The following is a 72,089-nucleotide window of genomic DNA, read 5'->3' as shown; positions in this document are numbered from 1 at the left end:
GTACTTTAACTTGTTTCTTCCAAGTTGTCCATGTTAAACAACGTTAAAAAGGTTAGGGGAACCATTATATAAATTGTAATTCCCTCATAAATAACCATGGGTGATTTCAGAAATGAGGGATATCGTATAACAATTCTTTAATCGGGTACTCATTTTTTACATTGTTATTTTTGTTTTATTATTATAATGACGAGCAAACCTCTCACTGCGGTTAGTCATTTAAGGACTTCTAGATTGGTTCTTGACTAACATGATAAGGATAGGGGACGCATCACGCCGAGATCCACCATTAGAAAGAACATCGGAGATTTTTTGGATATCTCAGTCAAGTTCCCTTTCCCTTGGAAAAGGGAATACGTTCTGCGTGTAAGCCTCTACTAGTCTAAGGGCAAGGATGATACTCTGTCATGTTTAGGAATGTTAAAACCTTTAGCACTAAGAGAACCCTATATACTCCGATGGTCGTCCTCCGCAGTATGCTCTACTTATACCACTATTAACACGTCTACCCCCAATTACACTAGCATTTACAGTTGATGATGTACCACTCTTGTACCCATTGGGTTGCCCAGATGTAAATGACAGATCACTTTTTGCATCACCCATTGTAAGTTCCTCTGACAGGTAACAACAGGTAGTAGTGAACGACTTCTCCTGGGTATGACGTGGAATGGTTTAATCTGAAAGCTTATAAAAAATTAAAAGTAAGAAATTAGCATTCCACACTTTTTTATTTTGACTTTAATGCAGTGTTTCCTAAACGTTTTGTACTCAAGACTCCCTTTAGGTTTATACTACTTTCCGCGGCGTCCCACCCCCTCAGCAAATCTTAATAGAGTCAATGAAGAATAACAACAAAGTATTCTGACTTTATAATTTACGTAATAATTAATTAACATCGGTAAAATATTTGCCTATATTCCTATTTTTAATTAGCGATCATAAAAATATCAAGTAAAACCGTGTTTTTTATAAATTGTGTAAAATTAAGTACTGTTTCTGATTTCTAAAGTAGAGCACTAATACAATGGTACATGTAAGTAAAAGGAAAGAGTAGAAGGGAGTAGAAGGAAGTAATTAAAGTACAAAGCATTTAACGTTTTAGATATTGAGCATTTAAAATTTTAGGTATTGATCTAATAATTTAATGATTGCTTCATACAAATTTAGCTAGTAATATTATATTTTCTCAATTTCGTCACAGTTCACAATATTCGTCAGAACGCTATTTATACGATGAGGTAGCAATCTCTTTTATTTATGCACGATTGTTTTCATATAAAAGTAATCAGTAGAGATTTAGGTACATTAATGATAGTTAAATAATTAGATATAATATTATAAATCTAGTATAGCCTGAAGGCAGCAATAAGTAAACATTTTAAATTCTTTCACACGATGCGATATTTTCCTGATCGATGTCGCTCAACCGCGGCGCGCGGCGCCCTTGTTAGGATTTCAAGACGCCCTAGGGCGTCGCGGCGCTTGCTTTGGAAAGCACTGCTCTATTGTAACTAAAAAAACAATAATTTTGCTAACTGTAGATTCTTTTCTTAGAAAATCCTAGTTATTCTCCCGATTGTCTTCTTACAAAATGCAAATTAGATCTTTCCTGTCGACCTTAACAAAGTTATAATTAAAAAAGAACAACAACTTCAAGGGCCTTTCTTGGAGCTTACTAGAAATAAAAACATCCATCGATCTTGAAAATTTGGATGTCATTTCAGGTTTCATTACTCTCTGGTACATATTAATATACATTGAACTGCACATATTGTATTATTTAATATGTGATTAGTGTTTTATACAGAAAATAGTATTCTTTCTCAACTTGAATTTTTGACAAGCTAATGGCAAAGATATTTAACCCAAACTAGTACTTTAGATTTGCCATCTTACCAAGCATAAATTTTATGTTGTTTTATTCTAAATATAATATTTTGTACTTAACGCAAGAACATCAGCTTGTAAGGACATCGCACTTTAAAAGGCTGTAAAAAGGCTCCCGCGTCATGTTGTAAGAGAGAACTTCTCGTACATAAGTCGTTCTCTACTCCTCTCTTTCCTTATGTATGATACGCTCCAAAAATAGCAAAAAAACAAACACTAAAAGGAGTGAAGCAAGTTGAATTCTGTAAATTTACAAGAAAGAAACTCACGCCGTTTATATACTTCCTACACAAAGAGATGCACTTATTGTTACACACAATAAGACCTCTTGTTGTAACAATAGAGAACAGTCCTCAGTTGCTCCTGTTTATTGTTCTTGAATAAGTAACATTGGACTCGGGGATTTTTAAACTTCCTTTGCAGTTGTCAGAGACTTTTCAATAATTATTTTCAAACATTCTAGATGTACATTTGGCAGAAGGTCCATTAAGAACCACGTATTATATATAGTGTGCATGTTTCTAACATTATATCAGACGATGTATTCAAAGAAAGTATTTACAACAAACTAGTTTGTATAGCACAAGTAACACAGTAGTTTGGTTATTCTGTAAACATTCCTCACGGATTAGTTCATTTTACAAAATATAAATTAAACAGCACAAGTAATACAGTAGTTTGGTTATTCTGTAAACATTCCTCACGGATTAGTTCATTTTACAATGAAATTAATGGAATTAGAAAATGTAATACAGCTTATTTTATTTAAATAGTTAAAGACTTAATGATGATTTATTTTTTATGAAAATAATAATTTTAGTTAAAAGAATTTAAAATACTATTACAATGTAAATATTATTACCTTTTAAATATATCAATAAAATAATAGTCAAACTTATACCATAAAGCGGCATCGAGAATTGAAAATGACTAAAAGCCTGCTTTTAATGATTATTTTCCTAGCTCGTATGACTTTCAGTACTAAGACAGTAGCTGAGCCTCACGCTTGTTCGCAGAAATGACTAAAAGCCTGCTTTTAATGATTATTTTCCTAGCTTGTATGACTTTCAGTATTAAGATAGTAGCTGAGCCTCACGCTTGTTCGCAGAAATGACGATCCCAAAAGGAAAAGGCATTGACAGGGATAACTATGTATTCCACTGGCCCAACAAGTAAGGGCATAAGCCGCCTCCCCTTGTACATCTGAACATCGTGGACTGTAGCATAGTGTTTTCATCATCTATAACTTGTGTTGTGACACTGCAGTTCTCCTTAAAAGTCAAATCTTGACAATGGCTTGAGTTTGGGTTGTTCTGAAATTTAGTTTTTACATTACCAAATTAAGCCGCGGTAATTGCTTTATGACAAATAAGCTTTTACAATGTCGGATTTTATTATGATGAGGAGTTGGGAGAAACACTGCTTCTAGCCATCAGTGGAATCTATGTGGTTGAGGTCCTATCGGAAACTATATAGTTTCTGTAGCTTTTGTTTATTTTGGGATTCATTATCATTTGCGAAAGATTTGGTCATAGAATAAGAACATTTCCTCCAACAAACAAATCGACATTCAGTTCCACTAGCTTTGGTCGAGATCGGAAAGAGGGGATAGTGAAAAGGTTGAAAATACCAAATGATACATTTGTTTATAACTCCTGTTTTCTTAGTTTGGCAATTTAATATCTTCACTGATAGTTCAATTCAATTCAATAATTCTTTATTGTCATTATTTAACAATTATACAAAATTGTAAGACATGCGTCACTAATCCTATTTTTCAGCCAATAAGCATTATGTCATGTATAAAACATTAAAAATTAAAATTAAATAAACATTTCAAATAAGTAACAGTAATAGTAATAATAATAAAAATACATCCAACATATTATAAAATATGTCACATTAACTGAGTCGCACACCCTTCAGCTCCCCACATCTTTCAGCTCTGACAACGTTGGTTGCTGAGTTGCAGGAACTCGCCCACGGAATAAAATGTGTTTTCTATTAAATATTGTTTCAACGACTTTTTGAATTTTGGTTTATTTGTGATAGATTTAATATTTTCTGGTAATCAATTAATAAATATGACACCCATCTGAGATGGGAGAAGGCCATGAAGCTGTAGTCTGTGTACATTGTGTGAGATATCTGAAAATTATGACAGGCTATTTTAGTCAATAATGTGTGACACTGATGTCAATATTTTTATTTATATGTCTTACGGTTATTTTTAGGTTTGTCGAACGAAACGGGTTTTTATTTTAATCCTTTTGCTAACCTCGCATTTCACCTCACTCCAAAGCTGGCTTGAAAATTTCATTTCTTTCATAGTGCAACTACCTCTATGGGTTTTATACAATACAAATTGACTCTCCTCCTGGATTGTAACAGGTCTCCAGGGTTGCGTTTCATTATCTCCCTATGGCTTGAAAATTTCATTTCATTCTTAGTGCAACTATCTCTATGGGTTTCGCGAAAACTAAGCTGTTTTTATACAATACAGATTGGCTCTCCTCCTGGATTGTAACAGGTCTCCAGGGTTGCGTTTCACTATCTCCCCATGGCTTGAAAATTTCATTTCTTTCTTAGTGCAACTATCTCTATGGGTTTCGCGAAAACTAAGCTGTGTTTTATACAATACAAATTGGCTCTCCTCCTGAATTGTAACAGGTCTCCAGGGTTGCGTTTCACTATCTCCCCATGGCTTGAAAATTCCATTTCTTTTTTAGTGCAACTATCTCTATGGGTTTCGCGAAAACTAAGCTGTGTTTTATACAATACAAATTGGCTCTCCTCCTGGATTGTAACAGGTCTCCAGGGTTGCGTTTCACTATCTCCCCATGGCTTGAAAATTCCATTTCTTTCTTAGTGCAACTATCTCTATGGGTTTCGCGAAAACTAAGCTGTGTTTTATACAATACAAATTGGCTATCCTCCTGGATTGTAACAGGTCTCCAGGGTTGCGTTTCATTATCTCCCCATGGCTTGAAAATTTCATTTCTTTCTTAGTGCAACTATCTCTATGGGTTTCGCGAAAACTAAGCTGTGTTTTATACAATACAAATTGGCTCTCCTCCTGGATTGTAACAGGTCTCCAGGGTTGCGTTTCACTATCTCCCTATGGCTTGAAATACTGACGGTAACTATAATACTTGTTGAGAACACATTCTTGTTGAGAACACATTCTGGTCCGTATATTAGTTCCAAAATTCAGCTTCTGTTACTACGAATTGGGCAAACAAATATTTGTGTTAGCCATAAAAAAAGATTTGGAATATCAACAACTACTTAAACTTTAAGATAAATGCTATTCAGCTATATCTAAGAACAAATGTATAGTATAACTATAGAGAAATTTATAATTTGAAAAAAACAGCTTTTTTCTGTACTTTCTAAGTTTATTAGGTTCAACAACACAATGTATTGTTTATAGAAAGGAAGTATTTGGTTAACCACGCTCATTAATCCAATGTAAATACATAAGAGCAAATTGTACTTTGACAAATTGCTGAAAGTCCATTGTGTTCATACAATGAGAAATAACGACTTTTATGCGCATTTCCTGCACTTAAGGGAAAAGCGCTGCTTAAGCAAGTAAAGCGCCCGCAGCGGACGTCTTAAGTTAAAGTGCACTTTAAGCATTTTCTTCCGTAAACTACGTGTTTGCCTTTTCTCTGAACATTTTCTACTCATTCGCTACCTCAACTGAGTAGAGCAAACCTCGTTTTAATTAATACCTTAATATTCGTGTAACGTAATTGTAAGGATTAGTTATGAATTTGACGCATACTTAAAACCAGTTTTCCTTTCATTATTTAAGCACGTAGCAATTAGTTTAGGATTTTCATAAGCTAAGAATAATTCTTACAATTTAAATTTATACGTATTTATTGTCGAAAGGAACGTATTAGGGCCTTAATCGAATCAACTCTATGCAAATTATTAAATCTAACATTATGAACTGAACTAATGAATATGCGTCACATTATATCTGTGAATCCATAAAATACTGTCGTATAATTTGGAATGAATATAGTTACATACATCGGAAACAGTATCAATATTTAAAACAAAACTATTGCAAGTTCCATGCAATAAGAGTTTGTACAAGTTTAATATTTAATCCACGCTTTAATTGTATTGCCATAATTTATGATTTACATAATTTTAATACGTATGTAAATATCAATTTGCGTAACTTTTGCCTTATGTGTTTAAATTATGAAGGCAAGTGCCGACCGGACTAAGTCTTGACCAAATATATAGTAAATTGAACACACCAATGTGATGAAAACTATAAGGATGTTATGTAAAACTTTCCTTTTGGTAAATAATAATATACTATCAGAAACCAGCTGACTAATCACTCAGCCAGCCGTCGGTTGAAATTAGGACTGTTCGGTTGTAAATACTAAATTGAACTAAAATAAAACATAAAGTATCGCACAGAATAGAGAGTTCAAACAAATCAATTTGTTTTCACAATATGATCTGGCCTACTACAATAAGGCCTACACTCTTTTCTAATTTGTCGCTATCAATTTGCTGCTCTGACGATTGTCATTTATAATTAGCCGCCCAATGATTAGTTTTTAATAGTTTTTTCGAGCATGATTGGTTTTTTTGTTTAATGTTATTGTGGCTTGAGTTCTTTAGTTCAGTTCATATTGATAATATTAATTTTAACTTCTTGTATTAAGAATAGTGGCCGGATTATAGAACATTTTTTAACTTCTACGTGTCGTAAAGTACATTTTATGTTCTCTTAGGACAAAGAACTTAGAAATGACACTAGTCCTAGGAGGACCTTTGTGCTGCTTCCTAAGTGTTAGGATATTCTGGAAAAGAAAGGTTGAGGGTACGGACCACCTTCTGTCTAGATCCACGAGAATGAATTTAGAGCACTAATCTCAAATCATGTCTCCTCGGTGGAAGAGGAAGCCAGGTCTGATCCAGCCTCTCCAGTCAAAGGGACAGGGAGTGGCGCACCCTTGTGTCTAGGCTAGCAAGAACCTTTGACTCTTAGCGAACCCCACTAACACAGACAGTCATCTCCCGTAGTAGACTAGACCTATCGAACTACCCTTGTACCCCGAAATCTTGACATTTGCGGTTAGTGATGTGCCGCCCCTGTGTCGAAACATCCATATGGTTGCCCAGATTTAAGTGACACATCGTTTTTTGAGTGGCCCAGTATGAGTTTAACTGGAAGGTATAAACCAGTCCAAATTTAGCCTTCTGCGGGTCGTAAAGTCGAATAGTATAATGTTTTTTGTTCATTTAACCTTAGTGACAGCTATCAGATTGCAGATCTCGAAAAACAGTGCTTAAATGGTGGCAAATATCCGAAAAAATATATAAAAAGGGACGGTTTTAGTTAAGAACCGTTTCGCCTGCTAATTGTAATGCTTAAAACTGTGATTGCTTGTCATTACCTTATAACAGTGATCTGGAAAATCATCTGGCTCACAACTCAAGTTTGCTAGCGTGAAAGTTACTGCCAGTAGTTGGGATTGAACCTGGACTCTTCAGGTTGAAAGTCAGAGCCTCTACTACTGAGTTATCTCAGTTGGTTATAAATACAAAAACACACCTGCCTTTGACATGTTACATGTTAGATATTGAGTTTTTTACGTAAAAAAACATCAAATCAAACGCGTAAATTATAATTTTGTCTCCCGTATGATAATAATAAAAACCGTTGTTCACCACACGGAGCAAAGGTCTCTTTAGGCGCTTAACCGAATTGCTGATCTCGGCTTAGCCTCGTTAGTAAACCATGGAGGCCTCTTTCGCTTCGTTTGTAAAAAAGTGGAGGCCTCTTTCGCCTCGTTTGTAAAAAAAGTGTAGGCCTCTCTAGCCTCGTTTGTAAAACATGGAGGCCTCTTTTGTCTCGTTTGTAAAACGTAGAGGCCTCTTTAGCCTCGTTTTTAAAACATAGAGGCCTCTTTCGCCTCGTTTGTAAAACATAAAGGCCTCTTTCGCCTCGTTTGTAAAACACAGAGGCCTCTTTCGCCTCGTTTTTAAAACATAGAGGCCTCTTTCGCCTCGTTTTTTAAAACACAGAGGCCTCTTTCGCCTCGTTTTTAAAACACAGAGGCCTCTTTCGCCACGTTTGTAAAACACAGAGGCCTCTTTCGCCTCGTTTTTAAAACACAGAGGCCTCTTTCGCCTCGTTTGTAAAGCATAGAGGCCTCTTTCGCCTCGTTTTTAAAACATAGGGGCCTCTTCGCCTCGTTTGTAAAGCATAGAGGCCTCTTTCGCCTCGTTTGTAAAACATAGAGGCCTCTTTCTCCTCGTTTGAAAAACATAGGGGCCTCTTCGCCTCGTTTGTAAAACATAGAGGCCTCTTTCGCCTCGTTTGAAAAACATAGGGGCCTCTTCGCCTCGTTTGTAAAACATACAGGCCTCTTTCGCCTCGTTTGTAAAACATAGAGGCCTCTTCGCCTCGTTTGTAAAACATAGAGGCCTCTTTCGCCTCGTTTGTAAAAAAAGTGTAGGCCTCTCTAGCCTCGTTTGTAAAACATGGAGGCCTCTTTAGTCTCGTTTGTAAAACGTAGAGGCCTCTTTAGCCTCGTTTTTAAAACATAGAGGCCTCTTTCGCCTCGTTTGTAAAACGTAGAGGCCTCTTTAGCCTCGTTTTTAAAACATAGAGGCCTCTTTCGCCTCGTTTGTAAAACATAAAGGCCTCTTTCGCCTCGTTTTTAAAACACAGAGGCCTCTTTCGCCTCGTTTGAAAAACATAGGGGCCTCTTCGCTTCATTTGTAAAACATAGAGGCCTCTTTCGCCTCGTTTGTAAAACATAGGGGCCTCTTCGCCTCGTTTGTAAAGCATAGAGGCCTCTTTCGCCTCGTTTTTAAAACATAGGGGCCTCTTCGCCTCGTTTGTAAAGCATAGAGGCCTCTTTCGCCTCGTTTGTAAAACATAGAGGCCTCTTTCGCCTCGTTTGTAAAACATAGGGGCCTCTTCGCCTCGTTTGTAAAACATAGAGGCCTCTTTCGCCTCGTTTGAAAAACATAGGGGCCTCTTCGCCTCGTTTGTAAAACATACAGGCCTCTTTCGCCTCGTTTGTAAAACATAGAGGCCTCTTCGCCTCGTTTGTAAAACATAGAGGCCTCTTTCGCCTCTTTTGTAAAACATGGTTCCACAACGGAAACTACTACTGTTAGTCAATAATGAAAACTGATATTGTAAAAGATTTTGCTGCTACTTTAAAGTAAGGGAATGCATGTTAATCTGCTTTTTTCTTGTGGGTAACAAGTCCAAGATTCCCAGTATGATAAAGCTCCATAAATTCTTAGTGTAAGTTATTGTTTATTAATTTAAGGCAAAAACTTTAATGTAGTTTTAAAATAGTTTATATCACTATTTTTCAAATAACCGTTGTTATTACTAAAATACACAATAAGAAATTAATTAAAATCCGGAAAGTATGACGAAAACTAATAAATTAATTCAGTACTGTTCCACAGAGTCTGAACATGGGTTGAAAATGATAAATAATCACCACTTCACTACCGTGACAGCAGACCGTTTCATGTGAGGTCACACTGCTTATGATGTCACTAAGTGGAATAAAATTCGTTATGTAATTTGATAAATTGGTATATACTGTTTGTTCGTATTCTGTTTTTGAATGCATACTAAGCGCAGTTTGTGTAATATGTGGAGGTATTGACCGATTCTACGTGTGGCATCTTGAATTCACAACCCTCGCTGAAAAAAAAAACATACAGAATAGGTTAGAGCTCCATGACGGCATGAAGAAGTGAAATAGTTTTCACGAGATACTTTAAATATTTCTACCTCTCTGTGGAGAGTTATATGGACAAGAGATGGAATAATTGAAAATTTACACATTTGTGTCAAAAAAAAGCCTGAATATGGAGTTGTAAGGCTTAATTGATAGATTATACTACATACTAAATTTAGAGAGATACGTTTAACGCACTTTGAAGTTGATGTTATTTATCAAAATAAATGGTTTAATGTCTAAAATACATGTAGTTTTAAATTGTATTAACAATTATACATTTTATATATTTATGTAGATATGTATGTATATTTTAATCTTTAATATAAATCTTTAGCATAACTAAATTTAATTCATAAAATATTATAAGAATTTAGGATATTTTTATGCATTTCCAAGCTCTACACTCTTCAATACGGGGCTCAAATCTAATAAATCCCAATCGTTATTTGTAAATAACCACGACTGCAAAAATTATCAGCATACACACGCTATTATTATATTGTAGTTACTTATCTCTGCTAAGTTTTCCATTAAATATTACTAGAATAAGTAATCATATTACAAGTTACGTACATGTATTGCATATTTTTTATTGAATTCCTTAAGAGTACTATCAATTTTTTCAATAACAATTTTAAAACTTTAACATGACTTGCTACATTTAATCTTTTTTTTATTTAACGGAAACTATATTAACTGTCCTTATTTTATTTCAATATATAAACCTGGAGATACCATGGTATCGGGCATCCACCTAGACTAATGAATGGGCTAAAGAGAACCCAACCACCAGAGCAATGTATCCACTGTAGGTTGACCGCTAAACCCTGGTTTATACGAATTCCTCAAAGCCATTTATGAGAAAACTCGATAGTAAGTTAGCATGCTTGTATTAATCTCTTGAGTCATTTGGCTGTCTGTCTTTAAACAATATTTTAAGTCTCCTCTGTTTTAGATTCATTTCCAACAGTACGCTGTACTTACTTCTATCAGTGTGCTTTACGCGAGTACTTATAACATATTTTTTCAATCTCAATTTCTTGTGGATTCCAAAGCAAAAATAATTTTTATTCACAATATTAATTATATTATATACATTTTGGATGTAACGCTTCTTCAAAACACGAAAATCCCTGAATTAAATGACATACTTAGATCAAACTCAGCATAAAATACGGAAGAGTTCGAGTCCAGAATGGTATTTTGAAAACAACGGTGGTAAAATCTACAGAAGCTATGAGGTTTAATCAAATAGGCTAACATAGGCTATACGTATATAAGTAAAGGAACGCTAGGTAATCTGAAATAATTTTTATTCTTAAACGATTGAGAATAAAACTTATTTCAGATTGCCAACGATGTCAATACTCAATCTTCAAAGGAGTTTGATGGTGATAATGCAAGGTTTTAAAATGGCAATTACCTAAAAACTGTAAAAAATCGAAAAATAAATTTTAGTGTTTCATATGTTTAAACTTCATTCGGGTTAAGTTTCAAAAATGAACGATTAAATCCCAAATTAACATTTTAACTATTAAGTTTAACTACATATGAGTTTCAATGTGAACATGGTATTATTACTTGTAGTTTATTTAATAAATGACAACCATTATTTTTTCAATTTCTTAAGTTTTGCACCTGCATGAGCACTTTCGGTTCGAGTGAATTATATTTCCGACTCCAATGCTGAGTGTGCCGAGTTGCGAAGATCAATAATTTACGTCAAAAAGTGCACATTTATCTCATTTACTCCGGCCTTGTTCCATACCTGATTTTACCTTGCTTCCCGATAAAAAACTACATATACATACACATGCCTTAGAAGTCTACTTCTGTTAAATATCAAATAAGATCAGTTTTAAAAGTCATTAATTTTTAGTAAAAGTTACATAGTAACTTTGTCTTTGTATATGTAACACTCAATATTTGCTAACATTGTGCATTTAAAAGTGCGTTAACAATTACACTAGTTAAGTGTTTGTTCTTTTTAAACAGAAACATATTTTCAATATTTGTAACATTTAGAACTGGAATTGTTATATTAGTTCAACAGCACAGTCCAGCGAACTTTCATCTAGCATAGTTCTTGTCGACTGCTTCTAAGGTATTCTTCGCAGTCAAAGTCTGACCTAGGTATATAAGTACTTACCTGATCACTGAAATGTAAAAACTGAGAGAAAAGTAATGATTACTACTTAGAGAATAATAATAATCTTTATTGCGTCAAAAATTACAAGATTGCATGCATGAGTCAGGTACATTCATCATAATATACATTTGCATTAATTCTATTGCAGTTATACTATTCAATTGTATAAAAGAACTGGGGTTTTTATTTGATTGTTATTTTCAATAGTTTTCAATAATTTTCATCCCATGTACGATTTTATCCAAGGAACTTAACGGATTCTGCCTCTTCCAAGAGAACATTGTCCATCATTACCGTGGGACGATACTCCTGTTCTTGTCAATGCTGAAGGCAAAAATTTATTAAGTTTGATTTTGAACTATTTGTTTTCAAATTGAGTCTTGAGAAATACTCGATGAATGCATTCACTATAAATGCAAACAAATTGAAAATAGTGTTTAAATTAATTAAACATAAAGTTGTGCTGTCATAAGACCATGTTTAAACAGAAAATTTGATTATATTTTACAGCTTTAGAGACCAAGATAGAATTTTCCGCTACTTCGAAGTCCAGTGGGGCGTAGCCAACAATAAACAAACAAAGACATTTTCGCATTTATAATATTATTAGCATTAGGGTGTTGTTGTACTTATTAGCGTTATTCTTAAACCAATCTTTCATTCGTTGAAATGCGTGCTAATACTTTTAACTATAAAAATTGTATCGTAACTATAATTTAGTATTAAAGACTTGAAAATTCCACAAATAAAGTTCAATTTCAGTTGAATAAACTTTAATATGGCTTATCCTTACTTTATCATGATTAAATATTCAAAGAAGTAATGTTTAGTTTATTCTGTTTTTAAACCCGGGATTTTCACTTAGGACAGCGATGTTTAGTGGATTAATTATGACGAAATAAGAGAGATGGTTGAGAATTTCAAATTATTACGAAAGAGTAGGGTAGAATAATACTAAATGAGGCCTTGTACCGAAAGTATAAGTATGGTCAAGCACAATTTCCACAATCCTGGACCGATTTCAATGCCTCTTTTTTTATTTTCCACAGATTGCTCTTTCATGGTTATAATGTGGAATACTTTCTCTAGAACAAGTTCTCCAAAGTTTTTTTTCCTTTGTGCATAGCTTTTATTATGTTATAAAATTGTGTTTACTAATGTTTTCCAATACATCCAGTAAATTCCTATGTGAACCAATGGGATATTTTAGATTATTAAACAATTTGAATTAATAATAAAGGCTTCAGAATGTCCCTTGTCTTCAAACAGCGGGGAAATCGTAATGGAAGAGCAGTCCTCCGTACCACTTATTACTTGCAGGTGGTAGTGAGGTGTGGACGCCACATCCCACCAGAATATCCTTTGTCTTCAAACAGCGGGGAAATCGTAAGGGAAGAGCAGTCCTCCGTACCACTTAGTACTTGCAGGTGGTAGTGAGGTGTGGACGCCACATCCCACCAGAATATCCTTTGTCTTCAAACAGCGGGGAAATCGTAAGGGAAGAGCAGTCCTCCGTACAACTTAGTACTTGCAGGTGGTAGTGAGGTGAGGACTCCATATCCCACCAGAATGTAGTTGATAACGGATATAGCCTTGATACTATAGCCTGGTACACGATACATGGTCTAGCATACCCCTGCCATCTCACTCGTCTAATCACGAACCAAACACTACAGGAACACTGTACTTAAACGAAAACGCTGCTATTAGCTTAAATATAAAGCTCGACTAAGAATACCACAACACAATGAGTCATGTTATTCTTGGACGGCTGTCGAAGTGTGGATGTCCCCCCCTCCCCCCTCGGGACCATTCTTGAATGGCTAAGTATGTACTGTTGGTAAGCTGCAGAAGCAATATCGGTAGTTGTAGAGATAGAATCGTGCCATTCAGATCACAATTCGATTGCAATTCCAGTATTCATCAGTTACTTTTGTATATCCTCGAGAGTTACTTTTGTCAATCACGAACATTTCCCATCACCTCCGTGCTACACTGTGTGATTTAGTTTTGTTTGAATAGCTATACGAGTAATACGTATTCAGTGTGACAGCAAACATGGGCGACCTCAAGCTTACAGTAAACTACAAAAAGGAATATCGACGAATTCGAAGATTAACGAGTAACATAGAAAAAAAGCTTTCGGTAAGTGAGAAATAAATAAATAATATGTTATGGTACGTAGTGAAGTTATTGTTAAACTTGGCATTAAATGTAATGTTGTAGATGGTTATTGTACGTAGATGGTTATGTTGCTTTTTTATAAGGTTGTAATATTCATTAAAATTTAATGTTTCTGACAAGTCCCAAATATTCTTTTACTGCTTTGTGCCAGCTTAACCACTTCAACATCTATACAAAAATATGCGCTATCTTTATTTATTAAAAAAACCCCTTTCTGTTGTTACCCTTCAGTACTTTTAACTTTAGATGGAATCATAAATCGTTAACCTTAATACTTCGTCAACCAATCCTTTATGTGTAACTCTTTAAAACCATTATTTAAAACCCATTTTTAAAATATTTAATTGTTAGTTTTTTCATTTATTTTTATGTCGGACAAAATTCTGCAGTTTTTCTTATTACATAGCTCAAATAAATCAATCATCAAATCAAGCAAATCGGTTGAGGTTACTTTATCGTTAATTTCAAATTCTGATTTATATTGTTTTTTTGTTTTACTTTAGCATCATTGCAGTAATTATAGTAATGTTATTATAATATTACAGTGTTCTCATGAAAGACAAAGCTGCAAGGATTTACTCAAACATCAAATTAACATAAGCATAGGCTTATCTTTTATTTATTTAAAATGTTATGTGTATTGTTATGAACCATTGTTTATTTAAAATTTCTTATCCCCAATGAAGAGAAAAGTTGTCTTATTCTTCAGATATAGATTACTCAAGAACTATTAATTATCACTTTCAGGGTGCATTTTTTTTTAGATTCGATTGGTATAAAATATCTTCTCCTTGCAATATTTCAAATATATTAGTGGCTTGCAGTGTTTTTCCCTTATATTACTGTATTTATTAAAGAATTTTCCTCGTCTTTTTATTTTAATATGTTAATTTAAAAGCGTTTAGAATTTAATTTTATTTATTTACAGTTTAATTGGTATATTCTACAAATATTTCTTGTATACAGTTACCTTTGTTACAACTTTTTGTGAAAACCCAACTTTTTTCGTCAATTTATTCTGGGAAATATTGCTTTATAATGTTTACTTTATGTTTGGGATGGATGAAATGTTGTATATTGTTTAAATAATTTCTTAATTTTTGTACGACTACTTTAAGTGTCTCAAACTATCAAACACATTTGATATTAATTGAAGTTCTTACCCTCTAGATGTGCTTATTAAGGATTTGGCATGCTCGAAGCCTACATCCGACTATAGGGCTGAGCCCCATAGGCTTCCAAAGTTTCTATTGAGCGTATTTGTGTTGTTATTTTTGATTATTTGTTGCCCAGGCAGATGTTCTCAATCATCACTAATTTAGTATCAGCTGATTGTTTACAACTATAGACTAACCAACTGGGAGTGCCGATGGCCGAGTGGTCTAAGATGTTGGACTTCGGGTCTGAGCTAGAGAAAGCGCAGGTTCAAATTCTGTATGTAACCGAAGCACTTTTTATCAGTATACTCGACCTTTTACTGTACCGCCACTGTCCCTTATTCTGTTTGGTAAGATCCTCGCACAGGTCAGTGGCCAATGAGGACGGACAGAATAAGTCTTAAAAGGGGTTCGGTCTCCCATTTTATAAATAAAACATAATACCAGCTTATTTCTTTCAGACAGTTTACACTATTTACGCTTAGCAAAAGATTCCGAAAATTTTAAAATCTGTTTTTACCGGGTATTTTAACTATAAATAGATAACCTACGACAATGAGGTATCACTTGTGCGGTGAGTGGTGTTCACGTGGCCACGTTATATTTAAGAGAGAGTTAGTCATAGGTCTGTCAGCTGTCAGAAGATAACTAAGTCTGGTAGCTGGCAGACCGCCATCATACCTTCTCGCTACTAGCTTCACTGTCCTTACTCTCTACGTTATATCTCATATCTATATTAACACATCACTCTCCAAGTAGGTGTGAGTTAATGAACGATATTCACGTTTTTAACTAACACCCCGAATCAATTCATTTCAATATAGTAATCGCTTGAAAATTTTTCTTAATATTTCAGCCATGATTACCATATATATGTTCCAATTATTATGAAACTGCATACACTACACTTTCTGGAAACAATTTATCAAATATTAGTAAAGTTTGTTAACCGTTTCTATTCACTATTTGAAGAATATTGTGCGAATTTCTTTGTAAATACTTTGAAAGGGTAGTAGGATTTTGCACATCCATCATCGTTATATGTTGATGGGTGCATTAAAATATAACACAACGTTTCGAAGGTTGAACATCTACTCTCTTCTTCAGGTGTTAAAAGCTTTAATACATAAAAATACTTATAAAACTAAAAAGTGCAGCGATAAAACGCAGTTTAATAATTTACTGTGAAATATAAGATTACAAATCTTCGAAATCCTACTATTTTGTAGTCTCAACTTCTATGTTCGATCGTTCATTGTACGTAAATGGCTGATTTATTTTATAACCAAATCTGCTCTGGGCGTAAATTTTCCAACAGTACCTAACTGATTTCTTCATTCTGCATTTTCAATTTATACAATTTCATTTAGTTTAATTTGTTCACACTGGTAACCATCGATCAATCACATCAGAAAACTTATCTGTGCTCCAAAATGTCTCCAAATTGTGTTCAAAAGAACTTCAAATGCCCTCGGTGATCGTACACTTATTTTTGGATTTCGAAATTTGTTCAAAAACCGAGCCCCAGCCTGTCAAGTTAACCAGTCATAAACTGCCACCGCCTGTCTCCCAGAATGGATGTTCCCACAGCCTCAATTTGCAAGAGTTGTGTCACTACTTCTTATGACATCGTATTTGGACATGAGGAAGGCAAATGTTTAAAATGTAGAGACAGAGTGGTGTAAACAGTATCAAATTTTGTAATGAAGGCTTGTACGATAGGTGTGAATAAGTACTCGGCAACCAGAATATGATTTAGAACATGGCGTAAAATATTCCTGAGGAAGTTTTGTTGAATAAATATACCTTCTCCTGTGCAATATGTCTGTTAAACTACAATCTGAATGATTTTGTTGCAAAATTAATTTAATAAACGATGTTTTTGCCCCTAATGTTATGGAATTTAGCTTGTTTTAATGTTGAAACAAATTGCTGTATTAAAGAAAATCATCTTGTAGTTCTTCTTACGAGTTGGACATAGAAACTGATATCATATCCGTAGTAGATGAGATATCCGTAGTGCACCAATAAATATCATCGACACAGAGGACTAACTACGGACCTCTGAAGGATCTCACAACTCAGTCAGTAAAGCACCTAAAATCCTTACGAATTGTACGTCTAAACTGGTCCAAGTTAATTTTAGAATCAACACGTTGGCCTGTAAATTTGGGTCTACCGAGGCAATATCACAGAACTAGGTTCGAGGACTCTCGGTTCTAAAAATCTGGATTCACTTTACAATCACTCGTTGTTTTTATTCAAAAGTTACCAAATGTCGTGGTAAAAGGTGTATGGAATAAATTACTCATTTATTGCAACAGCTTTGTCTTTACTGTGACCTTCAATTCAATAACTCATTACTTTTCATCCTATGGTAAGGTATCATTATTATTGCTAGGCATTTTCTGGATAGTCGTTTGTCTTGATCTCATAATTTGTTTATTCGTCTTTTATTTTAGTTCACCTTCATTTTTTGACGTTAAAAAATTTTTATGAAGTTTAATATTTATTTATTTCGTCTAAATAAAGCCTGTCCCATTAATAACTAACAGGTTTGATGTATCAAGATTAGACAACTTCTAGTACATGCTCTGATCCACTTAATTAATGGTCCTCAACACGAAGAATAACTTATCAAGCTGTTACCAGGCGGTGTTAACAGTTCTCTGCGGACCAATAGTCTAGCGCAAAGGTAGCTAAACAATGCAGAGTACAGACGTCAGATAAGAAATGGCCGGCATTGCAGAGGGGTTGCGGCACCTGGTCGGCGACATGACAGCGTCACTACACGCCAGGTCCGCACGTAGCGGCAGCGGAATGTTCGATAATGTGAATAATAAATGGCACAGCCGTCACGATAATAGTCATTTGTAACTTGGAATCCAATCGCAGAACATGCAGTCAAAGCATTGATTCAGCGTCGGTGACCACTGAACATTCGGTCAAGCTTTGCAGTGTTTGTTCTAAACAAAGATTTTTTTAACCCCGATTCTTAAGCAAGGCGCCCACTTCGACCAGCTCAGCCCGACCTCCGACGGTTCCCCTGCGGTCCGTTTGGGCCAGTCGCAGTGTGCGAGTTTTCATTTGATTACGTGTATATTGACATCCTAAAAAATCCGAGCTGGATAGGCGCCTTGCTTTAGGGTAATGTGATTGATGTCATCTACATTTTTATGTTCACACTGCGTTGAAATTTCCTAAACACAGTTAGAATCTTGAGATAATTGAACCTCGCTTAGACAGAGCCAACATCAGTAAGCAGATGTTCAACCGAAACTGGCAGAGCCAGTATTGTACATCTGCCCCTACAGTTGAGTGGAGGGGGCGGCAGCACAACGTGATTGGCAGAAGCTCAACCAATCATAAGACAGAAATAGATTATCATAATCTTGCAGCGCTGATGATAATAATAAAGTAAAATCTCAGACGGTAGGAAAAACTTCCTTTAGTGGCTGAATATAGCAAGTGATCAGTACTGTGACGTTGAGAAGAGCTGGGCAAGGGAAGGTGAGAATTGAAGAGAACGAGAGCTAACCACACGGACGTAGTTTTCGTCGTATTCGATAAATACTGTCATTTTACCAAAATAAAAATGTTAAATAATTGAACACCGTTTACTGTAAGGACAGTCGTAATATACACATTTGAGTCATGATTGTTACGTTTTAATAAAACACTGTTGATTCTTAAAGTGTTCTAAAATTGAATATGTTCCATCTAAAATGAATCAAGTGTGAAGCTGTTTAGCTAACCAGGTGCAATATTATCCTCGCAGTGTATTTACACTCTGTGTTTATGTAGCCTGCGCAATTACACATCAAACCAGAGAAGCCAATCACTACATCAAACCATTGTAGCTAATCAGTACATCAAAACAGTGCAAGCAATCAGTATAATCACCTAAAATGAGTTCTTATCCAATATTTATTTCTAATTTGGCTTTCCTCAACATTCTCCTTAAATTGCCCAAAACATAACAATTTGGATTAAGATTTATTTATTTAAATTCAGATTTTATAATCCATACTGGATGGTAACATTGCAAATGGCTTACTAATGTGTTCCTGTATTCTAATTGTTATCTAGTATATTTATTTTGTAACTTTCCAATATTTACTAAGTAATTTAGACAACTAATCAGCGTATCAAACATTCTAGTTATTAATTTTGCTTGATATTATAAATGTACACACATTTTTATTTATTTACACGAACTACTAATCTGTGTTTATTTAGACAACTTACAGTCTCTGACATCAATGATCAAAACGTGACATAAAGGTAATTAATATCTATAGTGTTATTTTATTTTATTGTGTTTTTTTTTTCTTATTATTTAATCATACAACACAAATTTTAAATACAGTTGGGGTCAGATGAGGACATTTTATTTGTGCCTTTACCAGACTGAGCTGATATTTTCTTGGTCCTTGGTCTTTAAAAATAGATTTGATACATTTGTCCATTTTACTGTTTATTAATTTAATTTAAATTAAACTGTATTATAATCTTCATTATGTATATAATCTCCATATATATATATATATATATATATATATATATATATATATAAAATAATACATATAACGCAAACGTAGCAAATGTAATATTTTGGTTAGATATTTGAATTGCTAAAGTGAAACCCAATATTTTTTTCATAAGTTATTCTTTTTTCAGTCACAGTTTGGACTTACAGAAGATCAAGTGGCAGGTATGTGTATTGGTTTATGTGTATGTGTACGTAAAAAGTTTTTCATAATAGTAATACAGTTTTTATTTGTACGTTCACGCCAACCATTTATCAGAACTTCCATCATGATCACCATATCTACCATCACTATCATCATCATCATAACATTTTTATTATTCAAACATTTTCAGAATTTCAAGAACATCATAAACTTTTTCACACCTGTTATTTATTTTAATGTTTTTCAAATTATTTATACTTCACGTGTATTTAAAAAAATATTACAACGTTACAATTTTGAAAATGATTCAAAGTAATTGGGTTATGACTTTAACAAGATTAGTGATAAAGTTCATTACTTGTACTATTACTAAATATATTTGGCGATTTTACACGAACAAATCATTTTTAATAGAAATTAGACTAAGACCATGTATTCATGAACAATAACCCACAAAATATTTAGCGATTGTGTTGCAGACGTGACATGTTGGCCAGAGAGATCGCGTGATGGCTATCGGAGATGCGTGCCAGACATCGCTGTTATTAGTTATTTATTGTTTAAACTTGTGGTTAACTAACACTCAGTTTCGTCATTTATAATCGATCTCCAGCACAAAATCATATTTCGCCCACATCGGAATAATTACTGTCTGTTATTTAAAATTTATCTAATTCCCCTACTCAGGGGTGTCAATCCCTCCCAACGCCTATGATGCCAACCTCCCCCCCCCCCGCGAGGGAACTAATTATCCCCCTCACGTATTTCTATTGACACCTCCTCCTGTTAACCAAGTGAGAATGGGATTATTGAATATAAAATAATGTTAACATTTTAATGTAGTAGGAAGTTTATTTTAATAGAAAATTCACCTTGTACTATGTGATAAAATAAAAAAAGGTGAACGTTTATCAGAGAAAATTTAACGAAATGAGTTTTAACATTTTGACAGCAACCTTAGGCTATGTTTAGTGATTATGAAAAACTTATCAATGATATCATCATACGATTATTGCTTCAAAATATCAGCCTCGCTGCTTGAAATTAATAAGTTGTTCAACCAAGTGTTACTCATGCTTGTTCTGAGACGGATTGTTTACTATTTTGATCCGACTGAGCTCTTTCAGCTGAGCAGCTGGTTACAGAGAGAGAAAGCAGAATTTTGTAGAATCCGTTCATGTTAGCATCCAGATCTGCTGAAAACACCTGTATAACTTAATAAATCCTAGTTTATTCTACAGCTCCACAGTTGTAGTAATGTTTTCTACCTCTTCAAAGCGTTCTACCTTTTCTACCTGTTCTCTAACACGTCTTAACGTCTAAACACGTATTAATGTGGTGGTGCCAAGTTAGACATGAGTCTATTTTGATTCTTAGATATTTTGTTGCTAGTACTAAGTTGAAATCTGATGGGAAAAAGAGGAATCACTATGGGAAGAATTTAGGTAGTTAATGGTGAAATGGAGAAATTATTTTTTTTTTATTTAGCTTTAGTCCATTTGCTGAGAACCACTCCTTCATTTGTTCCAAACCATTTTTATGTTATTAACAACATCAGGCAGATCGTTACAATAGATTAAAAAGAGGAGGGGACGAAGTATCGAGCCCTGTAGTATACCAGCAATCACTTTCCGGAACCCACTTCTCGTCTCAGAATTCCATACCACACACTGCTCGCGATCAAAAAGATAGGATTTAAACCACCTCAAGGCTACTCCTCCAGTGTCGTAGCACTTAAGCTTCCCGACCAGAAAATCAAGGTTGACACAATCGAATGCCTTTGACAAGTCGCAGAAAACACTTAAGGTGTATCGCGACCCGTCCACTGCACCCGACACATGCCCCAAGAACTCAAAGATAGCATCACAGGTATTTCTTCCTTTCCGAAAATCAAACTGACAAAAACTGAAAATACTATTTTCTACCAAGAAATCATACAGTCTAGAGCACACTGCTCTCTCCAATACTTTAGAAAAGGCTGGTAAAAGAGATACTGGTCTAAAGTTATCTAAACTATTTTTGTTAGGCTTTTTAGGAATAGGTTTTACTAGGAAGCACTTCAATAGGTTTGGAAAATATATTTTTTTTTTAAGAGATATTTTTTAAGAGCTCTAAGAGGTTTCTCTAAAGCGTTGACACATTTTTTTAATAAAATGGAGAAATTTCATTCCTAAACCAACTGATTTTGTTGGATTTAGAGAAATTATGGATTAAAATTAAACATTTTTGGGTGATAACTCTAAAATTCTGGGATATATTTCATTGCTTTAAGATAGTTAGGCAATTGATCTAATTTATTGTTTGATAGTGTTAGTAAAATAATCATTGAGAGTGACAGCAATGGTCTTTTTGTTTATGATAACATGATTATCCTTAGCAATCTCTTTTATTTTCAGCTCGTTCTTGAGATTCCCAGTCTCTCTTTTAACCACCTGCCATGTAGCTTTAACTTTATTATTTAATTACTGTTATATCTTAACTTCGCTAGTAATACACATTTGTTAAAACCTGCTTATATCTACGGACATATGCTTTAAAGTCCAGATCTAGTCTGATAACTTTAATTACTGTCCAGCAATACACATTTGTTAAATAGATGTTTCTATAGATGTTTTGCTAAATTTGTTCAGAAATATTTTCCTTTCACTTGAAATTTTTAACCACCTGCCATGTAGCTTTAACTTTATTATTTAATTACTGTTATATCTTAACTTCGCTAGTAATACACATTTGTTAAAACCTGTTTATATCTACGGACATATGCTTTAAAGTCCAGATCTATAGATGTTTTGCTAAATTTGTTCAGAAATATTTTCCTTTCACTTGAAATTTTTAACCACCTGCCATGTAGCTTTAACTTTATTATTTAATTACTGTTATATCTTAACTTCGCTAGTAATACACATTTGTTAAAACCTGCTTATATCTACGGACATATGCTTTAAAGTCCAGATCTAAATAGATGTTTTGCTAAATTTGTTCAGAAATATTTTCCTTTCACTTGAAATTTTTAACCACCTGCCATGTAGCTTTAACTTTATTATTTAATTACTGTTATATCTTAACTTCGCTAGTAATACACATTTGTTAAAACCTGTTTATATCTACGGACATATGCTTTAAAGTCCAGATCTATAGATGTTTTGCTAAATTTGTTCAGAAATATTTTCCTTTCACTTGAAATTTTTAACCACCTGCCATGTAGCTTTAACTTTATTATTTAATTACTGTTATATCTTAACTTCGCTAGTAATACACATTTGTTAAAACCTGCTTATATCTACGGACATATGCTTTAAAGTCCAGATCTATAGATGTTTTGCTAAATTTGTTCAGAAATATTTTCCTTTCACTTGAAATTTTTAACCACCTGCCATGTAGCTTTAACTTTATTATTTAATTACTGTTATATCTTAACTTCGCTAGTAATACACATTTGTTAAAACCTGCTTATATCTACGGACATATGCTTTAAAGTCCAGATCTATAGATGTTTTGCTAAATTTGTTCAGAAATATTTTCCTTTCACTTGAAATTTTTAAGCCTGCTGTCATCCATTTATTTCAAAATATATTTTTGTTTGATATTTTTATTACTTTGTGAGCGAATGCTTTACAAAAAGGATACCTTAACGTTTTCAAGAAAACTTTTGTATATACTATTTACATTACTGTTAGTTTTACAATTATGGAAAACTTCTGACCAGTGTATATTTATTAAATAACATTGAAAGATTGAAATCAACTCATCTGAAAACACCCTTTTCTGATATGATCCACTCATCTTGCAGGTAATTTTGTTGGCTCTAACGAATGTTACAATTTGAGACAGATGGTCTGAGAGGCCTGTTTCAGAAACACTGACATACTCTCAAGAAAAGTTAGTGAAAACATTGTCAATACAAGATTTAGAACTGTTTATTATACGGATTGCTTTCTTTACATTCCATATCAAATCATACGACCTCAGTCTGGTAATCAAATCTAGCTTAATACTATTGCTTTAAAATATATCAATATTAAAGTCACCATTAATAAGAAGTAAAGGATTTTTGAAGTTTAAGAAAATCCTATTCAGGATAGGCCTACTGTCCAAGTTGTAAAGGAAAGTTTCAATATTAACTGTACTATTATTTGGAGGTCAGCAGACATTAACCACAACAATAGGTCGTGCACTCTTAATCAGACTAACACAGAATTCAAAAACACTTTCCACCAAAAAAGCCATCAAATTCACTCAAAGACACCATATTGAGATAAGATTTGGCAAGTATGCACAACCTACCTCTAGTGTTTCTTTTGCGTGTGTATATATAAATCGTTTTGAAACCGCTGAATTTACTTAATGTTGTATACTTTTCTTGTGAGAGCCAGTGCTCAGGCAGACATGTGATATCCGGATTTAGATTGGATGATTCCAGGAATAAATTGAATTGGTCAACTTTTAGGTATTGTACTAAGCCTTGAATATTACAGTGAAATAATACCAAGCTGTTTCTAGAGACAGACTGACGTGTGGGATGCACAGTCCCCATACAATCATCCCTCCCCCCATTTACTCTATCACTGAGCAGTTTCTCTGCTCTCCCAAAAAATGCAGCACAGTCAATCCAACGTGATAGTTGCAGGCCGATTCTCTTGGGCTCGTAGGCAGTGGTAGAAAGTCATGCTGCGAGATTGACGACTCCACACTGGAACTGTCTCTTGACGACGATAGACACATCGTTAGGCTGCTGCTGGCAAGTCGGAGCCGGCAAACACATCAAGTTCAACAGTCTCATAATTATCAATGTCAGATGGTGTTGGTTGAGAAATCTGCACAGGGCTGTGTCGGAGTCCTAGCTGAGACTTCAAATTAAGAGATGCAGCAGGACAGTTCCTGCGTTTGATTAGACGAGTCATCTCCTCGCTGACTGGGCACTTGCCTGCCTGGTTGAAATGAAGTCCATGTCTATAATAATAGTTTCTGTGAAGATTTTCGGTCACGTCACCTTTACAGATTTTCAAATGTCCCGTGTATTCTCTATGGAAGATATTGATTTTACCGTTTAAATGTGTAATAACCCTTTTCAGAAACCGTTGATCGTACCATTTACGAATGTTTGTGATCATGATATTTGCGTCGATGTTCCATGAGAGCAGGTCCGTTATCGCTTGGCGGAGTAAGCTGGACAGGTTCACTACTTTTCGTGGCAGTTGTGATTATGACCACACAGTCACTTGAACAGAGATTTTCGGCAAGAGAATGGCCTTCTCTTCTGATATGCTTCAGTTTAGCTCCCGGCATTGATAAGACCGTGACACTAAAATCGTCCAGCTCACGGTCCACAACATGGCTCAGTCCTCTCCCATGGCTGTCTGAGAGGTCTAGTAGGTTTCTTTTTGATTCTCTCCTAAAACAGTTTACTGGAGTCTTCTCATATGATTCCTTCTGTGATTTATTCTCAGCTTCATGAACGAGAGCTTGCACTGTTATTGTAGTGGCGGGAATACATATGGAGTCATCATTTAGTAATGCAGAATACCTATTGCTGGTTTCCAATTTTGATTCAGACTCTAAAAGACATCCCTTTTTATCGGGAAGTTTCGGAAGTTGAAATGATTCTTCTACAGCTAAAATTGTCTAAGACAAATTTTCTCCTTTTCTTTTAAATTTTAGAGTCAACTCGTCTCTTTCTACTGCTAAACCCCTTATTATTTTCTCTTTATCTTTCACTCTTTCTAGCAACCTCTTGTTGCATGCTTTCATAGACATCAATTCTTTTTCAAAAGAAGACTTCTCATGTTCTATTTCTTGTTCATGGTATAGGGACATTTCCTTAATATCCTGTCTAGAGCACTTTTCTTTTTGTAGTGCATTTGTATCCATATATTTTCCTGTCTTATCTCCTTTAGTTGTTGTGTTACGTCTTCCTTCACTTTAAGCGTCGCTTCCAGTCTGTTTAGCAGCTATACGATTCCTGGTATATATATAATAGAGTCTGAGGAATATTTATTATAAATAACGTTTAAACATCCATAAAGCGTTACTGCCGATTCATACACTTCATCGTACGTCAAGTCCTCTAATAATACCTTCAGATTATTTTCAGCCATTTCCTTGAGGTTATTGCGTATTCGCCGAGTTATCATATTTTTTTTTTTATAGTCAGACTCTCGTTCTGTATTAAACAATTATTTATGGTAATCCTTCGCAATATTCGTTATGCAATATTGTTGCTTAACTGTGAGCTAGTTGCGTACTCTAAATTGAAGGCGCCTCAATATTTGGCCAGTTGATTATTTTGTACGGGGATCTTAGTGCGTGAGCTTGTTCCGGATACTGCAAACCTAGATAGTCAGTGCGCATGCGCGAACCCAAACTTTAGCCGAGCTTGGCCCTATACCTGCTGCCATGAATCTATTTATAGAAAGGTCAGGCTTTAAAACTTATCGTTGTAATTAACACAACTCACTCCCCTACAGTTGAAGTTCCGTTTTCGTAAAAGTGACGCCTGTGATTTCCCGAGGTAACTTTAAAACTGGATTATTATAACACTTCTGGTCAATTTTAATAATTTAATCGGAGCACGATAATTTTTACTTATAATCGCGTAGATCCAGGTCTACCAACATACTTTTGCCAGTCATGTCTCCTCTCGTAAAAACTGTTAAAGATGTTCCACCGGGTTTGCTCCCAAATCTCCAGCGGGAGAGAGTAGCACCTACCTTATCTAATTTGAAGTTAATCCTTTTTTGCTTGTATCATATGTAAAGTACACAATGATAGAGTATTAATATGTAATACGTTGTACAATAGTAATGACAACAAGTCTGCTCATAACATTTATGAAGTCGAAAATGTGCTGGTGGCTCAAAAGAACCCCCGTCAATCTTCTCACAACAGACTCGAGCATGTGGGTTATTTTTTACCAAAAGTTGAAATAATTCCATTCATTTACCCGAAATAAAGTTTTTCTTTTGAAAAGCCAGCATCTCCTCGCTTAGGTGGTTGCGGCAGTCAATGACCTTCAAGACTTCTTGATGATGTTTGACAAGTTCCTTATTTTGTTCCATAATCCTGGAATCAATTCTATTTCCTGTTAACCACTGTAGCCTATTCCCAAAACTAGTTATTCCAAATGACATTTTGATTGCTCGTGGAGTTGATTTTTGAAAATCCCCCTTTTAGACACTCCTACCCCTACTATCGATACTCAAAAATTGTTTATATTATTAAGGAGCTAACAGGTCCTTCTTAAAATCATGTGTTATCTGTAGGTAAAGTCTCATTTTACGAGATGAAGTTAAGACTAACAATGCCCTCTCTAACACTCAACCTGGGGACCAACGACATAAGGACGACTCCGGAACCACCACAAAGGGCCGGGAAGGCGGAATGCTTGCAAGGACAGGATCGCTCAGAGGTCACCTGTCCAAGCAGCAGTTACTCTCGACGTTACTCGACTCGGTTATGTTGCGATACCCATAGTACCCGCTATACTGTGCTTTGGCCATGGTTTCTTGGATTTGTGATAATTCTTAGTAGAAAGTTTCTATAAATTTGAAACTTCGTGAAGAACTTCTTGGTCTAAAGAAGAACCATAATAATTTTGGTGTAAAAGGGCATCAATGTTGCAATTATCCAAGGCAAAATTAAAATCAGTACGATAAAGACTTTCGTCTCGTCCTTCCGAGTCCTTCGATATTCTGTGGTCTCGATGTATATTATTCAGACTAACAAAAGAACGATGTTAAAGTCGTCATTAAAATGTTCCGATTTTTCTGAATTACAAGTTTAAACGATCTTACTCTACATAATCTTTACCCTCGGCCTGATTGAACTGAGATTACTAGTTAAAGTAAATTGGCATCTAGAGTTATACTCGCCACGTAGTTTCAGTCAACAACTGTACATACGAGTATATCGAAAACTTTCATACAAGAAATTGTGTGTTGTGGAACAATTTGTAGACAACGACCAGAGGTTATCATTGTTTTCTTGTTCTATTGTTCTCCATCCATTGTTTCCTTCTCTACTGTTGCCTGTTGCAGAGTTCAAGGAGGCGTTCATGCTGTTCGACAAGGACGAAGACGGGACTATCACGATGGCTGAGCTTGGGGTCGTCATGAGATCTCTTGGGCAGACGCCATCAGGTAACATTAAGTTATTTGAGTATGCTGTACACTCTGTGATCAAAAATACTGGTTTTTTTGGTCAGACTCAATAAATGTTGACGTTCTTTTGAATATATTCGAAACTATTTCCTAACACATCATCCATAGTTATCCCGTTGTGGACTTAATTTATTGTTAAAGTCTGGCTTTGCAAACGTTCAATCTAACTAAGGTGTAATTTTGGGGAAGAGAGACAAAACAAATACAAATATAATATGAGTACAAATATCAATAAAAACTAGTAGTTACCCTCGGCCTCTCTCACAATTCCGTACGCTTTTTACAAGTATGAACGTTTTGGTTCAAGTTAATTGTATTTCCAATGTCAATGTTAAGTTTGCCTTGTGTCTCATTCAATAAAATAAATAATTAGTACATTCACATATCTCAGAAGCCTACTTTTGTCGAACACAACTAAGATGGGCTTTACAGCAGTATTTAAATGTATAGTATTTTCTTTTATATAAATAATACTTTATATTTGCTAAAAATGTATTTTTATTAATCAAATAAAAACGCCTTTATTTGTAGAGCGTTTCTCTGCACAAGCAGCTTTTCAGAACAACTCCAGTCATCTAAAACTAATGGCAATTCATTTAAGCTTAAATTATATAAACATACTAACCTAATAGTCAATCGCCAACATTTCTCTTATCTTTACTCTAAAGGCAGTGATCTTTACTCCTAGAGTTATTTAAGATCACAAAGGAGGGAGTTGCACCACTCGGGGGTAAAGTAAGAAAACCCTCTCCTCCCTATCTCGAGCCTTACTCAAAGGATGTGAAGCCGATTGTCCTGTCGGGTTCTGCGATCAGCAACCTCGCCACGGTACCGGAGTCTCTCTACCAAGTACCGCGGTTCCTGAAGCGACAGTACGCGGTGGATTAGGCAGGAGGTCTGCAGCCTGCATACGGTTTCCACAGACAACAATCCTGCAGCCCTTCGATGTGCAGATGAGTGGTCTTATTTAAGTGAATTGTAAATAAAACGAACAGCAGTAACACGGATAACATCAAAGATTGTGTCAGGCGGATCTTTGCTATATCTGGCAAAACCGACCCGTGTCTGAACATCCCTCTTAGCCTCCCAAGCACACGCTGAGTAGCATAGGTGACGTGGTCAGAGTAAACTGTTAGTATAACACCAACGTTTTCACAACGCCGGAAACCGTTAGTGCGTTGGTCTCCAAGCTTGACATGCTTGTGGTGCTCCGTCATGCTCTGTCTAATGTAGGCCTAGTGGGGTGCGATGTGAATAACTGTGCATTATCAGCGTTAAGTTTAAGGCCACGCTTGACTGACCACATCTTTATACTTTTGAGATTAGAGTTTGCTCTCGCAATGGCACTTGATTTTTTATCATAAACAGTTTTAGATAAGAATTATTAGGTTTTTAAAGCGTGTTTTAATTGAAAAATTAACTTAAAAGACAATCACAATTTGAATCTACAAACCAGGTCAAGCTTTTCGCATAACTTCTACTAACTGCGCTTATAATACTGATCATACCATAAGTACTAATTTATACTAAAAGTTAAAATCTAATAACTGTTGAACTAGACTTGATTGAAAGATTTAGGTTGTGTTATTTACAAAGCTATTATAGCGAAATTCTTAAGATGTATCCAAAGTACAAAACCGTCAGTAAGTGTTATAAGACTAAAAGTGCACACAAAAATCTATAGAATGCGCTACTACCACTTAAAATTGTTACACAATGCGTGTTGTGTGCGCGTGCGCGTGAACGTGCATCAATCAAAACTCGCAGACATAAACATAAAGACACTTTACTCTCCCACGTACTCTGCAGGAGAAAGCATGTAGTTCGAAATTTGATTTTTTTATTTTTAATAGAAATATCCATTTGGGAATGAATATTCGGGTTAGAAATATAGTGGGGTGGTTCATAAAAAAATGTAATTATTACATCAATTCATACCTGATGAAAAGCTATTCGATTTGGAACAATTATGTATTCCACGTTTCTGGATAATTGGATTAGTATTTTCATCATTAACTATTTTTATTAAATTGTTTATACAAAATTATATGTTATTGTACAATTAGTTTTACATCTTTATTACATTTCTTATACAGTAATATATGTTATTTCACAGTTAGTTTTACATCTTTAGCATTTTTATTAAGCTTTCGTTGCTTTTGGCCGGCATATTGCTAACAATATTGAACCGCTGAATCTTTAAACATTTTCTGTACAACGTTTTAAAATTAGATTTAAAAAGAAGTTGAATTAGAGACATTAATTTTCAACTCAGTTACTCTACGCCCATGTGTATAATTCTTAAGATAACTTTTACATGTACAATCGACTTTGAAAAACATTTGATATAACATAGATGGGTAGTAATTTCTGTAATTAGATAACCACATAAACCGAGTTCAATGACAAATGGACGTTAGTTGTCAGTTGTGGAGAGGTTCAGGTGTTCACTACACTCCTCGCCGTGACAAACGGTCATTACTAATGCATGGAATATATTATCCACATCAATCACAGCTGATTACTTTCTATTAACTTGAGTGAAGGGAGTCTTTTTCTTTTTAATACCATTTTGCATTTTCAAACGTAATTGAAGCGTAATAAATTTGTAATAAACAATACTGTATTTGTGTTCTTTCTACGTGTCACGCCATTCTAAGAAAAGTATGATAACTTTATTAACAAAAGATAAACTCTGCGTTTGCTTTATACACAGAGTGCCATATATAATAGGTTTGAATTTGGCGCGTAATTCATCATCAGCTGTGGGCGTAATAGGCAGGTAGGAGCCTCGTACTGTCTGGAATACTCCAGGTCAGGTTCAGGTAGGCATATTCCTGCTATCGACAGAGGGAAGTTGCTCCGGATTAGTTGTGCGGCTACCAACGTGCAGAGTAGTGGTGTAGATTGTCTAGGTCCAAATTCAACTGTTAGGGACGCATCAAAACCATATATAACTTTAGGAGAATGTGGGAGAATGTTTCAGATAAACAGGTCATACAAGGATTACATGCAAGGGAATGTGGTCGATTATTCGAGATCCCTGAAAATAACAGAAGGGATAATAGATAAATAACGTTGTTGGAGAGAGAGCGCCCTGTGGGTTGGGTCAGTTTCTTTATCCGGCCGGTTCCACTCCTCCTTACATGAGCGGCGGGTGGGCACAGTCACCCTTTACGATTAGTCAAGTAAGTTCTTGAAGCGCCAATATCCTTATAAGGAGCTTCAGGGACGCAGCGAGTCTATGGGGTTTTATAAATGAACTTGTGAAGTAACAAAATTAGTTGCAACACTCGTGATCGTGACAGATGGAATTATGTTAGTAATTTTTGACCGTCTTAGTGTTAAATAAAATCGTGTATAAATAAAGAGACAATACAGTTAATAGTGGTATTGTGGGAATATAGATAATGACATTTTTATAAATAATTTGTTTATTTAAAGCTAGCCCAGTTTTACGTTCTTAGATATCATATTTAATTTCATTTATAAAAACGTAACAATAATTTGTTTAATTATAATGCTATCAAAGCTGTTAGATTTGGATACAGGAAATCTAGTGGTGGATCCACGGTAAATAATAGTCTAGTAGCCTATTCTGGTCGCGATGACTCGAGGTCACATGTCCTGATTCTTAGACCTTAGCGTCTAAATCAGCTTTTGTATCACTGTGAACAAAAGCTATTTATATAGAGAAAAATGCAAACAACTTTGAATGTGTTTATACATTGTTGACATTAATTACCAAAATTTGGACTACCTTGTATTTACCTACTATTACAACTGTTATGTGTTCAAAATTTACTTCGACTACTCTCTATATTTTTGAATTTTAACTCTCTACAAGAACAGATGGAATTGACAATGAAATTATTGAGAAGTGAACTCACCTGTATAGAACGTTTTAAAATGAGTTGAGTTTCAATAATCTTAGTTAATAAACTTTTCACAGAAGGGGAATTGCAGAACATGGTCAACGAAGTGGATCAAGACGGGAATGGCACCATAGAGTTCAATGAGTTCTTACAAATGATGTCCAAGAAAATGAAGGATGGCGAAGACGAATTAAAGGAGGCTTTTAAGTAAGGCAAGAATGTCTAAATTTAATATTTTAATGAGATGTGATTATGCTTCATGTTTGCGTGATTGATTATAGTGTTCTAAAATTTAGCTTTTCCTTTCTTTGGCACCTAAAGGAAGATACATTTTCTCAAAACATACTTCTGTAATTTATGCTTTGGTGGCAAATATCTGAAATCTGGTTACCTTTCCAGACAGTCTTATTTTTTGTTTTTGAAGAGTAGCCAAGTCAGCCGATTGGATTTCGTTAGCATGTGAATTATAAGTTTCTTCTTTTCCTATACTCACGTGGTTATTGATTACGACCCTTTTAAAAACCAAGTGACCAGGCAAGACAACACAGAGAAAATCATTCATCCTATTAAACTTTATGTCATATAAAATATACATTTCAAAGAGTTTTAATAATTTTGTAGAAAACGCTTTAAGCCCCTCTCAGAGATCAGGTCTAGATATAAATTCTTACTTGGCCAAAGGTATAATTTATGATCCACAATCATCTTCTGATCTCAAGACATATGAAAGTCCCTTTCGTTTTAGGATTAAGCGAAATTCTTTGGATTGCGTCCTTTGCATCCTTCTTCATCTTCTTTGATCAAAAATAGATATTGTGCAGATTTATTGGCTAATACAATTGATCACATTTATCATAAAAAATAATACTACCAGATTAGTTGCAATAAGTAGGTAGAATTTGAGACAGGTGTAATGGTGGAAGCAGCTGGCCTGTGCTTTTAACCAAGATATTTATAGCATTTATAAGATACTAGCGGGCCCGGCGCGCTTTGCTGCGCATTTCAATAATTTTTTGCAAAAGTTGCCCGCGGCTTCGCACGCAATTTCCCGTTGAAAACAGTACACTATATTCACTTATTCTTTTTCTATCACATTCTAAACATTGCTGAGATAATTGATAGTCGTTCCATCGTGAGCCTCTTGGGCGTATTATGAAGGTATGTACCATATTCCTGCCTCTATCTAGCTGTTACCCACGGCTTCGCACGCAAATCTTAAGAACCGAAGTCCTTATATTACTTAGTAAATTTTTTTTTTACTATAATAAATTTTAGATTAAATTAGTTATATCTCCGATGCCACGATTGAGCTTGCTTTGTTGTCTCGATCGAGAGAATATGTACACACGGAGTTTTGAGAACCATACTTCTGTCAAAAAAAACAACTAAGGTTGATTTTATAACATTCTTTATATTTGTAGCCAACGTAAGATAGTAATTATGATATCTGCATTACTCTTCTGATCAAGCATGAGCATGGTTTATATTAAATAAATATTGCAGTTAAAGGTGAATTTTTACGTCAAATTTGAATTGTATTATCTGGATAGTAAAGTCTATGTTTAACAGTGATTGCAAAAACAGTTTAAACAAAATTTGTCGTTTCTCTTAAGCTTACTCTATGCTTTAAAACTATAAGTGTAATATATGTTTACAAAGAACAGCTGATTAAAAATTTGAAAAGACGTTAACATATGTTTGCTGCAATGCATTTCTTATGGGTATTTCTGTAACCAGTGGGGCGGAATCCTGAATCGGGAAAGGGATGGGCATAGCTTATAAACCTTCTCCGTGGAAAAATACATATACATACAAATTTTCATCATGATCGGTCCAATAGTTCACGATTCCATAAAGGACAAACATACAAACATTCATTTTTATATATATAGACTAGCGGGCCCGGCGCGCTTTGCTGCGCATTTCAATAATTTTTTGCAAAAGTTGCCCGCGGCTTCGCACGCAATTTCCCGTTGAAAACAGTACACTATATTCACTTATTCTTTTTCTATCACATTCTAAACATTGCTGAGATAATTGATAGTCGTTCCATCGTGAGCCTCTTGGGCGTATTATGAAGGTATGTACCATATTCCTGCCTCTATCTAGCTGTTACCCACGGCTTCGCACGCAAATCTTAAGAACCGAAGTCCTTATATTACTTAGTAAATTTTTTTTTACTATAATAAATTTTAGATTAAATTAGTTATATCTCCGATGCCACGATTGAGCTTGCTTTGTTGTCTCGATCGAGAGAATATGTACACACGGAGTTTTGAGAACCATACTTCTGTCAAAAAAAACAACTAAGGTTGATTTTATAACATTCTTTATATTTGTAGCCAACGTAAGATAGTAATTATGATATCTGCATTACTCTTCTGATCAAGCATGAGCATGGTTTATATTAAATAAATATTGCAGTTAAAGGTGAATTTTTACGTCAAATTTGAATTGTATTATCTGGATAGTAAAGTCTATGTTTAACAGTGATTGCAAAAACAGTTTAAACAAAATTTGTCGTTTCTCTTAAGCTTACTCTATGCTTTAAAACTATAAGTGTAATATATGTTTACAAAGAACAGCTGATTAAAAATTTGAAAAGACGTTAACATATGTTTGCTGCAATGCATTTCTTATGGGTATTTCTGTAACCAGTGGGGCGGAATCCTGAATCGGGAAAGGGATGGGCATAGCTTATAAACCTTCTCCGTGGAAAAATACATATACGTACAAATTTTCATCATGATCGGTCCAATAGTTCACGATTCCATAAAGGACAAACATACAAACATTCATTTATATATATATATAGATTATTACATATCAATTTCCTACTAATTTGAACTTGATTCAGCATTTCCTCCACCAATGTTGGTGATTGAAAACTTCTTATTTGATTAACATGTAATTTATATATCGAAAACGATAAGTGTGTGTATATATATATATATATATATATATATATATCTTCCAAAATTCAATTAGAAAATTTAGAACAAGCATATCAATTAGTCACTAAGTCAAAATTACCTTTTGGATTAAATAAGAAATGATCCGTTAAAATTAATCTAGCAAATCTAAAACAAAGTATTTTCTATATTTACATTAATTAATTTTATTTATTTTTTATGAATGTGCAACTACAAAACTACAAAATTGTTAATATTTAATTCAATTTTAAGCCGTTAGAACGCCTTTTTATATTATTAATCTGAATTTTAATTTTAATATAAGGCCATTTTTAGTATAATATACCAAGGAGTTTATAATAGAACATTTCAGCTGATTCTAAAAATGTATATGTTTACTTATAATTCTTAGATTATATACACTTTTTGTACCTTATTGAAAACGACAATATAATCGAAATATTAAAGGATTTTTGTGAAGTCTTTTTCTTCTATTGTTTAAAGAAGCCTCTGAGCATTTATTTTCTGTATACAGTATATATAGTGAGTTTACAGAGATTTTTTTTAATGTGCTACCTTGGGAACAATTACAATAGCCCGATTTTGTGTGCACATTCTACCTAACTATCCTTATAACTCTTATATATTTACATAATACGTTTAATAGTTAGTATATAAGTTCTAGTACATCAGCATAATGTTATATAAATTCCACAAACATATATCTAATATCTGTATGAATTTTAAAAAAACTTCGCCCGGTTCTTTAGAACTTTGTACCATTACGATTACATCAACAAATCTTCTGATTGACCCAAAGAATCAATATGCTGCTAAACTATGTCGATGAATCTGATCATTCCGCTTACAATGAAGATTGAGATAGCTCCCCATTGTACTAATTGGCCGCCCTATTCAACTGTCAGACACAGGTGCTAAACCATTGCATCGCATGGGGTGATGGGATTTAGCTTGTTAAAACCAGTTTCATATCTTGATAGGTAAAATGTTTTCCTGGAAATAATTCGCTTGTATTATAAACAAACAAAATGCCTTTATTGTGAATGTTGAATATTACACTGATGTGGATGTGCAGGGTGTTCGACCTGAACAATGACGGGTTGATCTCACACGCAGAACTGCAACACGTCATGAACAACTTGGGGGAGCGGATGTCCGATGAGGAGATAGAAGACATGATCAAGGAAGCAGATCTGGACGGTGACGGCATGGTCAATTACGATGGTAAAGTTCTAATTAACAGTTTCAGCTATCAGAGGGAGCATTTCGTTGCTCTTTGAGTTCTTGTTAAACCATTAACTCTTAACATCCCAAGTTATAAACTACGAATACCACATCATGGTGTAGTGCTGTACATACTACCATCCCCGTATGGCTACCCACGATTTTTTTTTGTTCTTTTTCTGTCTTTAGTAAGGGCATCTTGAAAATTCTAACTATAACATTTTAAACATTTACTTGAGACGAATTCAATTTCACAACCTTAAGGATTGGTTTTTTTGTGTTTAGTGTTTAGATACCTAGATATCATGATTGGATGTCATCTTTCCTTTTGGGTCGCACTCAGTTGGTGGAGTTACCTTTTGTTGATGACTTAGGCTGCCTTCGTAGTCAGGCTTCATCTACATTGTCGGTGGGTGCAGGCGTGCCCCAGGGCTCTGTCATGGGGCCTGTTCTGTTCTTACTGTATGTAAATGATATTTCTAGTACCATAAGTAATGGTAACATTTGCCTGTTTGCCGATGATACCTCACTCAGCCTTTCTCATAAGAACCGAGAATGTCTTGAAATAGATGCATTCATTCAGGGTGGTTCCCTTTTGCAGTGGCTAGAGGATAACCTTCTTGCAGTCAATACAACAAAAACCAAATTCATTGACTTTCGCATACGTGATTGTGATGATTTCGCACATGCAAACTCCTGTGTTGATAGAAGACTCAGAAATCTCATCATCTGAGTCAACAGATTTTTTGGAGCTGGTCATCGATTGTAATCTCAAATACCATCACCATATAGACAAGGTATGTGGAAAAGTGAGTAGTGGAATTTTTATATTGCGTCAACTCTCTCACTGTTCTTATAGGGAAATACTTTTTGCAGCATATTTTGGTTGTATCTACCCTCATTTAACCTACGGTCCGCCAATTTGGGGGGCTGAATCTACTGGGACTCAATACGTATTCCGCTTACGTTTTCGGCAGTGAGGGTAATTCTTGGCCTCAAAACATCACAATCGTGCAATGGTCTAATTTGTGCAAACAACCTTCTGACATTTCCCAGTATGTTCATTTTAGAAACCACGTCCTTCATGAAACGAAACTCTCAACTCTTTAGTTCCTACACACAACCCGGTTACTCTCTGCGGGATCTCTACCGCTTGTCAAATCCTCAGCATCGGACAACATGTTTTAAAAAACAAACTTTGGGCTCAGCAGTTAAATTATTCAATCACTTGCCGGTATACCTAAGATCTGAACAGAGTATGCCTGTGTTCCGGAAAAATGTGAAAAGGTTTATTTTAAACAAAGAATACTATTCTATCTGACAGGAATGTAGTATAATTAAGTTAGTTTAGTATATTAATTTTGTTATGTTAATTTTGACGTTTGTTATGAAATTTTATTGTCAATGACAAATAAACGATTTGATTTAGAAAGGATTTCTACCTAGAAGGAACATAAAACACACAGAAGTAACTCAAATTCGTCACTCTAATGTAATTACGAGTGTTTATTAAGAAACTGAACATTGAATGATAAAATATAATATGAATTAAGGAAGAAAATCAAAACAGAATTATTTTACTCGAAATTGTAAAATGTTCATTACCAAATTTTATTTTTGTTTTTACAAAGTTACAGTCTTCAATAATAAAAACAGCAACCTAAACGATTCTCTATAGATATAACACATTTTATTTTCACACAATAATGTAATCAATCTTTAACAAAATCTACCAGTATTGAAAAACGTAGTTATGTAATTCAAGAATGGCAAGTTGCGAATCGCAAAATTTCTATTCTAAACCACGCTTAAACCCCGTCGTGTAACATGTAAAATCGTGTGAAACAGAATATATATAAAACTGTTATTTATAATATAGCCCTAGAAATATCATGTAAATATGATATTTACATACAAATATGATGTTCACAACAGTTTAATAATACTATTTTGCAAAATACTATATTTTTGGCCAAATTTGAAATATTTTATATTTAAGAGTTACGATGAAAGTTTCCCCATAGGCAAAACGATGAAAGTTCAGTGTCGGCATAGGCGACACTGAAATACGACTTGTACCATGAACATGATGAATGGCAGTTACTATAAAGTAGAAGAATAACGACATTTACGAGCATTTTAATTAAACATCAAAGAGATTCTAATGAAAAGGGTAAAACGTCCTGCCAGGTTGTACTAAGATAATGCTATTGACCTTAAAAGATTATATGACTGTTTAACTACTTACTTAGTGGCCCTAGGTTTTTCATATCTTTTTTCGAAAGTACTGCTTAAAAAAATCAACTTACTTATCTGCCTTTTTTAATTTGTTTGTGATTTTCTTAGTTATTTACTAAATACGCAATAATAGTCAAATACTATCAAAATAATGAAAAAGATGTATATACAATGAATAATTATGCCTACTTGAAATAGAAACGCGTTAAATAGTACGGACGAAAATAAGCAAAAAGAGTATTTAGTTTTTACATACAAATTTGATAGTTAGGGTTATTTTCATTTGTATTATAGACTTTAATACTGACAAATAAGTACAATATCTAATATGTAACAGGAAAACGTTTGTGAAGTTGTGCCACTATTACTTATTAATGAAACAGTAAACAAACATAATGCATGTTAAAGTTATATAACAACTAAAGTTTTTAATTGATAACCACTTTTTCTATTGAAGATTAGCTGATATTTTGTTTTGTTTTCAGAATTCGTGATGATTCTGAGCACAAAGAAATGATACCGTGAACAGCAGCGGTCAACACATGATGGAGTGATCTCTCCTCTTGGAAATACGACTTCGACATCGTACACTCGTGTACGAGCACTGTATCAACGATACCATGTGATATTTATTGCGAAATAATATTTTATTGTATTATTAAAACTGGTATATTTATTATTAGACCTTCAAACTTCATTCAGTGAATCGGTGAGTCCCATCATTTTTTGGGATCTATTTGTTGGGGCTTTACAGCCCGGAACCTAATGGTGAGAAATTCGAATACAAAATTATTTACTTATATTCTAATACAGTAGTTTTAAACACATTCCAATACTTCTTAGAAAACTATTTCAACTACTACTATTTTTGTAAAATAATTTATGGTACCGGTAATTGCCTTGTGTAAATATTGAGTTTAACTCCAGTAAACCTGTAATTTCGTGCAGCGACTTAAATCTGACGCTGGCACAGACTTAGCTACAGATCCCCTTCCTAATAGTGCAGCACCTGAAATCTGACCCTGGTACAGACTTGACTACTATCTATCTTCCACATAATGTAGTGCTGAAAGTCAACGCTACCACAGACTAGGCTCCAGCTCACCTTCCTCTTAGAGTAGCGTCATAAAACTTTAAAGCCAGATGAAAAGATTGTTCTTTAAAACATACTTGCAATTCTTGTCACATCTCAAATAATCGTATGAGGAATTTTACACGATAAACCCACCTTACTTCCAGCAGTTTGGAGTGAATACCAACCATATTGCCACAAAGAACTTTAAGTAGTCTGGAGTTTGTTGAGTTTGCTTTTACAAAGTTTATAACTTTTACAGATTCGATTATTATTTATTTTATTGGGTCTAGCAACTCATTGGATGCTCGGCTCGGCCTGTGAACGCAAAAAAGGTTCCATGCTGCACGGAGAGCAATTTCTTGCATACACCCACCAAGGCCGACGTACTAGCCAGATATGCATGCATAGTCCACTATATGTAGATATGGCTAAATCTATATATTTTTCACAAAAGTAACCATAAATTACATTGGATATGTCTTCTCTTGTACTTTTTTAGTCATTGCATAAGAAATCAATAAATGTTATTCAAATTCCTAATTGGTAGTAATATACCTTGCGGTAATATGTTATATCGCTAGGGAAACAGTGTCTGTGCTTTCATTAGCTTTAATTGAGAAAAGAAGGCTTTCTTTGAATCTTTGAATTATCCTTTCTTCAATATGGTCTGATACGTCTTAAATTCGTCGTGAAACTGTACTTTTTGACAACGGGATATTGTCTAGACTTACTTCCTTCCCGTAATCCATTGTTTCTTGGCTATTTGGAATTACTCTGCTAACGGTTGGTTATCCTTTGCCTTTTTGCGCCACTTACAAACATGTCATACACACCATGGACAGGAGGCTGTAATCCAGCTGCAAAAAAAAAAGACTAAACCACCACAGTTTCGAGAAGTCCGTAGATTCCCCCTAATAACATTCAAACCTTCACATACTTTCTTAGGAAGAGACTTGGGATGAGTGGTTTAGTAAACATGTCTTTAATTCAAAATGTTGTATTGTTTTTTAAACACAGTAAGGTACTACTATGAGATATTGCACAGCTCAAAGGTTGTTTAGAAAAACTGTATACAAAAACAAAAAACCTTGAATCTTTACATCCCATCTTCGTTTAGAACAAAAAATAGAAAAGGAAGAGTACAAACGAGAAATAAATAAGGCCAAATCCGAATTTATAACAAATAAATTAAAAACTGTCACAAATAAACCAAAACCCACATAGAACATAACAAAAGATAAGAACCAATCATTGGTCCGAACTATTACGACATATATGTCTAAAAAATACTGATGGAGAGATTGTAAAGAATCCATACGCTGTCGCAAATATGTTTAACTCATATTAAATTGGGGAACGGGAGGTCATACAAGCATCAACTGCAACTTCAAGTGGCTACGAGATGAGTCTGGCGTCATGCAGTGCCTCAATGTTCTCGTTGGAAACCTCTCAGGCAGAAGGTAGGTAGGAGATTTTAACCTTAAGAACAAAAAACTCCGCTGGCTCCAAAGGAATTTCCTCAAAACTTCTGAAATGACTTGGTTTCCAGTCCTATGGCTTATCTAATTAACATCTTTTTCCAGTTTGGTCAATTCCCATCGTCTTTGAAACACTCGATATTGCGTCCTCCTACAAAAGAGGGAGTAAACTTGAGTGTGGGAATTTAATCTTCTTTATCTATAAGATAAAGGAAAATATCTCTGAATATGTTAACTGCATTTCTTTATAAGAATCAAATCCTTTCTCAGTCTCAGTTATGGTTTATTAACGGGAAATCTACAGTAAAGGCCATCAATCAGCTTGTGTCATCAATCGCCAATGCCCTTGACTTCCACCAGTGTGATGCAGGGTTATTTTCTGATTTAGCGAAGGCATTCGATATGGTCGACCATAGCCTTCTTCTACACAAGCTACATCACATTGGTCTGAGGGGTGTAACATACTCGTGGATTGCTCCTTATCTCAAAGGAAGGTCCCAACGTTTCCAAGTTCCCTTCCATGACAATGTAGGTTGTCTGAGGTTGGCTAATTCCTTAGAGTTCTTCAGGGCTTGATCTTGGACCTCTCTTTTCCTGATATTTATAAATGACTTACCAAATAGTATTTCAACTGCAGAGGTGTGTTTATTTGCGGATAACGCCTCTTTACATGTATTGGGCAAAAACCAATCTGACTTGTACGAGGAGACAAAGTTCCCTACTTCAGTAATTTCGTGAGATAACACAAGCATTTGAGTTTTGAATCGCTGAATCAATCGTAGTTCCATATCTTTTATTGTTGGGAATCAAGAAGTGACGCCTGTTGTCGAGAGCGAATTCCTTGGAATTGTTCTCGACAAGCATCTAAAGTTTGGAGCCCAAGTCGAACAAGTTTGTAAAAAAGTCTGATCTGGAATTTCCGTTCTGAGACTCCTTTTCTCCTTTGGTCGACAGATAACCTTTGCTTGCTGCATACTATGGGATTATCTACTCATATCTGTTATATGGTGTCGCTGTTTGGGGCCATGACAATACAAAAGCAAAATATCTCTTTAAATTACAAAAAAAAGGTTTAAAACCATATTAAATAAAAGCGGATAGTTTTTATGCAGAGAGCTAGTTAGAGAGAGCAATCTCTTAACATTTCCCTCCTTAACAATCCTTAACATTATATATATATATATAGCTTTGTTTGTTCGGAAGAGTATTAATCTTTTTGACAATGACGTCTGTAGTGAGCACCACCTCCGCAATGAACTAAATCTTAGAATTCCAAAATATAGGACTACGTTTTTCAAAAAAACAGCTTTTTTATAATGGAGTCAGGCTTTTCAATTTATTGCCGAAGCGGCCGAGGCAGGAGAGCGAGGATGCTTTTGGAAAGGGATTAAGGAGAATTCTTTAGTCAAAAAACCCTTACAGTATTGAGATGTTTCTGATTTAACGATAAAGGTTGACAATAAGGATATAAATATTTAGCTATAACACAACTATTAAAATTAAAAAAAGGTTATAAAATAAAATACGACTAGTGTAGCTTTTTATTAGTATAGCTTTTATTAACATAGCTTTTTTATAGTATTGATTTTTGTACACAATTGACGCTATTGAGTAGTGTATCCGGTTTAAAATGAAGACAATTTCAGTTTGAGTTTTCTGTATTCGATTCTCCTAGGTCCAGTAGCAGTCCCCCTCGTAGACTAATGGATACAGTCTCGGCTCTAACTGAGAGATCACGGGTTCAAATCCTGGGGAGGTTCCATCACGTATAGACACGATAATTAGTGTACTATGCTAATAAATTAATATAACAGTGTACATAGAAGCCGGCATAGCTAAAACTGAGGCTTAAAAGACGGAGAGAAAAAAAGTCCAGTGGCAACTCAACTGTCTCCACTTCGTGATTGTCTAGTTTTGTTAGGGAAGAAGAAGAAACTTTAGTAGAAAGAGAAAATTGTCATATCATTAAAAAGTACACTGCTCAACAGCTCAAAATGACGAATACCAATTTTGAGGTAATATAATTCAATTGAGTTTTATTTAATACACGAGTTTATTTAAATGGTGTTTGCATGTCTTTACTAAAACGTCTTTATCTTAGTTGAATAATTCAATTTATTAAATTAACCTATAGACTACAACATATAGCTCATGAATACTAACCTAGTAGCATAATTTACTATATCTTAACGTTAATATTACGAGAGGAGGATAATGATTTAACATTAATTTATACTACGTAGCAGCCTAAACATGTTTTTCTTAATTGTCATACAGACAAAGGCCCAGTTTTGCTCTGGAGTTTTCAGTGATTGTTGATTTAGGTTAGAGCTAAAACAATCCATCCAATGATAGGCTTATTGAGTCTGTGCAGGCATTCAGAAGTCCAAAATTACTGGTTTAAAATTTTTCTGTTCTTTAGTATTATCCTGAAGCCACTTTTTTGGATGAGTTTTCATTATCAGAGATCAAAATAAATTTCATTACCTGTTACTAAGTGCTTTCCTTGTTTCTCAATAAATAAAAAATACCTGATGAATCATATTTCCTGTAAACAAATTGCCTCTAAATAGGTCCTAGAGGAGTGACCCTTAAAGTAGGCCTAGACGCACGAATCACTTGCCACTTTCGAATAATTAATTGTTGTTCGTTAGGTATTTTTTTTTCATTGATTGTTGTGCGCTTGATTACTTTATAATTTCATTATGAATTATCTTTAACAATGGAATTTACTTTGAACTAAAAATGAAAGTTGTTTTATTGGCAGAGTACAGGTGGTGAAGGGGAATAGCGACTGATGGCATTGCATTGAACTCAATCGCCGACATTGCTTCCTTTTGGGAGGCAAAATTGGATAAACCTTTGTCCGTTGTAGTGACTTGTACATTTCAAAATAGGTTAGATAAAGTCTGTTCTTTTTAATACTGTCACTTATTTTAATCCCCGATAAGGAAAACTCGTCCAAAAATAGTGGCCTACGAATAATACCAAAGTAGAGAGTAACCTAGTTTGTAATTATGTATTAGGTTAGTTATTTACCTGAAGAAAAGATCAGATTGCAGATCTCGAAACGTGTTACTGATTTCTTGTTTCACTGAACGATGGCAAATGTCCGGAAAAATCTTGTTTCCTTCACAATCCTTCCATCGTCAAAAATAACCTTCAAACAAAGAATACCAAAGTACCATTTTTCTTGTACTAGATTAAAATAAGATGACTCATAGCCCACTTAAATTGCTGGATCTCAATATTGGTTAAATTTAAAAGCAAAGCATTCCCCTTTTTAAATTGTTAAATATACAAAACAATGAATATATAACTTTTTTGAATAATTGATTTTGAATTAGTAAAATTCTCTCTCTGAAAACAGTGAGATAAACCATGATAAATATTAATATGAATTATTCTTTTTGTAATTTTTTAAATAGACTCTTACAAAATAATAAAAAGGCCCACAAGTTAGATGATAAGAATCGACATATTTTAAATATGAATTTCTTTCCTCTAATGTTCTTGTATCAGCTGTCGGCACAACAGCATCCATAAATGTCATCACATTTATTCTTTACTATTAATTTTTGTTATAGTCATGATTTTTCAGGATTAATTTTTTAATTTAATGACTTGAATTGTAGTTTATAAAACCTACTAGTAGTTATTCACGGCTTCCACACAATTTCATAGGTTTTGCACTTGTATGAACACTTCTGGTTTGAGTGAATTATATATTTCCGATGCTAATGTTGAGTTTGCCTTCTTCCCACGATCAAGAAAATATGTTAAAAAGTGTATATGTATGGTAATTGTAATTTACTTTTATTTTAGTGCATTACAAGTGCACTGCACCACACATACACATACACAGATCAGAGAAGCCTCCTTCTGTCAAAAATGAACTAAGATGGGTTTTATATCTGTCAGTTATAATTAGTACTTAATATTTGATAAAAATGTGAATATATAGTTAAAACTACATTAACAATAACACTAAACTTTTTTTCTTTATAAACTGAAAGATCCTACTGTTAACATTTTAGAACATTTAGGGTTGGAATTGTATATTAGTTCAAAAGCACAGTCCAGCAAAATTTCATCTAGTATAGTTCTTGCCAAATGCTTCAAAGGGAGTCTTCGGTGTCAAATTTTGACCACCTTATGTTTTAGGGTATTTTATAAGGTAGATGAGTACTTATTTAATTGCTGAAATCTAAAACTGTGTTAAAATATTTGTTATTCCTTAGTGAATGTACTCGCTATACTGTAAATGTATAAAAAATTGCTAATACTGAATAATGTTTACACAGAAGGCACTTTTAATTACTATTCCACAACTTTAAAGACCAAGATGGGATTTCAGCTACTTTAAAGACCAGTGGAGCATAGCCTCGAGGGATTTTCTAAATGAGAATAGGCCTATATTAATCCCAGGCACCATAAAAATGTTCATGTAAAATTTCAGTACACTCGGTTGAATAGTTTAGGCCTGAGAGAAAAAGAAACAACAAAGCACTTTAACATTTGTATTATTATTAGAATTTACATTACATAAATAATGTAAAAATTAACATTAAACACCCTAGAACACAAACATTAAACCATCAATTATTAAAGGAATTAGACAAACAAATAAATAAATTCGTAGAAATATTGTTCTTCCATATTTGTAATGATTTAGGTTCTCTTATTTGCTACAAATTATTCTGAAGAAAATTATGTTTAACGCATTAAATAAGATTCAAGTCATTTGAAAAATACTGCTAGCAAGGCTAAAGTACTAAGTACACACCGTGCCACTTCTTGAGCTGGCTGGGATTCTTGGGTAGCACTTTTGGTACATCAGTGTTGGGACTCTTGACTATCAATGTACTGACATGTCTTGGGATTTTTAGAAATAAATTAGGAAAATAATTTGGACCCATTATATTAGCCCAGCTGTTGTTTGAAGGTTGTAGTGTACCTGCACTGGCTATCAAAGTAGCCAAAATTACAGCATTATATTTAAATAGTTATAGTTTTAGTTGTGTTGTAACTATTCACCTTCTTCAGAATTAAAATATCTACAAATTGAGATCCAGTATTTAATACCTATATCTTTTTGAAAAGTAAAAGCACATATAAACTATCCAATACGTGTTGTAATCTATTTGGTTTTTGTGGGGAATATTATTTTGGCATGTTTTCCTATAATTGCCAGGAAAATTATGAAAGAGTAATATATTTATTTTCTTAGTATATTTCTTATAGTAGCTCTATACATTGACATTAAAACATATATATATATATATATATATATATATATATATATATATATATATATATATATATATACATTTTTTTCTTCTATGTTTTACAGTGTTTAAACTGTTTTTGTAGTTGCAGTGTCAGATCAACACAACATAGAATGGGGACATAATAATTCACTGTTTTCCTTCATACACATCACAACTTCCAATGTAATACAAGATACTTCATGTATGGCTATCAACATACAGTTCAATTTTAACTCTGTGTTAAACAGCATAAAATACTTACTAAATAGCTAACAATTTTACTATTTTTCTGCCGGCTTTTACTTCAAACTGACATCTTGTCAGCAGTGAATTCCACTATGAACTAACAGTTTAACTTCTTCATAAAATGCATAAAAGTTTAGATAGAGTGACATTAGACATCGCATTTTGTTTCATAACTGAGGTAGTGGAGTATGGGTATTTTTGTTTCATAACTGAGATAGTGGAGTATGGGTATTTTGTTATTATCCAGAGGCCACTCTTTCCCATTCCACTATTTGTTATTAGGCCTATAAGTAAGTAAATACATACATACATATTATAATCAGTTAAAAGTTAACATTTACAAGCACTCATTTAGGTCTGAGCTTGAATTTAGGTACTATTTTCTTTTTATGCTAGAAGTGTGGGGTGGCATCACCGAAGCCCGCCCAGATGACCAGGGGAATTTCCGATCGGTATATTCCCAACCTAATATCATATCCCAGTTTGTTCAACTTTTCCAACGTCAGATCATGTTGGACGATCTGCACATGGTCTGTGGTTGGCAAAGTACAGATTGGAAATGCCTCTGGCCATCAATGCGGGCTTCAGTGGCTCCTTCGGTGGGCTGCATTTGCCCACACCGTCATGTGAGCGCTCATAGACAGATCATGTGAGCGCCCATAAAAGTTAACTTTTACTTTGGTGCTATTAGTAATATATTGTTTATGGTAACCTAATCTAAACCTACTTACATAGCATAATAACATAGTGGTCTCTGGATAATATCAAAGTACCAATGTATGCTTAGAAATAGGCCGTATACAAAGCGTTATGGAACAATCTCTATATGTGTAGGCTAATGGGTTTTGTTTTATACAGTTTGCATTAAAGAAGTATGTTATAGCCTAGCAACAGTACATTGCTCAGGAATTACCAGTTAAGAAGGTAAAGGCCATAAATAGGTGTATAAAAAAGGTTTTTAGGCCTAGGTCAAAATTCTAAAGAGGTTTTTAATAATGATGTCATTTATTAAAGTATTTCATATTAAGATTTTCATTTCAAAATACAGAAGCTACAAACAATTATTGTAAATGGGTTTGTTGTTGTCATTAAGCAACATGGGCTATCAGGCTATTCAATATATTTTCAACGTTGATGACGAGAACATGTCCGTGCTTATGTCTGAAGATGCAGCTCAAGTGCGGAACAACGTCCTGATTAATCAACAAGCTCGTCTCAAAAACATTAAACAGTTGGCAAGCACTTAGCTTAATTATTACTGTTTATTTGGTTACAAATGGATAATGCAGATTAGTTCTAGTATAAACCGTTGAGCTGAGCCAATGTTGTAAATCAGAATTAGGGGATTGTAGTCCGTGACTATTTTATTAAATTCTGTTATCAGTGAAGCACAATCCCGGGGTACTCTGGGAACTTTTCTTCATCTTTCATAACGTAACAATTTGACAATAAAATATTATACAAAAATTATTTACACTATAAATTATTTAATTCACAATGTAAAATTGTAACACATCTAGTGTCCAGTGAAAAATTGGTAGTGTTTAAAATAATTTTTCTTAATATTAAATATAATTACAGCACAAATACTGGTTGTGGGAGAGAGGTAGAAATGAAGCACAAAACTTCCTCAAGCAAGTGATCTCTTTGCTTTGACTTGTCACTGTACAAAATCAATAATTGCCTTGCATATGCAAAAAGAAATATTAACAGTTTAACCGATAATTAAAGTATTTAATATAACTATGTAAGTTCTTTCTTTAAAAGTGGTAACATACTATTATTGTGTTACTGCCATTTTATTTTAACAGTGAAACATATTGTAGATTAATTTGTGTAACAATTAAACTTGTTTGCTATAAATGTTCTCAATAATGACTTATTTTTAGTAAAATGTTATTGGTTTTTAAATTACGAACATCCTGGCAGTATGATTCCTAATCAGAACCCTTCAAGTGGTGATCGCCTAGATAATGTCAGAGTCTAATGCATCTAAGTGGTAATTGCCTAAATAATCATGCCATTCCAATGGAGTATTTTGTAAGAGCATGAAAAAAATATATGGATTGCAATATAAGAAGTATGAGGCTGCATGTAATTTATTCTATTAAAGTTACCCACCTACATCATAAATGAGCGACCAAAATGCTCATAATAAAATGTTAAATAATGTTTTGGAAGGACGTTGTACTACAAAACAGCTTACTGTAGGTATTAGTTGTTTTAAGGTTCACAATTTTAAAAGTTAAGTTTTATTTAGTTTATTGACGTAAAATAAAATCAAACAAATTGTAATAAACTTTGATTTGTATTAAACTTATTGGATCGTAATTATTGGTTTCAGATGGAAGTGGACGAAAAGTCCTCAAAGGGTGAGGGTTTCCGACCATACTATATTACTAAGATTGAGGAGTTGCAGCTGATAGTGGCTGAGAAGAGCCAGAATCTGCGGCGTCTGCAGGCTCAGAGGAATGAACTGAATGCGAAAGGTAGTTACAACCATTTGTAATGCTGTAGCCAATCAGAGAGAAGTTAGGCAATTTCAGTGTAAGAGAATTGCATTTTAAAAACAGAAAGTTATAATTTTTATAACATTTAGTTTTAAAAATTATGAAATATCAGAATAATTAAATACCTACACTAACGACGCAAACATCAATTTGTATAAAACTTATAATTAATTTTGAATTAAAGTTCATGTATGGAAATGATAATTGGGGGCAACCAAGCATACATTTAACAGTATAAGAAAACTTGATTAAAACTTAGATTTTCTTCTTTCTTAAGTTATGTTGACAATGGCAAAAAATTAGTAGTATCCAAATCTGCTAGTATCTGAGCTTGCTCATATTACATGAGCACAGACTCTCTCGAATGGTGTCATGGCCGGTGTTGGACAGCTGAACTGGAGAGAAGTGTAGGATAGTACGATACTTTGGTACGTTCCTAAATTAGTACTATCCAAATCTGCTAGTATCTGAGCTTGCTCATATTACATGAGCACAGACTCTCTCGAATGGTGTCATGGCCGGTGTTGGACAGCTGAACTGGAGAGAAGTGTAGGATAGTACGATACTTTGGTACGTTCCTAAATTAGTAGTATCCAAATCTGCTAGTATCTGAGCTTGCTCATATTACATGAGCAGTCATAAAGATTAACTGTAAGTATTTATATTTATAATATATACATATGTAATTAATTACCTTCTTATATCGGTTAACACCAAGTAGTTGATAGGGACAGAGTATAATAGTGGCCTCCATACAATACCAAAGTACCGACAGTACAAATTTCAAGTCTAAGCATTGCCGAGACCACCGCATGCAAGTACTTGCAATACTACTGTGACACGTCTTGCTATTAAATTTGCTTCCTTGTTCACAATACAAAACAGCATTTGCGCAAGATCTCGCAGCTTCTCACCAGTTTAAACGTTCCTAGCGTTAGACTACTACAATTCTTGAGTAATTTAATTTATTCTTATTGCTTTCATCTTTAAATCTAAAGCTTTTAAAATTTTCCCAAAGTAACCAATTAACTCTTAACTTTAATAGAAAAATTACATGTATAATATTGATTTTTCTTGTTTTTTTATAACATTTTATCAGTAAATATAAGGTATAATTAACACATGTGCCAATCAAGCATGAACTATTAGATTTAAATAATAACAAACAAAATCAAAAATTAAATTTACAACAATTTAAGATGAATATATATTTCATTTCTATTTCTCAAAATGCTTATTCCTTGACAATCTGATTTTGTTTTAAATTAAATTGTTCATCCACAGAAAAGGTAATAAAATAAAAGACACATTTTAGTCTCGCACTTGCTTGTCTGATACAGGAAAAACCTAAAAATATGCCAAATGTATAGTTATTTTAGTTTGCTTATAATTTAGTTTTCTTTATTACAACTTGTTGATGTACTTTTTGAGAGTATTGTAACTATATACAAAAAGGTTAATAGAATCTTAGAAATTATTTTTCACCTGACTAATTCAAAAATATTTGTACTTCTTTCTTACATTACCCATTTAATTTAAAACTGAGCTATAAGTCTGGCAGTTTTGAGTAGCACAAATCTAAAACGTGTTTTAAACTAAAGTTTTTAGTTTTAATTCATGTCTTAAGGATTTCAGATAAAATTAAATTTTGCATTTTAGTTTTCTATTGGTTAGTTAATATTTGTTACATAGTTTTATGTAATTGTGGAACCTCAGGCCTATGTGAAAAACTTATTAAAAAAATCGACTTTCTTATAATGCACAGAATCATAAATCAAAATCTTAGAAATGAAGATTGTTGTTTTGATATCTTGGAGATTTATTATTTTAAGATGAAGAAATTCTAAAAGTGATGACTTTTATTGCTATTTCACATTCACGTTAATTCACGTTTCTACGTATTAATTTACCTAAAAGTGTTAAATAACTTACTTGTCTCTGATAACCTCCCTACTATATAACTGTTGTGAAATAGATTTTCATAAGAAAAAATTAATACAAATTTTTTTTAAACCTTTTCAGTTCGCATGTTGCGAGAGGAGCTGCAGCTGCTCCAGGAGCAGGGCTCTTACGTGGGTGAGGTGGTAAAGCCAATGGACAAGAAGAAGGTGCTTGTGAAAGTGCATCCTGAGGGAAAGTTTGTAGTCGATCTGGACAAGAACATCGACATCAACGATGTGACACCTAACTCGCGCGTCGCACTGCGTAACGAGAGTTACACTCTACACAAGATCCTCCCAAACAAGGTATGCAATTGATTTGGGGATTGTTGGGTACTATGCTCCTCTGTTATCCCTGTGTTCTTGACAAATTCCAACAAACTTCAAAGTTGAAGCTTCAACGTGTGTTTGTAAGACTCTGAAAACAATTAAAAGTGTTGGTTGAAATGTTCCAGGATAGTTATTATTTCATGGCAGTGTAGTTACAAGAAGTACGGTTGACACCAATCTTTATATTTGAGCAAAGCGAAATTTGTTGACTCTTTATCTTGCCTTGTTTTAATGTTTCAGGTATTTTACTTTAACGAGGATTTTGTATTTGTAAATTTCATGATAAATATAAAAGAAGAGCAATATGTTTGTATGTTCGTGAAGTTAGCTTTTAAAGGAACTTTTCAGATAGTTTACAAGATATTTTTTAGGACAGAAATCTGTTAACTATACTGTTATTATTAGAATAAATGATGGGAAAAAGGACAGAAGGGATGTGAAGAATGCAAATTTCAAGTCTCTTGCATTTTGTTGTCTTCAAGGTAATCAACTAAAATAAAAGGATATAAAAAAGTAATTCAGTGCAATTTTTAAAACATATTTAACCCATAAAAAGTTGTTGAAGATGGAGCTTGTATTGGCTATTATTAACTTAATCATTACATTTAGAACACACAAACCAATACTTAAAACTTTTATTTTTGTAAGACCTTTCGACATCCTCACAAAAATAAAAGTTTTAATTATAAGTTGAAGTGTTCTAAATGTAGTGATAAAGCCATAAAAAGTTGCATAACCCCAAAAATAAATGTATAGGATTTTAACAAACTAACCAATTAGTTCACTCTATTACCTTGTTCATTAGGCTGATGTAGTTGGAGGAGGAAAATATTTTTATCTATTGACCTGTTTGTTTGATGTCTGGCTATTGAATAATCCAACTGACCAAATCGATACAACTAAATAACATATAATCCAAAAGTTTAATATTCTTTTTAATAAATCCTAGTTTTTCTTATCTTTACAACGCCACTTCCAGATTCACCATTTATTTTTCTCTCAATATTTTCATCCTCACTTCAGTTTTCAGAAGTCCAAAACTTCTTAGTATCTTCATAATACATTTTTTCTCATTGTTTTGTGATCTCTAGCTACAGTGAACAACGTTGAAACTATCACTGTGACATAAATAAGTTACCAACATAAGGCAGCCAAATAAGTAGTAGCCACTGTTAGCCATACTCAATTGTTAAAACCTTGTCTGCGACACCAGTGGAAAGTTAGTAGTCACTGTCCGCCACAGACGTGTTAAAAATTGGATCATGTTTAGTATGTTTTTGCTACAAATTATGATGGATATATTTTTGAGAGATGCTCTTGTTACAGGTGGACCCCCTGGTATCACTTATGATGGTAGAGAAGGTCCCGGACTCTACGTATGAGATGGTGGGAGGCTTGGACAAACAGATCAAGGAGATAAAGGAAGTGATAGAACTGCCAGTCAAACACCCTGAGCTCTTTGATGCTCTTGGAATTGCACAGCCCAAGGGAGTCCTTCTCTATGGGCCACCTGGCACTGGTCAGTAGCCTACTTTTTGTCTTAAAATTTAAATGTAAAATACTCTATCGAGTCAATGTATGCAAACTTAGCAAAACATTTTTGAAAAAATTCTAACCATCTTTTTTATTTTACACTGAGTTATTATATAATATTTTATTTAAATGTTATGTTTCTAATTTACATTGTTTATCACCTTTCTTGAGTCTATTAAAAATGTAATAAATATGAAGATTATCTTAAGAGTTTTAAGGCAATGGCAAATTGTGCATTAAGACACCTCCATCAATGGACTAATTTTTCTGAAAGTCAATGAAGAAAGTGATGTTCTGTGTATTACAACTTATAGAGAAAACAGGATGTTTACCTGAAACGTTAAGTCTCTCTGGGTGAAAGGTGAACTGGAGCTGAATTCAACATTCTTATAAGCAGTTTCATCTAAAAACTGCTTTTTATACACATTTGAATAGACCTAAACAAAAAGTAATATTTTGTTTACCAAACATCAAGAGCTGTTCAAACAACTAGTAACGTATGCAGGCTAAAATCACAACAGTCATGACCTAGCTAACTACTAGGGTAAAAATGTTTGTAACCTACAGGGATTGAAGGTTATAACGTGCATTTCTTGTTTACTCCCCTAATTGGTTTTATGAATAATTTAAAAGAAGTGTTGTGCCTTCAGTAATAGACAGCATACAAACATCCATCCTACGTCACTGCTACAGATTATAACGTATTTGTAAAGCATTATATTCCAAATTATGTTTTATTGTAATTTGGCAATGATGAAAGGCAAATAATTATTTTAAAATAGCAACAGTTCAATTTTTTTTTTCAATTTTGTAGTAGTAGAACATTGTAAACTGTAATTAGTTTAGTATTCATGTTAATTGATAAGCTTAGGTGTCATTGGGATAATTATTTTACTCCATTTTTAGAATAGTTTTTTCTGAAAGTACAACATCTAGTTGTTCCATTGTATAATCTATAGCAAACTCTGTTCTGTTACAGGCAAAACTCTGCTGGCCCGTGCTGTCGCTCATCACACTGAGTGTACCTTCATTCGAGTGTCCGGATCCGAACTGGTCCAGAAGTTCATCGGAGAGGGCTCTAGAATGGTGCGAGAACTTTTCGTCATGGCTAGGTCTGTTACAAATTATCACACTATAGCCCTCCTTTTCTAATTTTTAAGATATAGGATAGGATCTCCTATCTGAACTGGAGGTAGATAATAGGAACAATAGACAATAGACAATAGACAACTCTTTATTCACATATTCATCAAGAACAGTAATGCGTCAAAAATACATATTATAGTTGGTTATTTAAAAATTCTGCCTCTGAGTAGAAGGGTCGTTCCAGGAGCCAGGTCGTCAGCTGAAACTTGAAACGTTTTGGTTGTTCTCTCTTGAGGTGTTCTGGCAGGTTGTTGAAGTATAAGGCACCTTTATAGCTGGGTTTTTGTTCAAACAGTCTCAGATGATGTTGCGGGATTGTGAAATCGGTTGCATGTCTGGTGTCGTACTGGTGTTGATCCCTGTGTCTAGGTTGTGCTGTTGTGAAGGTGTGAAGGATTACTTCTCGGATGTAAAGTGAGATGGCTGTAAGAATTTTCAGTTCCTTGGCTGTAAGAACAATAGAACGTGGACTGGAATTTATTACATTGACCTCAGTTAATTCACGCTACGCTACTCCTGCGTGTACGGATCATGATATACGATCTACATATACTCTGCCTACAGCTCTTGTAGATAAGGTTTATACCTTACACATACATTCATTGGTTGCTAAGACTACTTCAGTTGCAAAGTCTACAAGTGATTCATCTGGGCAACTAAGAAGTTGGCAGTAACAGTATAGTAACAATAAATATAAATATATTGTTCAAAGATATAAAAAAAGATTTTCAGAATAGTATGATATCTCTAAAAAATCTGCTTGTCAAAAATAGATATAAAAAAATGGTTGGTAAAATACCTATTCAAATGAAAATCAGTCTTATATAGATGGGTCTGGATTCAGTGCAACGTTTAGGATAACACCTAAGAAAGCCTTTATTTCCTCTAAGGAAACATTTTTCAAGTGGACCAGAAAGATACCTTGAAGGAGGGAGCTGCGTACAAACCTACATATAAATCACTGCACTGGTAATGCGATTCTTGGTGCACGATGTACTTAGAGCAAACTAAACAACCGTGCCTACACCATCTAGCAGCAAAACAGTGAACTACATACTGTTCTTTATTTCACCATTTCCTCTCTAGTCGAGTCGTCACCCATCACACGAAGTAACTTGTCAGCACTCCTTTTTTAGTCATAAGTCAGTGATAAATTAACTCGGTGAAAGCCCTTAAGGGGTTAAAGTGAACTGTATAGTGGATAGGGTAGGACCCTTACCATAATTTCTCTTTTCTCATATTTTCAACATTTTCTTGCCTAATGAGTTTTGCACGATGCTTCTCTCAGTAATTGTTTAACTCCAAGGTTTTGATAAGTTACTTTCGTTATTGATACCACTTGTATGGTGTGTCCAGGGAGCACGCTCCATCCATCATCTTCATGGACGAGATCGACTCGATCGGCTCGTCACGTATCGAGTCCGGCAGTGGCGGAGACTCCGAGGTCCAGAGGACTATGTTGGAGTTGCTCAACCAGTTGGATGGTTTTGAGGCCACCAAAAACATCAAGGTAACTTTTGTGTTAAATTACAGTTTCACCTTTCATAAATAACATAAGATAGGAAAACAGTTGTTTTTTTGAGTTCGGCCTACGACTGTACATATAACTTGAGCCTGGTGCAGTCAATACTGACTTGCTGTCATTGCTTATTCCCTGTCAGTACTTAAGTGTTATTTACTTAAATCTTTAGTGTGGGTGTTCAGCCCGCATACAAGTGCATACGTAGTCATAACTGACCATTGTGGGTAATAGCAACAGATGTATACACATTATATATGCATACGTACATTCCTACTACATATATCACCACCATGCAGAACTAGGGAATTCACAGTGTCAGTAATTTGAAAAAATTCGATTGTCTAAAAATACATCAGAAAGAATGTATATTCTTAGTAGTAACACACAATAAATACTGCACTCCCTTGTATAGAACCACATGGAAAATACTACACACACTTGTCTGGTTAATTTTGCTGTTGATTTGGAAAATTTGTTCTTTCTCACTGAAAGTATTTTGTATTTTAAATCTTCAAAAGCATTTTTTGGTTGACTGTAATACAATTTACAGTGTGAGTTAACAGTATGGATACACTCTGGATTTTCATGGAAAAAGATGGAGGAATGGAACTCTGGACACCTTTCTAGGATATAGAAGTGAACTTTTTATTCACTGTTACAACTTTGCCCATTTCACCAAAATGATATTTTGCGGGAACAGTTCAAAATTTTTAAATGTAAAGACCCATTAAGTGACACCTCATTTGAAAGGTCTTGAGAAAAGAAGAAGAACAGTGGAAACTAGAGCTTTTTATCTCAAGCGCAAAACATTTAGAAGGTAAATAACTTCAATAACCAACAGCTTTCTATACAAACTCAAGGCCTATTTTACAGTTATCACCTGCTGCAGGGCAGGCCTCCCTTTATTTTATTAGTTTCAAGGAAGTCCAGTATCATGTTCAGTTTCTGGTTGGAATTAACAAAATTAATAAAGTTAAAGTATCACATGTTTTTGATCAAATGTTTCCTAGAAAGGTGTCCCGAGTTCCATTCCTCACACTGTATGTAGGCTATGTCAGTAGATGCACTCACCAAATGTTATGTTTTTTCAATCAATATATCATGTTTTATGACAATTTGAAAAGTTTTTCAAGTATTTCTTGTGGATAATTTGAGGTATTTTGACGCCAAACAAATGGTTCCATAAAATACAATATATGTACCATTTTAGTGTACTTGAAAAAATACCTGTTTTGAAGTTTTTTAACCAGTGTTTTTGCCTAACAATGTGCTTGTTTCAGTAAAAAGTAGATTTTGCATTATTGACTAAAAATGTTTTTATAAGTACTGATTAAGTTGTATACAAATATATTTTGGATTATAAATACACGCGCACAAAAGTGTAAGCACCTACCTGGAACAACAGTAAATTGACTTCTAATTTTTTCTCAAAGTCATGTACAAGTTCAAAACGCATAAGAAACCCTCCAAATAATATGTCATGACAAAATGTCCATACAGTATCAAACTTTTTACTGGTCTTGATGTTGTATCGATATATGTGATCAACGGCCTCTTCTTGTATGTAATAAAGAAGTTTACAAATAGTATTGATATGGTAACGTTTGATTGTGTTTGGTCATAAAATTATAATCACTGACTCTGAAATGTACCAAACTTCAAGTCTGCTGTACTTGTGGAAGCACCTGTCAGTCTGCAAATAAGGTATTAGGAAATCAAATGTAAGAAGGTTACCCAGAATATAAACAAAATTTGACATAACTACATAAAAGATAATCTGCTTTCAAAGTCATAGTATCTTAATCCGCTTGTTATTGTTATCAACATATTTGTACATTATTCTAATGTATCATGGAACCAGTATTTTTCTCTGATTCCCAGCCAACTAATTTATATAGTACATATTTCATAACCATACAGATTTGCAAGGATTGTACCATTCTCATGGACATTAAAGGGTAGGGCATTGCCAGGATACTGTGAACCCACAAAATTAGGTTGGCCAAGTATGTCATGGAAACTGAGGTTTGCAAATATAGCAGTAGACATGATACCAGTATTAATTTATTCAATAAAAGTTTCACATCGTGTTTACATTCTTTAGCAGAGCTAAAATAAACATGTGAATTGTCATAGTCAAAACAACAAATAAAATGAATGAGAAATCAAAAGTACAAATTACACTTTTACTCAAAAAACTTACTTAAGTCAAATAAGAAATATAAATAGGTAAATTAAGTATTTAAGTACTCTTCAACAGAATAAAATGCCTGGTTTATGAGGTAGCATTTTAAGGAAGTTTTAAATGTTTGAATTGAATATTCATTTTTTAAAGATTCATTCAATTGTAAAGTTTTAATGCAGAATAATACATGCCCTGCTCATAGAGTATTAACCTATGAACAGGATAGTGTAGGATCTGATTCCTTGTATTGTAAGGGTGAAATACTTGATTTTTATGGAACTGTTCACTATTATATTTGTAAAAACTTAATACTTCATAAATGTATAGAGATGGGAGGGTCAAAATGTTCTTATTTATGAAAAATGGTTTACATGACTGTTGGGTTCGGAGCTTAAACATAATTCTTATAATTCGTTTTTGCAATTTGAACACATTTTATGACTTTAATGAATTTCCTCAAAATGCCACCTCATATCTCAGGTGCGAGAAAACATATGCGTAGTAGACAGACTTAATAGTATCACGGTTTGTTATAGAATTAATTGTTCTCAAAGCAAAACAAGCTGTATTTAGTTTTTTTTATTAATTGCTCTACGTGTTCATTCCATTAATTTAAGGTGGCCGTTCTTTTACTACCCCGAGGAATTTTGAAGAGTGAACAATCTCTATATCAGGCAATTTTACTTCTGGAATCTGATTTAAAAAAGGTGCGAACTGAATTATTTGGCTTTTATTCTTGTTGAGCATCAAACCGTTAGTGTTAAACCAATTACCTACTTCACATAGGGTTGTTTGCAAGGCACTTTCTAGCTCAGCCAAATTATCTCCTTTCACTGTTAAAGTTGTGTCATCTGCAAATAATGTAACGGACGAACAGGTTAGGCTGTGTGGAAGGTCATTAATGTATATTAAGAACAGCAAAGGGCCCAATACTGACCCTTGGGGTACTCCACGTGTAATAGGCTTCCAAGTTGAAACGTGTGTTTCCATTAATTCGTCTTTGTATGTGACTCTCTGTTTTCTATCAGATAAATAGGAGCTTAGCCATTCGTAGACCTTGTGTTCCACGCAATCGAATGCTTTTGTCAGATCACATAGAATTGAAGCAGTTTGATGCTTTTTATCAATGGAATTTAATACTGAATCCAATAAATTCTAAACCGCAGTCACCGTGGAAGATTTTTTACTAAATGTTTCAAAATACAAATTGTCATTTTTTAAAAATATTTTTGATAAAATAGGTATAATCAATATCGGTCTATAATTGGACATGTCTTTCTTTTCACCCTTTTTAAAGAGTGGTTTTACTATAGAAAGTTTTAGTTCCTCAAGAAAAATCCTCTAGCAGAAATAAATTTCAAAGACACTGTTTAATGACAAAGGTTGGAATGTTACCCAACCAGCCCAGTTTATGTTCTTAAGGCCATTATAATTCAGGGTCCCCACCCGACCGTGAAAACCGTGAAACCGGGAATAAGCCGTGAATTTCGTTCACCGTGAAAAAAACCTTAAATAAGCCGTGAATTTTATGTTTACATACCGTGAAAATCTCTACAACTTTTGAATAAATAAAATCAACACGGGTTGTCGTCAGACGATCATATGGGAAAGTTGACCTTCGCTATTGCAAAGTAAAAAGTAGCACGCAATGTAGGGGATAGACCACGAAGTTTGACAGGTGCTGCTATCTGAGCGATTGTACTGATAATATGGTTTATAAACAAATGAGGAAAAGGAAGGGTCGGTGGGAGATGACGCTTCCGGCTCAAATCACGTGAGGCCTGTCTTTGTCTGTCGCCAGGTTCCGGGCCTTGGCTACGCTACGCGGCTGTAAACAAGGCATTCTCTGATTGAACGCGAGATTAATAACACAATTTAATTACTTGATAGATTGTCGTTTAATGTAAACACTTTTCGTATTGGAGTTTTATTGTATCAGATATAGTCTATTATTGTTTTCATAAAATAAAAAAGTATACAAATCCTTAATCTAATGTAAGGAATTTAAATTACATTTTTAACTTAATTTCATTCTATGAAATCCCTTATTTTATTTAAATATTAATGAGAAAAATGCTATTCAGTACGATATCCTATATCGTTGTGTGTAATGACTGTTAACACAATGTAATAATTATAAAAAAAATTTAATTTATGGTGGGACAATAAATTGAATTAATTTAGGGTCTTGCGTAAATAAATAGTATAATAATGTGACGGAGCAGAACCTACACGACACATATCAATTAACGCAGCGAGACCCTAACTTTATAGGCCTATATAACTGTTTTAATTACCAGTAAGGTCGTTTGAGAAAACAATTTTATTTTTTCATCTCTTTAGATATTAAACGGTAGTGATATGCGTTTTCCTTATCAATAATATTTTTTATGATTCCTAAGCTGCATGGATATTACGAGTGTACACGGTTTAAATCTTTTATGGTGAATGTGTGTTTAAATTGTATAATGTATTAGTAAAATATTACAAATGAAACGTCATGTTATAAAAACGTTAGAAAAAAAACCATTGCATTTTTTCTAACCAGGAAACAACAAACGTCAAGTAACTTTGTAGTGTTAAGCTTTATTACTACAAAACTACAAATCGAGGAAGTCGTCCAAGTATAATTTTGTCGGGTTCCATACGACTACGTTAACGCTATTAATCATTTCATGCAGATGAAAAATATATCGTACAAGGTTCATTTATTGTAATGTGGTGCAGCGATGTTATGGTAAAAAATAACCTTTTGTTGTCTACTGTCAATGAGAGTGGAAGGGGAGGGGTATATCGTGTACTCCACTCCCCCATCCTCGGACAACAGCTGGTTTTCATGTCTCAACATGAAAGATTTGTTCCCCAGCTCGGCACTCCAATCTTATTCTTATTGTGAGAATTGATATAAAGATTTAAAGCTTTTCATTCAACTCATTCTGACACTTTCTCACGGAAATTCTTCTGTTGAAAGAGGCTTCTCTGTCAACAAACAGTGTATAGTTGAAAACTTGAAGGAGGAGAGTTTAGTCGCGTTGAGAAAAGTTTGTGACGGCGTATCAGCAGCAGGAGGATTGGAGGCAATGGAAATCACTAATGAATTAGTTCATGCTGCCAAAAATTCCCACGCCCACTACTCGGAGCACTTGGCAAAACAACGAGAAGAAAATGAAAGACAAAATTAATTCTGAGAAAGAGAGGAAGCAAGCTGCAATAGAAAAAAAAAGAATTGGAAGCACAAAAATTCCAGGTTTTGTCCGACGCCAGGAAAAGGGCAGCTGAGTTAGACGATAAGATACAGGAACTTAGCAAAAAGTTGCAAATCGTAATTCACTTTTATTCTAGACATTTTTATCAATTTCTTTATTTATGTGTACAAATATAATTTTTTTTGTATAAACTGGTACCAAATAACTTTTCTTATAACAAGTTGTATATAATTTTTATACATTTAACGTTTATATGTTATTTTAATTTCAATAAAATTGCCTTTTCTTATGTACTAATTAAAATGTGAACCTGTGATTACCTATGTGAAAATTTTCCTGTGGAAGAAATTGATCGAAATAATAATAATAATGTGTTAAACAAGAAAATAATTTAATAATCACGCAAGTGTACTTCATGGACTCAAACGAGTTAGCCTTAGCCAACGTAACGAATCCTGTCACCTGCATCTTGTCTAACCTGTGTCAACAAAGTTCTCTTCAGATTTCAACAAACTTGTAAGTTAAAGAAAATTATGAGCTATGTGCATGCTAATTATATTGAAATTTGTCTTTGTCATTGCTTTGATGACTGTTATGATGATGTTTTGTAAAAATAATATGCCTTGTTATATTCATTATGTAGCAAATCGCACATAAAATCGGGCGCTCGCCGCTCATTGCTTGCGTCGTAACCGAAGCCTATTGTTATTTCGTTCTTTTAGACGTTGTCGGTCAATTCCTGCACGACCAATGACATCGTTAGTCAAATGGGAAGAAGTTTTATATTGTATTTTACCGCTCTGCCGCGTCTGTAGTGTTTACGTCTCAACTTCGCCCCTCTCCAACACGATTTTGTTTGTACCGGTAACGTTGTTTATGAAAACTTTCCGACCTTGAATTTAAATTTTTTTAACCGTGAAAACCGTGAATTAGCCGTGAATTTGAGTATTTAGATTGAGTGGGAACCCTGTAATTCTCTGAACTTCCTCCGGGTCAGATGGGAACAAAAACATTGTCGGATATGTCTTTCTGTTTTTCTCCAAAAGTTTTGCAGAGGATCTAAATCTTTCCTGTTTTTAAATCTTTCCTAACACTAAAAAATTTATTGAATTTGTTATTTCATTAGGTTTAACGATTGTTTTCCCGTTTACTATCAAAGTTACGTTTTCTTGCTGTTTACTGATCAGTTTGCCTGTTTCACGGTGAACAACCTCCCACACAGCCTTAGATTTATTTCTCACACACAAGATGTGTCTGTCGTTTGCCATCCTCTTAGCATTACTGATTACTTTTTTTAATATTTTACAGTATTTCTTATAGTGAGTGGTAAGCTCGGGACAGTCGACCGCTCTCTGGGTTTCAAATAAAAGCCTTTTGCGTTCACATGATACTTTAATTCCCACAGTCATCCAAGAGGCTGTGTTTAGCTTATTTTTCTTACGTAGTGGTTTTAGGGGGAAAGACTCACTTAAAGTTAACAGAAGCAAATTATAAAAACATTTAAAGTTATTAAAAGAATCATCGCAGTTTTGTAATTTGAAATTAAGTTGAGAAATAAATATTCTGACATTTTCTTTACTAAAAATTCTCTTAAATTGAGGTTTCTTACGAGGAGTTTGCTGAAATCTTGGAATGGTACATGAAAGAATTAACATTTTGTGATCTGATAGACTGGGTTCAAGGGTATATGTCTGAGCTAGAGCAAAATTTGTTACTATGTTGTCAATTCCAGTTGAAGATTGTTTCGTTACTCTAGTAGCTTCACTAAAACTCATACTAAGCCTAAAAGATGTAATTAAATTATTAAACTCCATAGAATCCTTATTGCCTGATATAGAATGTCTATATTGAAATCTGCAGCTAAAATAAAGTGTTTATTTTTTATTTTTGTCTGAAAGAATGTAAGCATTTCTTCAAGTTTAAAAACATTTGTCTATGGAGCTACTTGGATTACTATAAAGAGATGATATAGTATTGAAGTTAGTTTCTTATCAAAATTGCAGTGCCACCCGCACACTGTTGTATGCGTGAGTACACAGATACTGGCTTCTAACCCGCCAAAGTATTAAAAATAGCAGCACTGTCACTATCAGTATCTAGGTTATATTTGATGAATCATGTAAGTGTCTGAACGCTGTAACCTAATCACACTATTTCTGTACAGGTAATCATGGCTACCAACCGTATCGACATCCTGGACCCTGCTCTGCTGCGACCTGGTCGTATTGACCGCAAGATCGAGTTTCCCCCACCAAACGAAGAGGCTCGTCTGGACATCCTTCGCATCCACTCGCGCAAGATGAACCTGACACGTGGCATCAACCTACGCAAGATCGCAGAACTCATGCCGGGTGCTTCTGGAGCTGAAGTGAAGGTTGGTAATAGTCCTTTACTGCTATGTGCTAAACCTATTAGTTCACTAAATTTCCAACACAAAAGTCATTTTCAAGAATTACATAATTGAGGAAAAATGATTGAGTATCCTATGTGTGCTCATGTTATCTGTGATGGTGTACTAAAACTTGGCAAACTTGGATCATGGGAGCACTTCACTTTCACTTCAGTTTTTGTTTTTAATACAATAGATCATGTACGGATCATATATTTAATTGCTGAAATTTGGAGCTTGTGGGCAATATTCTATTGTACTAGAAACATTATTTGATTGGATTTTAATCTTTGCTGTTGTTCTTCTTAGCCAATCATTCTGTGTTTATTTATTTTACTTGTTCATGTGTTTAGTTTATGGGAATTTTCTTCATTTTATTGACTTTCCAAAATTTGTTTTGCTTTTATTTTCCAACTTTCATTCCTTTTAAAGACCTAAAAATAAATCATTATACATACTTGCTACAGTTTGTTAATGTTTCTTTGTTTTATTGTTTCTTTAAACCATTTTTCATGTTTATTAAATTGAAAAAGCAACCTTATTGGTTTAAGAAATCCTTCCAATTATTAGTTGATAGCTATTGCTCTTTTTATATAGTGTAGTAAGCTGATAGTATAGGACGATTAAATTCAATTTTTCAAACAAATAAAAAGCTACAATAATGTAGAATTAATTATTAATATTATCTGACCCTCAAATCTACAGTCGTGATGATAGTCATTATAAAAATTGATTGCGTTCATAACTTTAGTTCATAATTCATTGATCTAGTCAAACAAATTGTGTAAATAATGAACTATGTTTGTATGCAGATGACTCTGTACCACCACACATAGAATTGGAACTGGCTTAAAACAGAACTTATTACCTAATTATTACCTATCATTTACTTAATGAAGGATTATTTTCAAACCATAATCTAATACTGAATAAAGATAAAACTAATTCCATGACTTTTAATTCAAAAGGAGTATCTATTGTCTTTATCTTGATATATCAATTGATGGTTATAAATTACCTAAAGTTGAAAATACAACATTCTTAGCAGTCTATATAGATAGCAAATTCAGCTGGGATGATCACGTAGATCATGTATGTGATAAATATAATAAATCTGCGATCTTTGTTGTTGAGAGAAAGCAATTTCTGTGTAGTATTTATGTGCTAAAAATTATCTTTCGTGCATTTATATAGTCTCATATTACATATGGAATGTGTGTGTATAGAGGAACTACTATTAAAAATCTTGACAAGATTTTAATTGGACATAAAAGTCATTAAAACAAAGCTTTAATTTAAACTATGACGATACATACAAAATGTATTATATTTTGGAATCTATCTTGTATTTAAAAAAACAATAATAGCAATTTCCTGGTGGATAGTAAAAATCATTCATATGATACTAGGAATAAAACTAATGTAGTATCAATACATCCTAGAATGTTTAAATACATTTCAGCAGGGAAGAAGTTACATGTTAAAAGAGTTTATGACAGAGCATGCTCTTTACCCATTTAATGAATTTTGTGAGCTGGGCAGCATTAAGGAACCTTAGATCACATGATTATATTAGTTTTAAGGATTTGTATTACAGTGTGACATTATTCATCACTATTCAAAACTTCTGGACTCCTTTGGTAGGGAAGGCCTCCTTATTATTCCATTTTTTCCTATTTTCAATAGAGACTAGGTATAGTTTTCTGAAGGAGTATTTTTCACCCAGAAGCTTCATTGCACTTAGAGCGGCTGTCTTCTTCACCTCCTGCCCCAGAGGAGTGTATCCCAGGACCTCTTCAAGTGCCAGAGTGGGGCAGGAGCTCAGTTCCCCTCTGATGCTTATGAAAGCTAACCTTTGAAGACTGTAGCCTCTTGGAAGCTGTTTTTTGTTCTACTTTTGATCACCACGTTAAAGCAGCATATGTGAACATTGGTTTTATTATGCCTTTGTAGATTTAATAAATCATCTAAGTGGGTTCAGTCACCATTTCGGTACAAAGAGTCTGTTACAAGCCCTGAGCACCTTTGTTGCTTTGGGTAATATGTTTTCGATATGTAGGTTCTATTTTAGTCTCTTATCCAGGGCTACTCCTAGATACTTTACTGCATCAGAATGATTTATACTTATATCACCCAGAACAGCTTGTACAAGCAGTAACTTTCTTTTCCTGGTAAAGGTTATCATACTTGTTTTTGATGGGTTAATTCTCATCCTCCACATGACACCAGTTGCTTATAAAGTATAGAGCTTCTTGAGTAGTGAGGCATTTCAGCATCCCTTTATATTTTTCTCTTGACTGTAACACCAGGTCATCAGCATAGCATTGTAGACTTGTTCCCCTTTCTTCTGCTCTTATTTAACTGGTCGTCAAACACCACTGCCCACAAGAGGGCAGACAGAACCCCTCCCTGGGAGTATCCTTTCCAGACCATAATTGTGGCCGATTCATCCCTGAACTTTGCTGTTACTTGTCTGTTTATTAGGAGGCTACTGTCCCGCTTGACAGCATCTGGAGGAACTGCTACTTTCACTGCCACTGTCACCAAATTTTGTAATTAGTTCTGTAACAGGAAAACCAATTATATGTTTTAAAAGTAAAACAAACGCTCTTGGGTTTTCATTTGATCAATCATATATAAGATGACCAACCTGAGTTGTCATGTCTCTGATATAACCTTTTTTGATCCAATGTTCCTGGATTAGGGCGATATCCAGACCTGTTGTGATAAACCTTATTCCCTGGATGTCAATTGTGCCGTCAGCGTGGTGGAGGTTTATTTGAATGGGGCATATACCTACACTTTTTTTCTCCACCTCCCCCACTTACACCCACCCCTGTCCATCTTTTTGGAGTGTGTGGGGACAGTGCTCCCTCTTTCCCCTGACAAACCAATGGTCCTTTCAGGGTGGTCCATTCTTCAGGAAAAAGGAGCATGATGGTGTTTCATTTTGCACCACACTGTCTTTTAGGTTAGACTCTCTGTTAAGGTATTATAGGGTCTTCTGATACCTTTGGTGTCTCTTCCACTTTCATTTCTTCTGCTGTGGTATGTTCTTTGGTGGAGGTCTCAGACTTTCCTGAGTTCTCTCTCTCCTTTTAGGGGTCTTCAGTGTTGCCTTAGCTGAATTTTCCCAAACTTGTAGCTGATCCACGGAACCTTTTTTTCAATCTTGTTTGCTGTGGCACATTCGATAGCCAGGATAAGCAGCACGACTTACCCTCATCACTCTGCACAGCACATTCCATTCACCAACCATTAGCTCTTTGTTTTATACCTTTAAGAACTTCATGATCTTTTTGGTGGAATTGTTTGTCATGATTTTTGCACGAGGAATTTCTCCCTCTTGCACAATCCTCAGACTGGCTTCCTCCCATGGCTCTAGGCTATCTTGCTTGCCTTTCAGCTATTCTGCAGTTTCCTGGTTTTCACAAACGAAAATCAGGACCCCTTTTCTCCTGTTTATACCACAGAAGCTTGGAGAATTTTGCCTCTTCTCTTCTTCCATGATCACTTCCAGAATGTAGTTCTGTATAGTTTCCACTTAAATTCAGATGAGAGTAGGGTTTCTGGAAAATCAGAATGTAGTATTCCTACCCTTATGTCCTCTGTAACTTGTTTGTACAACGGTTTGTGGGGAGGTCCAGATTGCTCTTTTCGTGACCCCTGTTTTACCTCTTCTTTTCTTGTTGTCTTCCTCTGATGAGATTCCGGGATGGAGCCATCAGAGTGAGGTTTTTTTTTTGGCATGTCCTCTTTTATGTCTTTTGAACTAGGGATTTTGCTATTCTAGGATTCGTTTTTAGGCGAGATCACTAGCCTCGTTTTGGGAATACCCATATATTTGAAACAATGCAATTCTTTTCCTGGCAGAACCACTCAGTTTAGGGATATATGGGCTAGCCTTCTGGCTTGTGCTCCTTTGTGATTATCTTCCAGAATGACATCTCTTGACAAGTGTCGACTGTGACTGAATCCGGAGTTCTAGGATTTCTACTAGGAAGTCTGCCTTTCTCATTGTCTGTTTTGTTTATTCAGGATAGCTAGGGTGTGTTACACCCATTTCTAATCCCTCTGTTTCTTGGGGACCTTCATCCACTTTTTGAGCGCTGCCAGAATTCTCTGGTGTGGTTTCTTGTTTTGCACTCATTGTTTACCCACGAATAGTGGAGATCAAGCAGTGGTCTGCTCTCCTTGGGGGAAGGTTATGTTAAACTGGCGGATCCTAAGTATTCAGAGTTCACATATTAGAGATCAAGCTCTCCCTTGACCACGCATCCCTCGGCATATGCTGTTCCACCTTGGCTTGGAAAGACAGAGGAAATAAGTCAGTTGTAGAAAAGTATAATAGAAGTTAAATATTTTGGAAAAAGATTTTCCTGAAAGCTGAAAGTAGACTAATATGAAATGATAGCTTTTGATAGATGATAGAAAAGAAGCCCCTGAGTTTAACTCAGCCTGATTGGAGTTTGTTAGAAGACAAGAAGTGGATCAGACAGTTCCCAGGTGCGCACGCACGGAAGTACATCACAGGTGAAGAGAGGAGGCGGCTGTGATTGTGCTTCGGGGATGCACACTTGGCTCATGTGTCAGTTTTAGTTAGTTCCACTGATGTTTGACTGTATTTGCAGGGGGTTTGCACCGAGGCAGGGATGTATGCTCTTAGGGAGAGAAGAGTTCATGTCACCCAAGAGGATTTTGAGATGGCAGTGGCCAAGGTCATGCAGAAAGACTCTGAGAAGAACATGTCGATAAAGAAACTCTGGAAGTAATTCTGTCTGTCTTGCACTGGCAGAAATCAAAATTGTCATTCAATATTATCAATGTTTGTGAATAAAATAATGTAGCTTCAATAAATTAATTTTCTATACTACTTTGTGAATTTCTGTAACCTCAAGGAATTTAAACAATAGTTGATTAAAACATTTTTTATAGAATATTTGTGTTGGACTAATGTGTACTAAACTTATAAACATTATACAGTTTAAAAAGGCAACATATTTTTCAGTATATTGTCAATAATTAGTATTGTTGGATTCTGTTTACAATTCCAATCAAAACAGCATTTTCATTTTTTAGAGTAAAAATATTTTACATCTATAAAATCTAATATGGAATATCACTATTAATCATGTACTAAATATAAAAAGGTGTTGATGATTTAAATACTTTCAAATTTTGTATCCCTTGTGTTAATTTTAAGGCTTGAATATTACATTACCAGATTTTTCATATTTTTAGTAGTCTTCGTTCCTAAATCTTAAATAACTCATAAAATTAGAAACCACAAGTCAAAAGCTAAATATAAAACATGTTAGGAATTTTATTTTAATCACCCATGCTGTGTGAAAGAAAGACTATTTCTTTAATTTCAAAATTGTCTTCCAATTTGTTTAATAAAGTCATGCACAAAAGAACAAACAGTATCATGATTTTTCTTTGACTCAGTTTGAAGGTGGTAATAAAGCACTGCCATCGTTGGTGTGACAGTGTACATTAAATAGGTACACCCACATCAAAATTTTATTGACCTGGGCAGTTTCATTTGTTTTCGGCAATGGCAAATTTTGTGCATAGGCAAATTCTAAAAGCAAAGTTTTACTATCATCACAACTGTATTGCTTAAGCAGATCATCTATTACAAGGTTAAATAATTTATTCCTTTGATGAATATTATAGCTAGTTTTGCATTCATCGTTTACATCAGTTTTCAGTTCAGTACATTGAGAGCCACATACATCTGTACGTGGTGAAGTAAAACCTTAGTTTAATTTGTGTGTATCATCATCATTATCATCACCTTTATTCATTATTAAGCTTTATACATGCAATAGATGTTGTAAAATTTATAATATATAACTAATACATTGAATTATGAGTTATGTTATAATTATTTACAATGTAAAATTGGAGAACATCTTAATAAAACCATGTGCAATACTCTTACTAACAATAACAATTTATAATGACTTAAGCCTTAAACAGATAAAAACAGCCAAACAACAAAAATGCAACAACTTATAATAAACATAAAAACGGCATAACAATCTGACCATAATATAAATTAAAATAAATAATAAGACACAACAGAATTAATAATAACATGAAAGTTTAAAACTAAAGAATGTAGGTACATTGAAACTTAGTTAAAATTAACAAGTTAGAGATTAAATAGGTGATAGATAACAAGTACTAAAATAAATAATCCAACACAATACACAACAAGAATACTTAAAACTAACAAAGAAACAAGGTTTTTACTCATTTACATTTTCTATCATTTTTTATATAATCTAGCAGCCAGTCATAATTAATCACACTCTTCATCCATTAAAATAACTCGCGTTCAGCTAGTAAAATTGATTTTTGGTTTGGAAAATGTATTTTATGTGAAATTCATAAACTTTTAAGATAACATCCCTGAACATAGGGAATGGAATAGGAGTAGTTTGAAAAAAATATAAAATTTCATGTATTGATAAATTTTTTATATTATGCCAAATGTGTACCTTGTTATAACTTATGAAGAAAGTGAATGATTTTTATCATGAAGGGGGATGTATTTGATAAGGATGCATACACCATATGGTTGACAAAATTGACGAGAGCCATTGGACAGAAAAAATCTCTTTTCTGAAAAATAATTGAACTGTCTTTTAAGTAAACCCTAGGCAGAAGAACGATCATAACTAGATTATGCCTAAAAATGCTGCCTACATTTTTGTAAAACTTATGTGTTTGATTCTGCTTCATGACGTGAAGAATATATACATAATAAGATTAATCGATTTGAATTATACCTGTTCTTGTAAGTGAGCCTTTATGAATGAAAACAAAATCCGTGATACAAATTCAATCAATAACATCTGTTTCTAAATAACAGCACATGAGACATATCGATATAGCAGTACATTAGTATTGCTTATAGTAATAACTTTTCTACATCGTGAACATTTAAAAAACTTCAACATTCAAATGGAACAAGAAAATATTAAACACTAGCAGTTACCCACGGCTTCGCATGCAATTTCATAGGTTTGCACCTGTATAAGTACTTCTGGTTGGATTGAACAATTTTTTCTATCCTAATGTTGAGTTTGTCTTCTTCCCACAATCAAGAAAATATTCCGAGTATATATTTATGGTCATAGTAATTAACTTCGATGTTATTATTATTTTGATCCATTGCTGATTTTGCCTCTTTTCTGATAAAGAAAATATATACATACGTATATAGCAGAACCCTACTTTTGTCAAATGAAAACTACTTTAGGTTGGATAACAGCCTTTAAATGTAAAGTAAATGTTATAGACTATATAATTGTCTCTTGCTAGCAGTTACCCGCTCCTTTGCACGCAAAGTAGGGTTTGCATTGCAGGTGTATGACTACTGCTGGTTCAAGTTAGTTATATTTCCGACGCTAATGTTAAGTTTGCCTTGTTGCCACGATCAATAAAATGCGTCCAAAAGTTTACATTTATGGCCTTTCTAATTTACCTTGTTATACAGTAACATTGTCTTTTAGATCTTAACCTTAATATTTGATAAAAATCTACAGCTAAAAGTACATTAACAATGACAATACACGTTTGTTTCTTTATAAACGGAAAAATACCTTAGAACATTTAAAGCTAGAATTAGTATGTTAGGTCAAAATCAAAGTCCAGCGAACTTTCATCTAGCATAGTTCTTGCCGACTGCTTCTAAGGGAGTCTTCAGTGCCAAATTCTGACTATCTTGTGTTTTGGGGCATTTTGTAAGATAGATGAGTGCTTACCAAATCGCTGAAATTTAAAACTGCGTTAAAAATATTTGTACACACTATAATGTGAACGAATTGAAAATAATAAACAACGTTTATACAGAGAAGTTAATTGCATTAGAAATGCTCTTTTAGTTAATATTTCACAACTTTAGAAACCAAGGTGGGATTTTTGAAATAAGAATAGGACTATATTCATCCCAGGCACCCTAAGAATGTTCATGTCAAATTTCAGCGGAATCGGTTGAGTCGTTTATGCGTGAAAGGAAAATAAATAATCAAAGGCATTTTCACATGTATAATATTATTAGGATTCGGATTTTGTAGGTACAGTTTTGAGTAATTATAACAAAAATTAAATCATTTGTTGTGACAGTTCTAATATGTAAGGTATTACAAGAAATCAAGTTAATTTTACAAACTCACAATAGTTCATGTAAAGTTTAATAAATGATGAGAATTACTTCATGATGGCCATTACTGCTCATATTAATCAATATAAATTTCCTATAACAAATGTAACATATGACATATTTTACGTCTTGCAATAATAATACGTAAAAATAATAATCCAAATTAAACAAAAACAATATTATAAATTTGATTTTAAACCCGGCAATAGAACTGTAAGTGGTTTATTTTATAACAATATCATTAAAAAAATTTACTCACAAGAAATTTGTTATATATTATAAATGAATAAAAACTTGTTTTGAAGATAAAAAAAATTTAAAATTCAAAATAAACGTAGCAGAAGAATTAATTTCATACTTCTTTCAGACTCGATTAGATATTTACAGTAGCGGTCATTTTGAAACCTATTATGATAATTTTCTTATAGACAGATTTAATTAGACTGAAATGTCTCAAGACATAAGTTAAGTGTTTAGGAAAAGTGGTTCCTTTTAATAATTGTTTTCTTATAAAACACAAACAAACAAGAAGCCTAACTATAGTAGGGTAATGTAGGTAGTATTTTATTGTACGGACACTCTTTTTTTTAATAAAATAAAAATAATTATTGTGGTTTAATTTAACAGCGTTTATTGAAACCTCTCAATACCTGCAAAGTGTCCAATTCAGAAAGCATTCAATTTAATTATCTTTTACGAAGAACTCTTGACTGGAAATTTAATTACAGCTCGACCGTGTCAGAGTGGGGTGGCACCCACTTTGATTAAGTTACCTATAATCAAACCTTTTACTGACCAATTTACAACATAATAGTTTTGTTCTTAG

General features: G+C 34.1%; 2 protein-coding genes across 2 annotated transcripts; both read left to right on the top strand.

The window, feature by feature from the left end:
* Positions 1-13,629: 13,629 nt before the first annotated feature.
* LOC124366480 (calmodulin-A-like) lies at positions 13,630-38,921 on the top strand. Its single transcript, XM_046823067.1, has 6 exons — positions 13,630-13,941; positions 19,818-19,851; positions 27,865-27,966; positions 31,940-32,069; positions 35,871-36,019; positions 38,743-38,921. Exons 1-6 carry the CDS (start codon positions 13,855-13,857, stop codon positions 38,772-38,774), a joined length of 534 nt encoding a protein of 177 aa, XP_046679023.1. The 5' UTR covers positions 13,630-13,854; the 3' UTR covers positions 38,775-38,921.
* Positions 38,922-42,666: 3,745 nt separating this feature from the next.
* On the top strand, positions 42,667-67,960 carry LOC124366477 (26S proteasome regulatory subunit 8). Its single transcript, XM_046823061.1, has 8 exons — positions 42,667-42,825; positions 48,671-48,815; positions 50,859-51,082; positions 52,433-52,625; positions 53,619-53,751; positions 55,142-55,295; positions 62,863-63,072; positions 67,719-67,960. Exons 1-8 carry the CDS (start codon positions 42,805-42,807, stop codon positions 67,857-67,859), a joined length of 1,221 nt encoding a protein of 406 aa, XP_046679017.1. The 5' UTR covers positions 42,667-42,804; the 3' UTR covers positions 67,860-67,960.
* Positions 67,961-72,089: the final 4,129 nt, after the last annotated feature.

The sequence above is a fragment of the Homalodisca vitripennis genome, chromosome 7 (assembly GCF_021130785.1).
Source record: "Homalodisca vitripennis isolate AUS2020 chromosome 7, UT_GWSS_2.1, whole genome shotgun sequence".
NCBI lineage: Eukaryota > Metazoa > Arthropoda > Insecta > Hemiptera > Cicadellidae > Homalodisca > Homalodisca vitripennis.
This window is presented reverse-complemented; position numbering and strand designations above follow the sequence as displayed.

Bases quoted from the DNA above. Each gene is read 5' to 3' on its own strand.
- LOC124366480 (XM_046823067.1), top strand. From the start codon at position 13,855: ATGGGCGACCTCAAGCTTACAGTAAACTACAAAAAGGAATATCGACGA. The intron at 13,942-19,817 runs GTAAGTGAGAAA...TTCTTTTTTCAG, and splicing joins ACATAGAAAAAAAGCTTTCG to TCACAGTTTGGACTTACAGA. The intron at 27,967-31,939 runs GTAACATTAAGT...AACTTTTCACAG, and splicing joins TCTTGGGCAGACGCCATCAG to AAGGGGAATTGCAGAACATG.
- LOC124366477 (XM_046823061.1), top strand. From the start codon at position 42,805: ATGACGAATACCAATTTTGAG. The intron at 42,826-48,670 runs GTAATATAATTC...TATTGGTTTCAG, and splicing joins TGACGAATACCAATTTTGAG to ATGGAAGTGGACGAAAAGTC. The intron at 63,073-67,718 runs GTTGGTAATAGT...CTGTATTTGCAG, and splicing joins CTTCTGGAGCTGAAGTGAAG to GGGGTTTGCACCGAGGCAGG.